The 72,089-nt window shown below is 41.6% G+C and overlaps 1 protein-coding gene and 1 pseudogene across 1 annotated transcript; both read right to left on the reverse strand.

Moving 5' to 3' along the window:
• Nucleotides 1–9,298: 9,298 nt before the first annotated feature.
• On the reverse strand, nucleotides 9,299–9,927 carry LOC123253735 (annotated as a pseudogene).
• A 29,650-nt stretch (nucleotides 9,928–39,577) lies between these two features.
• LOC123253737 (zinc finger protein 501-like) lies at nucleotides 39,578–53,656 on the reverse strand. The gene is made up of 3 exons (XM_044682882.1): nucleotides 53,624–53,656; nucleotides 53,125–53,251; nucleotides 39,578–40,905 (listed from the first exon to the last, which is right to left on the reverse strand). Exons 1-3 carry the CDS (start codon nucleotides 53,654–53,656, stop codon nucleotides 39,686–39,688), a joined length of 1,380 nt encoding a protein of 459 aa, XP_044538817.1. The 3' UTR covers nucleotides 39,578–39,685.
• Between the last annotated feature and the right edge of the window lie 18,433 nt (nucleotides 53,657–72,089).

Consider the following 72,089-nt stretch of genomic DNA (forward strand, 5'->3'; position numbering starts at 1 on the left):
ATCAGCTTCGATTCTGAAATGTCCCAGGTTATACTGCCACCTTGTGGCCAAAGCGTTAAACACGTGTTCCCAAGTCAAGGGAGGTATAGACACCCGGGAGAAGATTTTCCCAACTAAAAATTGGGAGAGCCTGACAAATGCTCGTTAAAATACAGGTATCCCTTCCACATTGCCATTCTCCCTACCATGGTTTCAATATAGCTCCCAGCAGCATCAGAAGTTAAATGGCAATTTGGGGGAGTTTTGTGGAAATCACACCAGCAGATGACACAGAAAAAGTTAAAAAACTCAGAAATGTGTAAAATGGTATTTATATTATATCACTATTATATCGTATCATATATCACATTATATTACACTACATCATATCATATTATATATCATATAGTGTATCATATATCACATCATATGTCATATTACATATCGTATCATATTGCATATCATATCACATTATATCACATCATATTATATCATATTGTATCACATCATATTATATATCATATTGTATATCATATCCTGTTGTATCATATCACATTATATCATATCATATTGTATATCATATCCTGTTGTATCATATCACATTATATCATATCATATTGTATATCATATCATGTTGTATCATATCATGTTATATCATATCATATTGTACATTATATCATGTTACATCATATATTATATCATATCATATGGTATCATATATTGCATCATATCATATGACACCATATTATTTCATATCATGTATCATATCACATTATATCATGTCATAGTGTATCATATTGTATATCATATTATATTGTATTACATCATATTATATAATTAGTATTATATAACTAGTATAAAAATAAAATAGTATAGTTTTGTACAATAGTAACCTATTTTCTCTTTTAATATCATATATATACACAGTAAACATGCCATAAAAGAAACTGAAAAAATTCCAACTTCTTCTCTGGTCTGAAGGGAGGTCTAAAACACTTTACACGGATTTTGCAGATTGTAGGGGCAGCCCACCCCTGACCCTTGCAATGTGGAAGGGATACCTGTCTATTTTAGTTCATTCTGATTGGTCCTGGGTTGCTGGGAGGAGCACTGTGTTGTATAATATAGAAGGTGGACCTTCTGGGTTCATCCCACTTATGACCTACATAACTCCAAGCTTCCTGTCCCTCCAGGCAATTCTCTTAAAACTGATCTGCATTAGAAGTTTCCCTACTGAGAATTTGCCATACTGATGAAATACTAGGAGGAGAGAGGGAGCTGGGGGGAGAGAGGGGAAGAGAGGAAAGCTGTACGCACTGAGCAGTATGGAAAGAGCCTGGAGTCTGGACTTGGGTTCAAATCTTGTGTCAACCACTTCTTAGCTCTGTGACCATGAGTATTTTCCTTTCCTTTTATGGGTCTCAGTTTCCTCATCTGTAAAATTGGAATATTGTAATAGCAAAAAACTGGAAATAATGTTGATATCCATCTATTGGAAAATGGCTAAACAAAGACGGGTCTCTGAATGGGAGGGAATCTTACTGTACAGTAAGAAAGGTTGAATCTGAGGAACACCAGAGAATCATAGAAAGACCTCTATGAACTGATTCAGAGTGAAATACATAGAACCAAAGAAGCAATGCACACAGTGACTACACCAAAGTGTAAAAAAACAACCACCGCAAAATGACTAAAAAGGAATGTTGCAAAATTTACAAAGAATAAGCATGGAACCAAAGAAGAGAAAGAAGACACCTCCCCCTACTCCTTTGCAAAGGTGAGAGGACCATGGATATGAAACATTGCACAGAGGATGTCAGAGTTTTTTAATGTATTGTCAATTTTGTGGAATTTTTTTCATTTCCTTTGAAAAAACCTTTGTTAGAGGGCAGTGATGGGCCAACTTTTGAAAGAGGGACCAAAGGAAAGGAAACGCTCCTCTGTCAGTCTGTTTCTAAGGCGACTCTTTCCAAGTTTCATTGTATTGTATCCTACTCATTGTATCCGTCAGATTAGGAAGAATGTTGAATGGTCCGATAGAACATTTCAGGGGGCCGCATCTGGCCCGAGGGCTGTAGTTTGCCCATCACTGTATAGGGGATGATTCTCTGGGAGGGCAAAGGGGGGGAGGGATAGAGAGGGAAGATTAGGTGACACACAAATAAATAATATGAGTAATACTTTTAAAAACTAGAAGAACATATTATCTCAGATTCATCATGGTGTCCAGATCACCCTGGATTCCCAATGGCTATGTCAGTGGAGCACAAGGTCTGGAAGTTTCTGGAAAGGCTGGAAAGGCTCAATTTGAATATGAACCTGGAAACAGATTGTGTCTGCTTTCTGAAGACCAACATAGCTAAGTTGAAGACTTCTCATCAAAGAAAAACACAAAATGGCCCATAGTTTTGTGTGACCTCCTCCTTATACAGTGATTATAACAGAGTTGCAAAAGGAAGAGGAGACCTGTGACCCAAGAATCACCAAGCTTTTAGATTGTGTCTATATAGCACCCAGAGGTCCCTTTGCAGGTGAGGTGCTTTGAAATCCATTTAATATTCAGATATATATGCCTATATTCAAAATCTTAGTTCATGAGCCCCCTCTGATATGGTTCCTTTTTTTAAATTTTAATTTTGAATATTTTCCCCTAGTTACATATTTCATGTTCTTTCCCTCTCCCCCCAGACCTCCCCTAAATCCCCCTTAGCCGACTCACAATTCCACTGGGTTTTACGTGTATCATTGATCAAGGCCTAATTCCATATTATTGATATTTGCACTGGGGTGATCGTTTAGAGTCTACATCCCCAATCATTTCCCATCAGCCCATGTGATCAAACAGTTGTTTTTCCTCTGTGTTTCTCCTCCCACAGTTCTTCCTCTGAATGTGGCTGGTTTTCTTTCTCATAAGACCTCAGCCTTGCTCTGGGTCATTGCATTGCTGCTAGTAGAGAAGTCCATTACATTCGATTGTACCACAGTGTATCAGTCTCTGTGTACAATGTTCTCCTGGATCTGCTCCTTTCACTCTGCATCAGTTCCTGGAGGTCTTCCAGTTCACATGGAATTCAGTACAGTTCCTTTTACTAAGCTAACCTGAAAAGGCACATTAATTCAAAGGAATAGACTTTTAATTGAACAACAATAGCAAGTTAAGTGGCCAAAAAAAATATACTTCTCTAGTTGCAGAGATACAGTCTGTGTGGCCGCATGTCATCGAAAATGGCTGACACGCGTGTCATAGGCTCGCCATCACCACCCTAGGGCCAACCACTCCACTTGATCTCTTTGTCCTACCCACTCCTGTCTCCTCCAGCTGGTTATGCCCATTGTTGGCCCTTGGCCTTCGTTTTAAAGCTCTCCCTCTCTACTGGTTCTTTCCATGGTGCCTATGAATGTGTCTATGCTTAAAAACTACACCCTGAAGCTATCGTCCTACACCTTTCCTCCCTTCCATAAGTCAAACTGCTAGAAAAAGTATTTGTACGTGTTCCCTCCACTTTCTCTTTTCTCGCTCATGATTCAGCCTCTCGCGCTCAGGCTTCTTGCGTCATCATTCAACTGAACACTGCTGATGCTTTCTGGATTGCCCGATGCAGTGACCTTTTCTAGACCTTTGCTCTGCTTAGATTTTCCACAGGGTTCGATAGAGTTGGTCAGCCTATCCTCCCCTCTCTAGGTTTTAAGGCCCCCCACCCTCTTCTTTCCCCTCCGACCTGCCACTTCTCCATCCCCTACGTGAGGTACGTCTCTATTCTATTCCACGTCTCATTCCCAAGAACGTGTGGCCCTCCAGACTCCATCTTGGGGCCTCTTCCCTTTTGACACTTCTTTCTCCTAGCAGTCTCTTCAGCTCCTACAGGCTCTACTGGGACATACGGGACGTTCAGAGAAGACTAGCACTGTGGCGAGAGGGCTCAACGAGCCCTTGTTAGGGCTGCTTTCCTCCTTTGGTGTCCACTTGCCACCTAATGCCCACCTGTGGCTCTAAGAAGCTGTAGGACGCGCATGGGCACACCTTAGTAAGCCGTCTTGGCAGGTGGGCTTTACCAGGTCCAGGGCGACCAGCAGGCCTCAAACCTGTTGATGAATTAGAGGGAATTCTGCCCCAAGCATGGAAAGACTTCTCTCCGCTGGAACGGGCAAATGAGAAGAATTTGTTCCAGTGGTCACGAAAGCGGCTAAAGCACCTGCTGTGGAGTGGGATGGAAGACATCAAGGTCATCCCCTGCGGCGTGGACCATTGTCAGTCCTCCTAACTTTTGTCTTGCCACTGCACTGGGATTGTGCTGGAAGAGAGGGTGAGGCCTACGCTTTTATTCCACGATCTCCCTTAAATCCAATCTGCGCCCTAGTCAGGACGTCACCAGAGGTGCCAACGGGGTCCTCTTTGAGGAGCAGGGACAGCAACTGCCAAAAGGCTCCAGTGTTATCTCTCCGCAGATGATTTCCAGATTTCTAGTTGGAATTGAGCACATTATTGATGGCTCACTCCCCCTCTCACCACCCCAATATCAAATCAGTTCCCCATTCTACTGAAATATCCCCAAATATCTCCCTTCTCTCCACTCACATGCTCACCGCCCTAGCTTAGTCCCCTGGACTATTTCCATAGCCTTTCCACTGGGCTCCGCATTTCAAGTTTCTCCCCTCTCCTATCTAATACATCTTCCACCCACTTGCCAAAGTGTTATTCCTAAAGCATACTTCTGGCCATGTCACTCCCTTGCTCACAAAGCTCTAGTGGCTCCCAGTTGCTTCTAGGAAAACATATACGTGTCTTTTTTTTTTTAAACCCTTAACTTCTGTGTATTGGCTCCAAGGCAGAAGAGTGGTCAGGGTGGGCGATGGGGGTCAAGGGACTCGCCCAGGGTCACCCAGCTGGGAAGTGTCTGAGGCCACATTTGAACCCAGGACCTCCCATCTCTAGGCCTGACTCTCACTCCACTGAGCTACCCAGCTGCCCCCCATATACATTTCTTGATGGAGCATTTTAATATGGCCCTAGGATCCTTTTTCAGGCTTATCGCTCCTTTTTCTCCTTCACAAAATCTAAGTCTGGCTTCTTTGCTGAGCCTCACAAAGGATATCTCCAGTCCCTTTGCATAGACTGTGCCCGATGCCCGTAATAAACTTCCTCACCACCTTCATCTTATAGAATCTCCAGTTTCGGGGGCAGCTGGGTAGCTCAGTGGATTGAGAGCCAGGCCTAGAGACGGGAGGTCCTGGGTTCAAATCCGGCCTCCGACACTTCCCAGCTGGGTGACCCTGGGCGAGTCACTTGACCCCCATTGCCCACCCTGACTACTCTTCTGCTCTAGAGCCAATACACAGTATTGACTCCAAGATGGAAGGTGAGGGTTTTAAAAAATTATTTAAAAAAAAGAATCTCCAGTTTCCTTTTGTGAAACTCAAGAGCCACCTCCTATGTGAAGCCTGTCCTGATTCCCCTAGTCCAGTGATGGGCAAAAACTATGGCCCGCGGGCCAGATGCGGCTCCCTGAAATGTTCTATCTGGCCCCACGACATTCTTCACAATGAGTAGGCTACAATACACTGAAACGTCGAAAGAGTTGCCTTAGAAATAGACTGACAGAGGAGCATTTCCTTTCCCTTGGCCCCCTCTTTCAAAGGTTGGCCCATCACTGCTCTAGTACCTTCCTCCACTCCAACATTTACCTCATATTTATTTTGCATTTACATAGATGTGTAGGATATGTCATTATTTAGTCATTTTTCAGTTGTGTCCAACTCTTCGTGACCCCATTTGAGGTTTTCTTTGTAGAGATCCTGGAACGGTCTGCTATTGCCTTCTCTAGCTCATTTGACAGATGAGGAAACTGAGGCAAACAGAGTGAAGTGACTTGCCCAGGGTCACACAGCTAGGAAGTAGAATGTGGATGGCCATGTAAAGTAGGTATGTTCATATAGGTTTTTTAAAAGTATTTACATGGTTCATTTGTGACTTGGAGAGAAATCTCTGGAATCCGCCCCCCCCCCTTTTCCAAGGGGGATTGCAATTCTCAACTTAAGAGGACCAGGAGAAAAGCCATGGCTGAAGGCTCAGCCCTTTCCTTGGCCTTTTTCTAAGTGGAAGATCAGATTAGAATGACAACTCTTTGTCCCTTCAGATACAGTGGTCTAGCATGCCAGCCTGATTCCGAAGGAAAGCCCTTCCCTGGCCACTCTTCAGAGGGAGCGCGGGCTGTGCTCATGCTAACTTGGCTCCTTCCCCTAAGATGTTGGCTGTCGGGGAAGAATGAACTCTCTCTCTTTTTCATGATTGCCCTAAATTAGGAACTCACAACGTTTACAGTGGGAGAAATTGCTTTTCCATGCAACTGGGAAACTGTTATTAAAAAGAACGAGTTGTGACTAAACCCACTGGAGACGTTCTCCAGGGGAGAATATGCGCGTGGGAGAAGCAGCTCTTCAGCTGGTAGTGAGATGAGCTCTCAGCTCGAACTAAGGGCTGACCCCAGGAGGCCTATTCTGGTTGTCTTGGGAGAGGCAAACTGGACATCAGACATGTTGAGAAGCTTCCTTCTTCTATACGGCTGGAAGCTTCTCTCTCCAGTTGGGTCTTTCCCACCAAGTCTGGAACCACCCGTTTCTTCCCCAGATTCAGGTAAGTGCTTCGCTCAGCATTCTCTCCGTTGATCTGAAATCATGTCTCTTTCCAGGACACAGATATATAAGAAGCCAACTCAGGAGAACAGATCTATTTTGCATGGTCACATATATAGACATGTATGATATCGGTTCTGGACTGGAGGGAGGTTCTAGGGCGATCAGGACAGGTCCCATGAGGAATTGACCCTTGGGTAGAGTTTTAAAGGAAACTGGTGATTCCAGGAGATAGAGGTGACAAAGAGGACATCTACGTGTTGCTTTGCCCCAGTGAAATGGAAGCTCCTCGAGGGTAGGGATTGTTTTCTTTTTGTCTTTGTAGACTTGCCACAGTAGGGTTGGAGACAGGGACCAAGCTTGGGATTTCATTGGTGCAGGGAATTCCCTCTATCACTGCAGGTCAGCAGGTCTTCAACTTCTAGTCTTCTTGGCTTGGAAGCTAGCTCTTTATAGACTATACCCATGTCAGGGGAGCTGCGGAACAGGTGCCGGGGCGGCATGGAGGAACGTGCTCTGTTCCCCCCTCTCTACAGCGCCTGAGGACATTTCTGCATGCCTCACCCCTCCATCCAGCCACCCAATGGGAGCATTTCCTCCCTCCGCTGTCTGAGGTAATGCAGGGGGCTCATAGGCAGTTTGAAGGTGCCGTTTGGGCATGTGATGTGGAAAACGTTCACCAATGCTGGACTATACCATTCTTCCTCAAGACTTTTAAATTTTTATTTTTTAGAAAAAATTTCCTTGGTTACATGAGTCGTGCTCTTGCTTTCCCCTTCACTCCCTCAAAATCCCCCCTCCCCATAGCTAACTTGAAATTCCACTGGTTTTAACATGTAGACTTTTAATAAAGGTTTGATTTATTGATCAGACAACATACACAATCCCAGACGTTTGGAGCACGTGTGGCCAGGATACTTCACACCTCTAATGCTACAGAGTCATTGATATCTTCTAGTGATGTCATCATGATGCATTCTGGTGCTCTCACTTGGGAGATGCAGCTCTACTTCTTGATGGGTTCCATTATCCCACTGGTTCCATAATATCTCTATTAGGTGTCCCTGCTGGAATGAAGCTGTGTCATTTGCTGAGCTGTTCTCTGCTACCACCTGCTGTCTACATCTGAGCTAGCCTGGTCTTGGATCTAAAATCACCTTCTAAACAAACTAAACAAACTTCAGACTTATTAATAGTATGTGGAGGCAGCTGGGTAGCTCAGTGGATGGAGAGTCAGGCCTAGAGACGGGAGGTCCTGGGTTCAAATCCGACCTCAGACACTTCCTAGCTGTGTGACCCTGGGCAAGTCACTTGACCCCCATTGCCCACCCTTACCACTCTTCTGCCTTGGAGCCAATACACAGTGTTGACTCCAAGTCGGAAGGTGAGAGTTTTTTTTTAAAATAGTATGTAATCCACTTACCTATAGGAAAAGGTTACAAAGAAACATGTGCTTCTGCCATATGGGGATGCCAGTCTTGGTCTGGTTTTGCCTGGGGAATTGACCCTGTCCAGACTACAGATTTTTTCAGAGTGGTCAGAAGAGTAGAGGGGTTGTGCGGTTTTATATCGAGGATGACAGTGGGAAGCTGAAGCCTCTTGTAGATATTTCATTTTAGGGTGAACCGTCTCCAGGGACCAAGGGACACATCAGTCATGAACAGGCCAAATAAATACAAATACGGAGATTGGGAGAATTCCTCTGCAGAGGTTGGACGGATTCATCAGTCATCCTAGCTATTTCGGCCTTTGTATCTCCCCCACTGACTCCAACTGAGCCTTCTTTGTTTGCTCACTGATTTTACATTCTCTAATAGATGCATTAATTTCTCTCCATAAGGAGGTGCGGAAGTAAGGTAGAAAAAATGTAGTACACCTTGTTAGAGGAATTATTCCCAGCATCCTCACAGAAACCCCATGATGGAGAGGCTATTTTACAGATGAAGAAATCAAGGTTCAAGAGGCTAAGTGATTTGTTCAGCAGCACACAAGTGGCAAGTCTCTGAGGCTACATTTGAATTCAGTTCTGCCTGTCTCCATGTCTAGCATCCTCTACGCTCTGCCATCCAGCTGTACTACTTTATCAAGGATGTCTTCCGTGTGTGGGTAGATGCTGCTTGAGATTTTTTGAAGATACGGGAAAGGAGGCACGTGGATGGGTAATTATTGCTATTTTGTTATATGTTTGGGCATCATAATAAGGCCAAGATTTTTTCAAAGCCGTTGCCCTCTCCCCTTTCTCAGAGCCCTCGAGAACCATCCCTGAATTCACTCACAGGTGTCACTTCTAGCATGCTTTCCTTGTCCGCGGTTTATGACCCCCTTGGAGAGTTCCTGTTCTTGATCCTCCTCCCTTTTACTTTCCCGGATCTAACTGAGTACTTGGTTGGTACTCGTTTGTTCCTTTGTTGATAGATGTTGTCAATACATATTTATTCTGTCTTTTTCCTTAGGATAAATATTGGATGGGCTCGAGCGCCAAGGGCAGACTCTGGTACAAACAAACATTGTTAGCACAGCACTTGGTCATTAGAGAGAAGGAAATCCATAGTCGACCTAAGGCATGGATCCAGTGACTATCCTGAGAGAGGGAAGAAGTCAGGAATGACCTGAATCAGGGCCCATGAGGAGAAGATGTGCCCAACTAACCCCACACATTGTGCTGTGTTGGCTCCTCCTACAAAGGCCTTCATGGTTTTCTCTTGACCTGCAGACAGCAGCTAGTCGTGTCCTCAGGCCTCCTGCAGTGGGATATGGAGCAGCTCAGCTCTGCTCGGTAGTGTTTCTTATTCCCTTTCCCACCGGGTTTGATCTTATCACTTCCAGGTTTCCAGCCAGTGGGGCACACTTTGCCATGCTTCTCTGTGGAAGGCCTGGACTAGCCCCACAGTGCTTCATCTACAGAGAGGCCCACAGCAAGGTCATTGGTAGTGATCTGCTGAAGGATTCCCTTCTCATCAGTGAAGATCCCATAATCTTGAGCGATGGCACCTTTGGGGTCAGACCCCTGTTGGGGTCTTCAGAGGTCCCAGTTCACTTGGTTTTTTGAGTGTGTTGACCCAGGCAAGGTGACAGAAGCGGAGTCCACTGAAGCACTGATCACTTGGCATTCCATCTCCCAATTCTTCAGCTTAATCACTGAATGCAACACTCTCCATGGGAGAGGGGAAAGTGAAGTCTGAGGGAGAGAAGAACGTCACGGGTTTACCTTTGAAGTGGGAAAGGCCGATGTCTTTGAACTGCTCATCTGGCATGACAGCTCCTACTTATTCTGAAATCGGGGACTGGGTAGCCAATCGTGGCATTTCCTGCTGACATGTCGACGACAACAGCCGCTCACAGGAGAAGGCCAACCAGTATTTATTAAGCACCTACTGTGCGACAATCACTTTGCTAAGCACTGAGGAATCCAAAGAAAGGCAAAATCAGTGCCAGCTATTAAGGCGTTTACAGTGGAATGGGAGAGATGCCATGCAAACAAGTATGTACAACGAAAACACATACAGTAAGAATTGGAGACAGTCTCAGAGCTAAGGCACCAGCACTGAAGGATGGAGAAGGCTTCTTGTAGAAGGTGGGACTTGAACTGGGACTTAAGGAAAGCCAGAGAAACCAGGAGACGGAGATTTCTAGATATAAGGAAAAGCCAGGAAAAATGTCTAGAGTTTCAATATGGAGCATCTTTTTTTGGTCAGGCAAAACCCACTTCTACATTGGTCATTGTTGAAAAAGCACACTCATACACAACCAGAACTCCAAAATAAAACCCTAAATACACTGATGGGAAAGACGACTCCAACAATTCTTTCTCTGGAGGTAGATAGTATTCCCCATCAGAAGTCTTTCAGCTGGGGGGGCTGGGTAGCTCAGTGGATGGAGAGCCAGGCCTAGAGACGGGAGGTTGTGGGTTCAAATCTGGCCTCAGACACTTCCCAGCTGGGTGACCCTGGACAAGTCACTTGACCCCCACTGCCTAGCCCTTACCACTCTTCTGCCTTGGAGCCAATACTCAGTATTGACTCCAAGAGGGAAGGTGAGGGTTTAAAAAAAATAAAAGAAGAAGTCTTTCAGGATTGGCCCAGATCCTTGCATTGCTGAGAGGAGCCAAGTTTTCACAGATAATTATTGTCCAATGTTGCTGGTATTGTGTATAGGGTTCTTCTGATTCTTCTTTATTTCATTCTGCATCAGTTCATGCAGATCTTTCTGACTTTTTCTGATAGCATCCTGCTTATCATTTCTTATAGCAAAATAGTGTTCCATTACTGACATGTACCACAATTAGTTCAGCCGTTCGCCAATTGATGGGCATCCCCTCACCTTTTTTTGCCACCACAAAAAGAGCAGCTAGAAATCTTTTTGTACACGTTGGTCCTTTCTCCCTTTTTATGATCTCTTTGGGTTACAGACCCAGTAGCGGTATTACCAGATCAAAGGGTATGTCCAGTTTGATAGCCCTTTAGGCAGAGTTCCAAATTGCCCAAGATGAAGCAGCTTAATTGCTACTTGACCTGACTTGACCTTCTGAGGAACAGACAGTATCAATGGATCAAAAAATATATGGAGGGGAGGGAAGGGAGAGAGGGAGATGGTTTGGATCTTCTAATTTCGGGAAATGTTATGTCGAAAATTATTATTACATTTAATCACTCATAGAACCATGGAACAAGTTGGAAAAGACCTTACAGGCCAACTGGTGCCACCCTTTCACTGAAGAATCGAGAAATGAAATGACTACATCAAATCGAGGTCCTTGGATTTTAGAAGCAGTATTTTGTTCACTGCTTTCTTTCTTTGCCAAGGAGAATGATCTTTGGCCTGGGAAAGCTAGAACCAAATGTTGAGCATGGTAGAAACCCAAGATAAGTAGAGATGGCCAGAAAGAATCTCGCTGATCTCAAGTGTCCCAAGTCATCAGACTTGTGCAAAACAAGACTGTTATGATGGATGAGCCACTGTCTATGATGTGTTAAAGGTCTCAGAGAATAGGAAATGGTGTCTTGGGACTAGAGAAGGGCAAGTTTGTCACTTGGAAAAAAAGAGATGGAGGTGAATTCTGTGAATTCTCCACCAGTGAGTGTGATCTCTCAGCCTGACAAAATTCCAAGATATATTATCAAAGGAATGGTTTGTGAGTACATGCTTAGAAAAGAAGCAGTGGTCTCTGAAATCCAATATGGCTTCATCAAGAAGAGGTTATGCCAAACTGATCTCATATCCTTTTTTGATGGAGTAAACTTGGCTACTAGGTCAGGGGAGTATATATATAGAGAGTACACAATTCCTAGATTTCAGCAAAATGTTTAAAATTTTTCATTCAATTTTCTCTTTCTCCTCCTTATCAGAATAATTTCTGCTTGGGGCAGCTGGGTAGCACAGTGGATTGAGAGCCAGGTCTAGAGACGGGAGGTCCTAGGTTCCAATCTGGCCTCAGACACTTCCCAGCTGTGTGACCCTGGGCAAGTCACTTGACCCTCATTGCCTAGCCCTTACTGCTCTTCTGCCTTGGAGCCAATACACAGTATTGACTCCAAGATGGAAGGTGAGGGTTTAAAAAAAAATAAAAAAGAATAATTTCTGCTTGAATAGTCATCATTTTTTTATTGAGAGCTTTTCATCATTCTTGGATTGGCTTCCTCAGAAAAATACAAGGTCATTGACTCTTACCACATCTCTGTCTCCATATCCCTATGTATGCCCTCTATCTATGTAGATCTATACACACAAATATATGTACTGGATCATTGGGTTCTACCATGTGTGCTCTCTTTATATAGAGATAGATATAATTATATCTCTGTACATGAGGTTTAGTCACAGAGAGAGTGCATATGATGTGGCAGGATACAATGCTGTTATTTGTTCTTCATTTTTTTAAACCCTTAACTTCTGTGTATTGGCTCCAAGGCGGAACAGTGGTAAGGGTGGGCAATGGGGGTCAAGTGACTTGCCCAGGGTCACACAGCTGGGAAGTGTCTGAGGCCGGATTTGACCCTAGGACCTCCTGTCTCTAGGCCTGACTCTCAATCCACTGAGCTACCCAGCTGCCCCTTGTTCTTCATTTTTGAAGAGGACTGATGACATCCCAGGGTGATATCTTGACTTGCTTGAATTGGATGAAAGTGAGGCAGAGTTGTATAGAGGCATCGGCCTCACTCATTCTTCCAGAGCCGTCTAAGGCCAGTGGCAAGACAAAAGTCAGGATAATCGGGGATGGCCCGGGAGGCAGTGGATGACCCTGGCATCTTTGATGTCCAATCAGGCTCTAAGAGCTCCTCAGTGCCTGCTTCAGCCATCTTCATGGCTGTTGGAACAAATTGTTCTCATCTGCCCCTTACACCAAGGAAGTCTTCACATGCTTGGGGTAGGCAACTCATTAATTAAATCCCTAACTCATTAATGGGCTTGAGGCCTGTCAGTTACCCTCAACCTGGTTTAGCCCATCTGCTGAGATGGTTTTATTGGGGTGTGGCCACTGTGCATGCTGTAGCTTCTTTTTTTTTCTTTTTTAAATTTTCTTTTTTAGATTATTTTTCTATGGTTACATGATTCATGTTCTTTCTCTCCAACACTCCCCACACCCTCTCGGTAGCCAATGAGCAATTCCACTGGGTTTTACATGTATTATTGATCAAAACCTATTTCCATATTTTTGATAATTGTACTGGGGTGGCCATTTATATTCTACATCCCAAATCATGTCCGCATCAACCCATGTGATAAAGCAGTTGTTTTTCTTCTGTGTTTCTACTCCCACAGTTCTTTCTCTGAAGGTGGATAGCGTTCTTTCTCATAAGTCCCTCAGAATTGTCCTAGATCAACGATGGGCAAACTACGGCCCACAGGCCACATGCGGCCCCCTGAAATGTTCTATCCGGCCCCATAACATTATTCCTAATCTGATGAATACAATGAGTAGGATACAATACAATGAAACTTGGAAGAGTTGCCTTAGAAACAGACTGACAGATAAGCATTTCCTTTCCTTTGGCCCCCTCTTTCAAAAGTTTGCCCATCACTGTTCTAGATCATTGCATTGCTGCTAGTAGAAAAGTCCATTACGTTCGATTTTGCCACAGTGTATCAGTCTCTGTGTATAATGTTCTCCTGGATCTGCTCCTTTCACTCTGCATCACTTCCCGGAGGTCATTCCAGTTCACATGGAATTCCTCCAGTTCATTATTCCTCATAGTACAATAGTATTCCATCACCAACAGATACCACAATTTGTTCAGCCATTCCCCAATCAAAGGGCATCCCCTTATTTTCCAATTTTTTTACCACCACAAAGAGCACAGCTATAAATATTTTTGTGCAAGTCTTTTCCCCAGTGATCTCTTTGGGGGTATAAGCCCAGCAGTGGTATGGCTGGATCAAAGGGCAGGCAATCTTTTAAAGCCCTTTAGGCATAGTTCCAAATTGCCATCTAAAATGGTTGGATCAATTCACAACTCCCCCAGCAATACATTAATGTCCCAATTTTGCCACATTCCCTCCAACATTTATTACTTTCCTTTGCTGTCATGTTAGCTAATCTGCTAGGTGTGAGGTGGTACCTCAGAGTTATTTTGATTTGCATTTCTCCAATTATAAGAGATTTAGAATACTTTTTCATGTGTTCATTGATAGTTTTGATTACTTTATCTGAAAATTGCCTATTCATGTCCCTTCCCCTTTTGTCAATTGGGGAATGGCTTGATTTTTGTACAATTGGTTTAGCTCCTTGTATATTTGAGTAATTAGACCTTTGTCAGAGTTTTTCGTTATAAAGATTTTTTCCCAATTTGTTGTTTCCCTTTTCATTTTGGTTGCACTGATTTTGTTTGTACAAAAACTTTTAAATTTAATGTAAACAAAATTATTTATTTTACATTTTGTAATTTTTTCTAATTCTTGCTTGGTTTTAAAATCTTTCCTTTCCCAAAGATCAGATAAGTATACTATTGTGTTCACTTAATTTACTTATAGTTTCCTTCTTTATATTCAAGTCATTCACCCATTCTGAATTTATCTTGGTGTAGAGTGTGAGATGTTGATCTAGATCCAATCTCTCCCATACTGTTTTCCAATTTTCCCAGCAGTTTTTGTCAAATACAGTGTTTTTGTCCCAAAAGCTGGGCTTTTTGGGTTTATCATAGATTGTCTTGCTGAGGTCATTTACCTCAAGTCTATTCCACTGATCCTCCCTTCTGGCTCTTTGCCAGTACCATATTGTTTTGATGGCCACTGCTTTATACTACAGTTTAAGACCTAGTATTGCTAGGCCACCTTCCTTCACATTTGTTTTTCATTATTTCCCTTGATATTCTTGATCTTTTGTTCTTCCAAATGATCTTTGTTATAGTTTTTTTCTAATTCAGTAAAAAAGGTTTTTGGTAGTTTGATAGGTATGGCACTAAATAAGTAAATTAATTTGGGTAGAATGGTCATTTTATTATCTTAGCCCACCCTACCCATAAGCAATTAATGTTTTTCCAATTGTTTAGACCTAGTTTTAATTGTGTGGAAAGTGTTTTATAGTTGTGTTCGTATAATTCCTGTGTTTGTCTTGGTAGATATATTCCTAAGTATTTTATATTGTCTAGGGCAGTGATGGGCAAACTTTTTAAAGAGGGGGCCAAAGGAAAGGAAATGCTCATCTATCAGTCTGTTTCTAAGGCAACTCTTTTGAAATTTCATTGTATTGTATCCTACTCATTGTATTCGTCAGATTAGGAATAATGTCACGGTGGGATAGAACATTTCAGGGGGCCTGCTTCTGGCCCATGGGTTGTAGTTTGCCCATCACTGGTCTAGGGTGATTTTAAATGGAATTTCTCTTTTTAACTCTTGCTGCTGAGATGTGTTGGAAATATATAGAAATGATGATGATTGATGTGTGTTTATTTTGTATCTTGCAACTTTGCTAAAGTTGTTGATTATTTCCACTATTTTTTTTGGTTGATTCTCTAGGATTTTTTAAGTAGACCATCATATTATCTGCAAAGAGTGATAGCTTATCTCCTCATTGCCCATTTTAATACCTTCAATTTCTTATTTTTCTCTAATTGCTACTGCTAGTGTTTCCAGTACAATGTTAAATAATAGAGGAGATAGTGGGCATCCTTGTTTCACTCCTGATCTTATTGGGAAGGCTTCTAATTTATCCCCATTGAAGATGATGCTTGTTGATGGTTTTAGATATATACTGTTTATTATTTTTAGGAAAGGTCCTTCTATTCCTGTACTTTCTAGTGTTTTCAATAGGAATGGGTGTTGTATTTTGTCAAAGGCTTTTTCAGCATCTATTGAGATAATCATGTGGTTTTTGTTGGTTTGCTTGTTGATATGGTCAATTATGTGAATGGTTTTCCTAATATTGAACCATCCTTGCATTCCTGGTATAAATCCCACCTGATCAATATGAGTAACACTGGTGATTACTTGCTGGAGTCTTTTTGCTACTATTCTATTTAAGATTTTTGCATCTATAGTTTTCTTTCTGTTTTTGATCTACCTGGCTTTGGGATCAGTACTATATTTGTGTCATAAAAGGAATTTGGTAGAACTCCTTCTTTGCATATTATGTCAAATAGTTTGTATAGTATTGGGATTAGTTGTTCTTTGAATGTTTGTTAGAATTCACTTGTGAATCCATCTGGTTCTGGGGATTTTTTCTTAGGTAGTTCTTTGATGACTTGTTCAATTTCTTTTTCTGATATGGGATTATTTAAGTATTCTGTTTCTTCTGCTGTTAATCTAGGCAATTTATATTTTTGTAAATATTCATATCACCCAGATTGCTATTTTTATTGCTATATAATTGGGCAAAATAGTTTTTAATGATTGCCTTAATTTCATCTTCATTAGAGGTGAGGTCTCCCTTTTCATCTTTGATCAGTTAATTTGGTTTTCTTCTTTCCTATTTTTTTATTAGATTGACCAGTACCTTGTCTATTTTATTTGGTTTTTTCAAAGTACCAGCTTCTAGTCTTATTTATTAATTCAATAGTTCTTTTACTTTCAATTTTATTAATTTCTCCTTTAATTTTTATGATCTCTAGTTTTCATCTAGGGTTTTTTAATTTGTTCGCTTTCTAGTTTTCTGATTTGCATGTGCAATTCATTGATCTTTGCCCTCCCTAATTTGTTAATATAGGCACTCATGGATATAAATTTCCCCCTGAGTACTGCTTTGTCTGCATCCCACAGATTTTGGTAGGATGTCTCATCATTGTCATTCTCTTCAATGAAAGTATTAATTGTTTCTATGATTTGTTCTTTAACTGATTTTGGAAAATCACATTATTTAATTTCCCATTAATTTTTGATTTGCCTCTCCATGTACCCTTACTAACTATTATTTTTATTGCATTATGATCTGAAAAGGTTACATTTATTATTTCTGCTCTTTTGCATTTGTTTGCCATGTTTATATGCCCTAGTACATGGTCTATCTTTGTGAATGTACCATGAGCTGCTGAAAAGAAAGGTGTATTCCTTTTTGTCCCTATTTTTTTTTCTCCACATATCTATTAACTCTAATTTTCTAGGATTTCATTCACCTCTCTTGCCTCTTTCTTATTTATTTTTTGGTTTGATTTATCTAGATCTGATAGAAGAAGGTTCAGGTCTCCCACTAGTATAGTTTTACTATCTATTTCCTCCTTGAGCTCTGCCAGTTTCTCCTTTAGAAATTTGGATGCTATACCATTTAGTGCATACATGTTGAGTACTGATATTTCCTCATTGCCTATACTGCCTTTTATCAGGATGTAATTACCTTCCCTATCTCTTAAGCAGAACTAATTTTACTTTGGCTTTGTCAGATATCATGAGTGCAACTCCTGCCTTCTTTTCATCAGTTGAAGCCCAATAGATTTTGCTCCAGCCTTTTACCTTTACCCTGTGTATGTCTACCTGCCTCGTGTGTTTCTTCTAGATAATATATGATAGGATTTTGGTTTCTAATCCACTCTGCTATTTGCTTCCATTTTATGGGCGATTTCATCCCATTCACATTCAGAGTTATGACTGTCATCTGTGTATTCCTCAACATTTTGATATCCTCTCCTAGTTCTGCCCTTTCTTCTTTCACTGTTTCCTTTTAAACCAGTGGTTTGCTTTTAATCAGTCCCCCCTTATCTTCATCCTTAGTTTACTTCCCTTTCCACCCCTCCCTTTTTGTTCCCTTATTATTATTTTTAGGGTCTATTAAATCCCTCCCCCTCTCTTTCCCTCCCTTTCTGAACTCCCTGCCCTCACTACCCACCCCCTTGGTTTTTCCCTTCTGACTTTCCCCATAGAGTAAGATAGAATTCGATATCTCAATGGATCTAGCTGTTCTTCCCTCTCAGAATTGATTCCACTGAGAGTAAGGTTTAAGTATTACCTATTAAAACTCTCTTCTTCTCCTTCTTATAATAGTATTCATCCCATGCACTTCTTTGTATGATATATGTTATCCTATTTTTTCTATTCCTTCAAGTTTCTCTTGGTGCCATTTTCTATCATTTTTTGCACGTCTTCTTAGACCACTTAGTACCCCAATCTCTCTCTATGAATAATTCTTCTAATTACTATAATAGTGAATGCAATTTTTGAGAGTTACACATACCATTTTTCCATATAGGAATACAAGTAATTTGATCTTATTGAAGCCCTTAAAGAAGCAAATTAATTCCTTTTTCTTTCCCTTCTCTTTCTTATTTACCTTTTCATGTTTCTCATGATTTTTGTGATTGGGTATCAAACTTTCCACTTAGTTCTGGTCTTTTCTTTATGAATACTTGGATATCTTCTATTTTGTTGATTGCCCATACTTTCCCCTGGAAGTATATAGTCTGTTTTGATGGGTAGGTGATTCTTGGTTATAGAGCCAATTCTCTTGCCTTTCTGAATATCATATTCCAAGCCTTGTGGTCTTTTAGTGTGAAGGCTGCCAGATCCTGATTGGTGCTCCTTGATATCTGAATTGTCTCTTTCTGGCTTCTTGTAAAAATTTCTCCTTAACTTGGAAGCTTTTGAATTTGGCAATTATCTTCCTGGGGGTTGTCTTTTGAGGATTTAATGTAGAGGATGATCTATGGATTCTTTCAATGTCTATTTTGCCCTCTTGATGAAGAATATCTGGGCAGTTTTCTTGGATAATTTCTTGTAGTATGATGTCAAGGCTTCTGTTGATGTCTGTGTTTTCCTGTAGACCAATGATTCTCAAATTGTCTCTTCTAGATCTATTTTCAAAGGTCATTAATTTTCTCAGTGAGATATTTCATGTTTCCTTCTATTTTGTCACTCTTTTGACTTTGCTTTATTAATCCTTACTGTGTTGCAAGATCATTGGCTTCTACTTGTGCAATTCTGGTCTCTAAAGACTGGTTTTCTGTTATAATCTTTTGATTTTTCCTTTTTGGTTTGGTCTATCCTGTTTTTCATGGTTTCCAGCTATTTAATTTTGTTCTCCAATTTGCTTATCATTTCATTTGATTTTGGGGCTTCTTTCTCCAATTGGGAGTTTCTGTCTTTTAAACTGTTAATTTCTTTTTGCGCTATTTCCCACTTTTCTTGCCAGATCTCTTCCACCTTTCTCATGATCTCAAATGCGAACTCTTCAAGAGCTTGTGACCAGTTTCCATTATTTTGGGAAGGTTTGGATGTGTTTGCTTGTTTTTCCTCCTCTGCTGTCTCCTCTGTGGTCTGGAATTTTTTTTTTCTCCTTAAAAATTATCCAGCATTAGTGCCTTTCTCTTGCTCTTTCTGGTGGTTATTTCTTGGGTGTTGCTTGCCATCACTATGCTGATTTTCCTTCCCAGCCAGAAGTCTGAAGGCGGAGTGCAGGCTCTCTGTGTATAGAGCTACAGAGCAGTTTTTGCCTGAGGCTACTTTTCGAGTAGTCTCCATAGGCTCACAGCTTCTACTGTCTGCCACCCCTCTCAGCTCTGTCTCTGCACCCAAAGTCTGCACTCTTTAACCTCCTGGGGTCTCAAGGCTAGTTGCTCTCAGGGGCAGGTCCCTGGTGCTCTTAGTCAGCTGCCAAGAACTTAGAGATTGCCCCATGCTCGCTGTAATTCTGGCACACTGGCTCTGACTCTGGTACCATAGGTGGGGTGGGAGAGGTTTGATCAGTTCGCATTTTGGTGGGAACTATTTCACCCCCTATAGTGTGGAAATGCCCAAATCCCATGTACCTTCAATGCTGTGCCCTATTGTGGAGTCCCTTTGTTCATCTGGATTTGTTTTTTTTTTGTCCTTTTGAGGTATCATGTATAGGTCATGGTAAGAAGAGTAAGTGTCCTGCTACTCCTCTACAGCCATCTTAACCAGGAAGTGATGCTGTAGCTTCTTAAGTTGGGTGACAGGTGTACACCAACGGTGATTGAGCAACCCTGAAAAGGGCTCAGCAAGCCCTCACACCAGAGGTCTTCCATGAAAACTTCATACATCCTAAGATCCAATGACCTATTATAATATGTGCATGCATGCTCACCTGTACACCACATAGACACACATGCATATACATCATTAAAATTTCTTCCAGTAGCCTTTCTCCTCCCCCTTCCAGAAAGCCATGCTATATAACAAATAGTATTTTAAGAAAAAGGAGAAAAAAATCAGCAACATTAACCAATATATTGAAAAGTCTGAAAATACATACAGTATACCTGTGGACCTCCCTTCCTTCTCTGCAAAGGAGTGCGATGGGGGTATTTCCTCTTCTCTCTTCTTTGGAGCCCTACTTGTTCTTTATAACTTTGCAATATTCATTTTTTTGGTTTTGTGATTGTTGGCCTTTCCATTGACTAGTCTTGTGCCAACTTGGATGCAGATGACTACATATGATTGTGCAAATCTTTCTATGCTTCTCTATATTCACCAGATTCATTGTTTCTTACAGAACATTAATATTCCAGTACATTCATGGACCACAGGTTAGACATTCCCAATGGATGGGCTCCTACTTTCCCCACAATTCCTTTCTATCACAAAAAATGTTGGTATATTATTAGTATCTATGGAGTCCTTCTTATCTATAGCCTTCTTGGGGTGTGGGGGGTAATATGTCCATGAGTGGAATCTCTATATTAAAAGATGACTGCTTTAATCATTTTATCTGTATCCAAATTATCCAAATTGCTTTCTAAAATGATTATATTGACTCGCAGCTCCACCAACAATGCACTCTTGTGCCTGTCTTCCTATAACCTTTCCAACATTGACTATTCGCATTTTTTATCATCTTTGCCAATTTACAAGGTATACCTCAGTTATTCTGATTTTCCCTTCTCTGATTATTAGTGGTTTGGAACATTTTTTTCATGTTAATAGCTTGCAATTCTTTTCAGAATTGTTTGTTCATATCCTTTAATTACTTATTTATTAGGGAATGGCTTTTTGTTATACTCATACATATTATTTATACATTATGTCCCCAAAATCTCATGTAGTTTTAAGCTTTTGGAAGTAAGACTTTTGGAACACTCTGTCTTAGATATGAAACTCTTATCTGAAAAAAAATTATTATAAAGAGCTTTCCCCTCAATTCCCTTCTTCTTTTAGGTGTATTAACTTTTGTGGGAAGCCAATAAGAGAATAGATAAAAATCTGAGACCCCTCTTTTGACACCTCTTATGATCCATACCTTTTCTTATTGGAAAAACATTATAGACTTATTGGAAAGCTTTGAGTCCATAACCAGACCAGAAGCTACTGAGTTAACAATTTCTCTCCTTGATAATTAAGAAGCCTGTACCCTAAAAAATATATTACTTAGATAAGGACTGGAGCCAGACAATTTAGTCCAGACTATCTGACCAGGTGCAGATCTGTAAATCAAGGCAGAATGCAATTAGTAAACATCTCCATGAAATTTATTTCTGCTCCCAGAATTAAACCCCTACTAATTGGTGGTTGGAATTTGGCTCTTGTCCTTGCACCCATATCTCTCCTTTCTAGACTTTAATGGATTGTGTATGATTTGTAACCCCTTCACAGCTGTTACTCTTTCTTTGTGTTCTTTGTTTGAAACCAGTATAAAATAAAGTCCAAATCCCATAGCGTTAGAGCAACATGGGCTAACCACTAGTCTGATTGTTCTCATTTTCTTTCTTCTGCCTTAACAATCCTAAGCCACCAACACCACTCAGGACCCCAAAACCAAATAGGGGGCTAGCTCCCTATAAACTTTGGATACAAATTTTTGAGTTTTATGTGATTGGTTGCCTATTTTACCTTTTGTAATCATCTCTATCTCTTACTTGGTTAAGAATATATTGACTAGGGGCAGCTAGGTGGCTCAGTGAATAAAGCCAAGCCCGGAGACAGGAGGTCTTGGGTTCAAATCTGGATTAAGACATTTCCAAGCTGGGTGGTGTTGGACAGGCCACTTAACTCTCATTGCCTAGCCCAGTATTAGCGAATCTTTTAGAGATCGTACGCCCAAACTATACCTTCAAGCCATCTGTGAGCCCCCCACATTACCCCAGAGTGTGAAGGTAGGAAGTACTCTCATTGGTCTACTGGACAGAGGGGTGAGGCATGCAAAAAATGTCTTCAGGCACAGTGGAGAGGGGAAACAGAGCATCCCCCTCTAGCACACTGGGGCATGAGTGCCATGTCTTTGTCAACAACGGCCTAGCCTTTACTGCTCTTCTGCCTTGGAACTGATACTTAGTATAGATTATAAGACAGAAGAATTTTTTAAAAAGAATATATCTTCTACTCAGAGCTATATGATGTTCTTTTCTAACATTTTAATGGTATGATCTTTAATATTAAACTCATGTATTTGAGACCTAGTCTAACCATTTTAAAGAACAATTTGGAACTATGCCTGCCCAATGGCTATAAAACTGTGCATACCCTTTAACCCTGCAAGACTACTAGATCTGTATCACAAAGAGATCAAAGAAAAGAGGAAAGGACCTACTTGTACAAAAATATAAGCAGAACCAGGAGAACATTGTGCATAGTAACAGCAATATTGTAATGATGATTAACTGTAAAAGACTTAGATACTCTGATCAAGATGATGACACAAGCCAATTCCAAAGATCCTTCATGAAAAATGCTCCCACTTCCATAGAAAGAACTAATGAATTCTGAGAGCAAATGGAAGCATAATTTTTTCACTTTATTTTTCTCTCCTTTGTGTGTGTGTTTTATTTTTTTATTTTTATTTATTGGGGGGGCAAGTATTTTGGAAACTTTTATTTAATTAGTTAATTTAGGATATTTTTCCATGGTTACAAGATTCATGTTCTTTCCCTCCCCCCAAACCCTCCCCACCCTCTTGGTAGCCTACACGCAATTCCACTGGGTTTTACATGTGTCTGATCAAGAACCATTTCCATATTATAGATATTTGCACTAGAGTGATTGCTTAGAGTCTACATCCCCAATCATATCCCCATCGACCCATGTGATCAAGCAATTGTTTTTCTTCTGTGTTTCTACTCCCACAGTTCTTCCTCTGGATGTGGATAGTGCTCTTTCTCTTAAGTCCCTCAGAATTGTCCTTGATTGCTGCTAGTAAAGAAGTCCATTACACTCAATTGTGCCACAGTGTATCAGTCTCTGTGTACAATGTTCTCCTGATTCTGCTCCTTTCACTCTGCATCAATTCCTGGAGGTCATTCCAGTTCACATGGAATTCCTCCAGTTCATTATTCCTCATAGCACAATAGTATTCCATCACCAATAGATAGCACAATTTGTTCATCCATTCCCCAATCAGAAGGCAACCCCTCATTTTCCAATTTTTTGCCACCACAGAGAGTGCAGCTATAAATATTTTTGTACAAGTCTTTTTCCTTATGATCTCTTTGGGATATAATGTGTGTGTTTTTGCAACATGGATAATGCAGAAATGTTTTGCTTCACATGTATAATTGATACCTTATCGCTTGCCTTCTCAATGAGTGGAGGATGAGTGAGAGGGTAGGAGTTCTGAATTCCAAAATTTGAAACTCAAAATTTTAAAGAATGGATGTTAAAAATAAAAAAATAAGTGGAAAAATATCTAGTGAAATAAATAAAAATATATTCAAAGGTAAAAAATCTTCATATATCCATTTATAAAGTATTTAATGTCTAAAGTTAATTCTTGCCAGACTGCTTTCCAATTTTTCCATCAGTTTTTATCAACTATGGAGTGCTTTCCTACATAATTTGTCTTTAAGTTTATTGAATGCTGGGTCATTATGTTCCATTGTTTTTAGTTCATCTTTGTCCAATTTGCTCCACTGGTTTACTTCTCTATTCTAAAAAAATACTAAATGATTTTGATAACCCCTGCTTTATAATAAAGTCTAAAAATGGCATTCTCCCTTTCTCCCTTCCTTTTATCATTATTTCCCACAATATTCTAGACTTTTTGTTGTTCAAAATGAATTTTGTTATTTTATTGATTTCTGTGAAGTGTCTCTTTGATATTTTGATTGGTAAAGCTTTAAAACTGCAAATTAAGTTTGGTAGGATTGTTATTTTATAATATTGGTACAACCCAGCCATGAGCACTGAATATGCTTCAGCTCTTCAGTTCTTTGTTTCTTTAAGAGTATTTTGTAATTAAATCTTTGTATGTATATTGTGTTCATCCCCAATTATTTTGTGCAATTTGTATTTTATGCATTTTTTGATTAGTATTTTCATTTCCATTATTGCCTTCTTAATTGTATTGTTATCATATAGAAATGCTGCTGGTTTTACTTTGTAGTCTGGAATTTTGCTAATGCTATCAATCATCAGGGGGCAGCTGGGTGGCTCAGTGAATTGAGAGTCAAGCCTAGAGATGGGAGGTCCTAGGTGTTCAAATCTGGCCTCAGACACTTCCCAGCTGTGTGACCCTGGTCAAGTCATTTAAACCCCATTGCCTAGCCCTTACTGCTCTTCTGTCTTGGAACTAATACACAGTATTGATTCTAAGATGGAGGGTAAGGGGTTAAAATTTTTTAAAAAAGAAAGCTATCAATCATGACAGTTTCTCTTTCCTGATTCCATCATGCTATCAGTAAATAGGGATAGTTTTATCTCATTTCCTGTCTTTATGCCTTTCTTTATAGAGAGCCAGCTCTATATTTTTGGGGGTCCTGAGTGGCGTTTAATGGTGTCAGATTGAAAAGACAGGAAACAGAAACTGAGAACAGTCAGACTAGTGGTTAGCCCATAGCTGCTCCAACTGCTGTGGAGTTTAGAGTTTATTTATATACTGGTTTCAAACAAAGAACACAGAGAAAGAATCACAGCTGTGAAGGGGTTACAAATCATACGAAACCCATTAAAGTCGAAAAGGTAGAGAGATAGGTACAGGGACAAGGGCCAAATTCCAACCACCAATTAGTAGGGGGTTAATTCTGGGAGCAGAAACATATTTCATGGAGATTTTTACTAATTGAGTCCTGTCTTCCTAATTTACAGGATTGCACCTAGTCAGATAAAGTCTTATCTGGCCTTGGCTGTGTCCGGCCTTGACTATCTAAGTAATATATTTTTTAGAGTTCAGGCTTCTTAATTATCAAAGAGAAAAATGGTTAACTCAGTAGCTGCTGGTCTGGTTAAGGACTCAAAGCTTTCCAATAAGAATAGTGGGAAAAGGTGGGGATCTGAGTCAAAAGAGGAGTCTCAGATTTTTACCTTAGATGACCCATTCGGTCTGCGACCTGACATGCAGTGCAGAAAAAAATCATACACACACAGTTTTACTTGCCAATGATTTTGTGATGGGATCCAGATAAAAATATCTATTACAGACTCTATTTCTCTAAATGACTCCCAATAGCCTCCTGGAGGGGTCAAGTTGTTTTTGGATTAACTTACCTGCTGGTACCAGAGTTTTTCAGGGCTCAGGTGACCAGGACCAAACACAAAGACTGCCTCAGCCTGGATTGGTCACGTAGGGAATCCAGATAACAGGCCCTATCTTGACCCTATTTCTCCAATTGGCTCTCTACATTTCTTCTTCTTGTTTTATTGCTATTGCTATTGCTAGCATTTTTAGAATTCTATCAAATAGTAACGGGGATAGTGGACATCTTTGCTTTTTCTTGTTGTCCAGTCATTTCAGTTGTGTTTTGTTGTTGTTTTGGGTTTTGTTGTTGTTGTTTTGGCGTGGATACTGGAGTGGTTTGCCTTTTCCTTCTCTAGCTCATTTTACAGATGAGGAAACTGAGGCCAAAAGGTTACATGATTTGCCCAGGGTCAGACAGCTAGTATCTGAGGCCAGATTTGAACCTAGGAAGATGAGTCTTTCTGACTTCAGGCCCAGCACTCTAGCCACTGAACCACCTAACTGTCCTATCTTTGCTTTACACCTATATTTATTGAGAAAGCTTCTAGTGTAATTTCATTGCATATGAGGCTAGCTTTTGGTTTTAGAGAAATACTTTTAATGATTTTTTAAAAAGGTTCCTCTAGCCCTTTATTTTACAGGGGTTTTAACATAAATAAATGTACTTTGTCAAAAGCTTTTTCTGCATCAGTTGAGATAATCATGTTGTATTACTTCCTATTTCTTTTAGTAATTCCTTTAAAATTTTTTTTCTTTATGAATTTAGATGTTAAGGCATTTGGAGCATATAAGTCTAATTTTGATATTGGTTTACAGTCTACTATTCCCTTCAGCATAATAGAGTTTCCCTGTTTATCTCTTTTTATGTTGTGGATTTTTGCTTTTACTTTCCTCATACCATGATGGTAACTTCTGCTTTTTGTACCCACCAGATGCATAGTAAATTTTTTCCATCCCTTCATCTTTATTCTATGTATGTCTTTGCATCAACATATTGTGGGATTTTGTTTTCTCTCCCAATCTGTCATTTTAAAATTTTTGTTGGATTATTTAGTCTATTTAAAGTTAATGTTTTCTTCCATTTGTATCTAATATTGTTTTTACTGAATAAGGGTTTTTTTTTTGTCTCTCTGTAAAGATGGTACTGTCCTTTTTCAGTTCTTTTGTTTAATCTACCCTAAGGCAATATTCTTCCAATAGGCTCTCTTCTTTCTCACTCTCAAACTTCCCTCCCATCCTGTTTGTCACCCTTTTGTTTAGTTTTGCTCTTTTATTTAATTTGTTAATTCATCTTTCATTCATCCAGTTATCTAATCCTTCCCCTTATTTTTCTGTTAGGCAGTCAAGGAAAATCTCTCTCCTTCCCATGCAACCCTTTGACTTTTTAGAGTTTTCATTTTTCTGTGCCTTTTTCTAAGAAAATATTTCTTTCTCTCATTCTCTTCGTTAATGTTCATTTTTGTCATTATTTTTCTTTTCTTTCTGTCAATTATATATTTATTCTTTAATTCATGGCCCATATTTACTTCTTTAGTTTGTATTTCTCATGGAATCAAAGCTTTTAAGGGACCTATTTGGGGTTCCTTCTTCTAAATTTATTGCCTTCTAGATCTTGTCTCCTGGTCTTTTTTTTTTTCCTGTTGTGCCTCTTACAAATATCAATTCCTGCAGATGATAGTTTAGAAGTACTGCCCCACAATGGGAATTTTCATGCTCCTAATTGTGCAATTCATTACTACCCTTTGTCCCCATTTAAACAGAATCTCTGCTCCGGATCCATGCCTCACACTCTTGGATGTCAGTTACCTCCAGGAGCTCTGATAGTCTTTCTTCTGAGGTGGTGGTCTCTCTAAGCATCAAATACCAGTAGATTATACCTTTTATGTTTCCCATCTCACCCATCCCCTTGCAAGCATTTCAAGGGGACCCCCTCCCACCACTGGAGGATTTTCCCCCCATATTTCAATCCTTCTCCTTTGTTACACTCATTCCACAATACACTTTTCTTCCTGAGGGACTTTTTGTTTCCCCTCTATTGTTTACCATTGATTTGATTAGGGTTCATCACTTACATCACATGCTCCCTTCTCTGTTCTTCCCCTCCTCTCCCTTTTTAAGCACCTTCCTCTTTTGAAGTTTAGCCCCATTAAAACAAACACTGATTCATCTGTAGGTAGGGTATTGTGAAGTCCAGTCCATGGTTTTCCAGACCTGTTCTGTACCATCTCTTCCACTTAAATTCTACTTTTAGCCTTGTCTCCTTGTGTACTGTAGAAAGAAATCTCCATGGACTCTTTCTTATTGTGGTTTTTAACCATGAAGGCATCTTTCTCTTTCTAGTGCCCTCTGCTTTTTTTCTGGGATAATTTATTTAATTATCTGTGTTTTCTTTAGTTGCCTTATTTGCTTACCTTTGCATTTCTGTTGTCTGGGATGTTTTTAAAGCAAAAAAAAAAATGCTCAGGTCTGGTTTTCTTTGTAGTAATGCTTCTCTTTAATTGAATGTCTGTCTATGATGATTTGGCTCAATTGTACCGGGTATGTTATCTTGGGTTGCATGCATACCCTGGGGTGCATCTTGAGGTCCTTTGCCTTTCAGAACACACTCTTCCATTCCTTTCTGTCATTTCTGGTGATTACAAAGTAGTTTTGTTGGTCAAATTTCCTTTGATTTATACTCTGTTTTTAAGGTCTTGCAGAATTTGTTGTCTGACACTGAAACTGTTCAATTTAACCTCTATGTGTCTTGGATTTTGCAGCAAAGGATTGTTTTCTGGAGACAATCTGCAAGTTCATTTGGCTGACACTTTGTTTTCTTTGTTCAGAATTTCTGGGCAGATTTCTTGTGTTGTTTTTGTTTCACTGTATTCAGATTTTTAAATGTTATGTCCTTCTGGGAGACCAATTAAATTTAAATTGTCTGTACAAGTCAGGTCTTTGAGAACAATATTTTGTTTGTATAGGGATCGTGCTTTCTTTTAAAGTTATTACTTTTTGCTTTTCTTCTTCTAGATTGCTTTTCACTTCTCTGTATTTGCATTCCCAATCAATTGTTCTCTCTTTTGTTTCTTTGGTGACATTTGCCAATGTGGATTAAATTTTTTTCTATTTTGCCAATTACTTCTGTGGTGCAAGCCATAAATTCTGCTTTTGTGATTCTTATTTTTCTCTTGAACTATTTGGGAACACCATGCTTTGGTTATACACTCTTTTGACAATCTACAGGGTCCTCTGCTTTTCAGGTATTGATTCATTTTCCTTTATCTTGCAATATTTATTTGGAGATGTTGGGATTCATTAAGATAAACTGGAGGCTGGGGGCAGCTGGGTAGCTCAGTGGATTGAGAGCCAGGCCTAGAGACGGGAGGTCCTGGGTTTAAATTTTGCCTCAGACACTTCCCAGCTGGGTGACCCTGGGCAAGTCACTTGACCCCCATTGCCTACCCTTACCACTCTTCTGCCTTGGAGCCAATACACAGTACTGACTCCAAGACGGAAGGTGAGGGTTTAAAAAAAAAAAAAGATAAACTGGAGGCCACATTTCTTCCTCCCTGTTAGTTTATCTGCGCTCAAGATTTTTAACTTTTTTTTGGTTTCCTCTGAGTTTTTTTTCATTATATTTCCCTATTGATTGCTTTCTCACTCCTTCCCCTTTGATGACTGATTCCCCCAAGGGCTAGACCTCAAAATTACCACAGCCTCCTCTCTTACTAGGTAATTCACTTTTTATTGGCCTCAATCTCTACCGCAAAGAAACAGAATTGGACTCAGTTGAATGCCAATCTCCTTTCCTTTAGGCCCAGGGGAGCTTCCCCTTCACCCTGCTCCCCAACCACATACATATTGATACCTTGCCCCAGTTCCTCCTGTTGCTTAGTTTCCTAGCTGAACACTACTGCAACACAATTGGAATAGTGCCACCCCCGGCAGAGCAAGCATTCCATTTCCAGTGTCTCTCACTGCACAGGGTGTGGGGGAGGGCTGAGTTGAGTTCTATTGCTTGTTGCCTCCGTGCCTCAGAATGGTAGGATGAGGGCGGGGCTAGAGTGAGGGGTATGGAGAGAGGGGGCAGGTGCATAAAGTTAGTTGACAGAGACTACAGCAACAAGGAAATTGCTGAGTGAATCCTAGGGGATTGGTTTGTGCCATCCTTCGAGAAGATGGGGACTGCTGGGGAAGGGGGTGCCAAATGAGCAAATTAGGGATCAAATTAGCCCTGTTTCCCTTAGTTCAGGTATTACCTCATGGCTTCTTACCTAAGACATATTGCCTGATGTCTTAGACCAGAGGCATCAAATATGAGGCCAACTGGCCTCATAAAAGTTGTGAGGATTGGAGAAAATGCCTAGGCCTCCATCTTGTTCTCTTCCATACTCTTTTCTTTCTTTTTTTTTAAACCCTCACCTTCAGTCTTAGAATCAATACTGTGTATTGACTCCAAGGTAGTGGTAAGGGTGGGCAATGGGGGTCAAGTGACTTGCTCAGGGTCACCCAGCTGGGAAGTGTCTGAGGCCGGATTTGAACCCAGGACCTCCTGTCTCTAGGCCTGGCTCTCAATCCACTGAGCTACCCAGCTGCCCCCTTCCATACACTTTTCAATAAATCAAATAGGTTAGAGCTATGTGGTTTCAGATCTGGTTGAATGACCACATCCAAAGAGTAGTCATTAATGAATATCAATTTGCAGGGAAGTCTCTATTGGAGGATTATAGTTTCTTTGACTCTGCTTATCCTGAGATTTTATCATTGATTTGGAAGAAGACATAGACAGCATGCTTATCAAATATGCAAATAGCATGGATCTTGGAGGGGGTGTAGAATGTTAGATGGCAGATCAGACCCCAAAATTATCTTGGCAGATTAGAACAATGGGCCACATTGAATAAGATGAAATTTTTAATAGGAACAGAAGAAAAGGTCTATACTTGAGCTTATTAAAAACGAAAACTTCACAAGAAAATATGGGGAAGTTATGGCCAAATAAGAATTCCACTGAATTGCTCATTGGCTATGGGAAGGGGGTGGAAGGACGGGAGGGGAGGGAAAGAACATGATTCATGTAACCATAGAAAAATATTCTAAATTAATTAATCAATTAAATGAACTTAAAAAAAAACCACACACACACAGAATTCCATCGAAAACAATCTAGGGCAGTGATGGGCCAGATGCAGCCCCCTGAAATGTTCTATGTGGCTGCGCGACATTCTTCCTAATCTGACAAACACAACGAGTAGGATACAATACAATGAAACTTGGAAAGAGTCGCCTTAGAAACAGACTGACAGAGGAGCATTTCCTTTCCTTTGGCCCCTCTTTCAAAAGTTGGCCCATCACTGCCTTAGGGGTAACAGTTTTTGGAATTTAAAGTCAACAAAAGTCAAGAGCCTGACAGGACAACCAACGGGGATGGAATGCTACCCTTCCTTAAAAAATTCTCGCTAAATATTATCATCCCTGCTAGCTACTGTTCTCACACAACTAGCTGAAAAATCTGTCTATACTTGTTGCCTCTCCTCTCACTTCTAAACCTTTGCTGTTTAGCTTCTGACCTCATCAATAACTGAAATCGCTCTCTCCAAAGTTGCCGATAATCTCTTGGCTGCCCAATCTCGTGTAGTGTCAAAGGCTTAAGAGAGATTAAGAGTGATAACTGAATTTCCCCATCTATCTCTAGCAAGGATTTCATCCCACTAGTCACATAGATCCACAGCTAAACCCCAAGGTGATCTCGTATGCAAGTTATGGGTTTTGTTCACCTTCCTGCTTGGGTTAGAATGTAAGCTCTTTGAGAGCCGGTTATTTCACTTTTCTCTTTGTGTCCCCAGCACCCAACACTGTGCCTTGGCATACAGGAGGTGTTTATTAAATAGATATACTTCCTACTTAAAGGATCATTGTAGTGCATTCCTTTTATGGATTCCTTTTTTATGAATTGAATGCAAATCACGAGCCCACTAAAAGAATCTCAACATTTTACTTGGAAGGGACCTCAATGGCCATCTGGTACAACCCAAAGGAATTGTCGGCATAGCATATGAATGGTCATCTAGACTTTGCTCGCAGACCTCTGACCAGGAGGAACGCATCATCTTTTTAGGCAGCCCGTTCCACTTTGGGACATCTCTATTCGTTAGAAAGTTTTCTTTGGATCAAGTCTAAATCTACCTGCTTGCGACGTCTCCTTGTTGCTTTTCCCTTGATTAGATTTCATTTTCTATATCATAGCCCTTCAAGTATACCATATCCCATTGCCACCCTCTCACCCTGCTCAAGCATCCCCTGCCCCAGGCTTAACATGCATGCTTCCTCCACCTGATCTTCCTGTGACATAGGACCATGAACTCAAGACTATCTGCCATCCTTGCCAATAAGCTGCAATGCCCAGAGGTGGGTAATGCTCTTCAATTAGAGTGCTCAGATGCCATCACAAGCAATATTCCAGATATCATCTGACTAGGGCAGGCAGAATGCAGAGGGATTTCTATCTCCTTATTTCTGGGATCTATGCCTCTTAATGAAGTCCAAGATCAAATTCATCTTTGTGGCAATCACATCACACTAGTAACTCGTATTGAAGTGGTGGTCCATTAAAACCCCCAGATCTTTTTCAGATAAATGTCTCTCCTGTTGTTTATTGTACCTGTGAAGGTGATTTTAGAAGTGGACTTTAAAGTGACAAAGGTGGCAACTAGCTCTTTAGAAGCCTAGGCATCCATGCTGTGAATTTTCAATTCAATGAGCATTGATTATGCACCTGCTTTCTATAAAAAGCACTGTGTCAAAAAATTGGAAAAGGAGAGAACGTCCTTCAATTGGGGAATGGCTGAACAAATTGTGGTATCTGTTGGTCATGGAATACTATTGTGCTCAAAGGAATAATGAACTGGAGGAATTCCATGTGAACTGGAACGACCTCCAGGAAGTGATGCAGAGTGAAAGGAGCAGAGCCAGGAGAACATTGTACACAGAGACTGATACACTGCGGTACAATTAAACATAACGGACTTCTATACTAGCAGCAGTGCAAGGATCCAGAGCAAGGCTGAGGGACTTATGAGAAAGAAAACCAGCCACATTCAGAGGAAGAACTGTGGGAGGAGAAACACAGAAGCAAAACAACTGTTTGATCGCATGGGCTGATGGGGATATGATTGGGGATGGAGACACTAAACGATAACTCTAGTCCAACTATTAATAATATGGAATTAGGTCCTGATACATGTAAAACCCAGCGGAATTGTGCATAGGCTAAGAGGGGTTAGTGGGGTTTGGGGGAGGGGGAAAGAACATGAAACATGTAACTAGGGGAAAATATTTAAAATTAAAATAAAAAAAAAAACAAAGCACTGTGCCAGCTGCTGAGGAAACAACAAAAACCTTTCAAAAAGCGTACATTCTCCTGAGGGAGTGAGGAGGAGAGTGGTATGTGTGTACATAGAAGAGGGAATCAGCAACTCTTGACATTCAGTCAGGCTTCACATGTCAAGTGGCACCGGGACTAAATCTTGGAGGATGTGAGGAATTCTAAGAGGTGAGGAGGGAGTACATTCCAGGCATGGGGGATAATGGGAGGAAAGGCACAGAGTAGAAGATGGCATATGAGTCATTCGGTTTGACTTGAACAGAATGTGTGAAGGGAAAAGATGTGAAAGGAAACCAGGGCCAGACTGGCAAGGACTTTAAATGCCAAGCTGAGAACTCTTTTTGGAGTGGCAAAGAATTTGAAACAGGGAGGTTGCTCATCTATTAGGGAATGGCTGAACGATTTATGGTATATGAATTTGATGGAAGGTTTTTGTGCACTGTGTGAAGTCAAGATGAGGACAGTTTAGGAGAACACAGGAAGACTTGCATGAACTGATGCAGAGGGAAGTGAGCATAACCTGGAGAACAATTTCTACAGTAGTGAAGACAAAGCAACACGGAAAGACTTGGGAACTGATCAATGCAACAACTAAGGACTGATATCAGAGGCCTAAGGATAGAACGAGTTACTCAGCTCCTGATAGAGAAGTAATGAAAAGAGAAAGCAGTAAAGCTTTCTTTCTTTTTAAAAAAATGTGGACATGACCGATGCAGGAATGTTTTGCTTGGCTATACATTTGCAACAAGGGTTTTCTTTTTTTATTGGTGATGGGGGAGGGGGAATGCCTATTTGAAAATAAGGTTTCTTTTTTTAAAAAGCCCCCCCAAAATGCCAAGCTGAGGAGTTTGTACTTTATTCTAGAGGCCACTGAAAATTCTTGGAAGACTGCTTTGTGGACAGATGGGAGAAAGGAGAGACCATAGACAAGAGGATCAATTAGGAAACTGCCACAACAATCAAGTGAGAGATAAAGGAGGGCATAGATTACCACAGTGTTGTGTGTGGGCACACGGGTGGCTCAGTGAATAGTGCCAGGCTAGAGATGGGAGGTCCTGGGTTCCAATCTAGCCTCAGACACTTCCCAGCTGGGTGACCCTGGGCAAGTCACTTCACTCCCATTGCCCAGCCCTCACCACTCTTCTGCCTAGCAGCTGATATTTAGTATCTTCGCCAGCATCTCTTCCTTGTGTATGTTTCTTCAGGACCCTTGGATTTATGGTCCTTAAATCTGTATCCCCGAGACTAATTACCTAGTAGCTGGGACCGAACTCTTTTCCTATTGACCACTTTGGCCCCTGAACTTCTGCTGCTATCTGTACTTGCATACACACTAGATTTGGAACTCCTGGGGCCTTTGGTTTATATCCTTCCCTGGAGATCACTATCTGTCTTTTATCTACCCTGGGAGCAATATTTCTGGGTGCTCCCCCCTAGAATAACTAGTTCCCACCACCCTGTAAACCTAGTTAGATTTCAGATGGCACTCCGGCTGTCCAGTTACAGCATAACTCTATTAAGATAGCTAAACATAATCATTAAGCAAACACCATCTGAAAAGAGATGGAGACAAAGAACAGGAAATGGGTGGCCCATCGTGGATGTGGGAGACCTTTGCATGAGGGTGAGACCCAAGGGGCACACACCAAACATGGCCCCGGCTTAAAAAAATAATCTTACCCTCTGCTGCCATGGAAAAATTCCACTGTGGGAAACTTGATGCCACTAGTTTTTTGCATGGGAAACGGCAATCTCCTGGCAACAGTTGGACATCGATACGGTTCTGCTGCCGAGGGGTCCCAACTGACGGTTCAACATAAAACAGGAACAGACGGGCAACACTTGACTGCTGACCATAACGAAAATGAAATGCCTCGAATACCACACCATCTTCTGACCACTGGGGAGTTTGTGGTTGCTTCAATAGCCAGAGTCCTCACCTACGGCCCCAAAACCAGAGTTCGACTCTCATGCAACAAGTCTAGTATCTGCCAAGAACACTACCTGCTGTGTGCTCTGTAGCACATTTTGGGCCAAGGCCCCTCTCCGGCTGTTGGCAGCTTTGTCTTTTCTCATGATCCTCAATACCTTTGGGTAATCAAAGGGAAGCCGTTATTTTCTTTTTGTTTTCTTGTACTCATTCCCCACGAGGTCTGAGACAAGGGAAAAAACTGTGTTACGCAAACAGCAGCACTCATGGTCTCCACTTTCTCATGCCCTTCATTTCTCAATTCTTTGCAATCTGGTTTCTTATGTCACCTCTTAAGTGAATCTTCCAAGACACACATACTCTCTCTCTTTAAACCCTTACCTGCTTCCTTAGAATTAATACTGTGTATGGGTTCCAAGGTAGAAGAGCAATAAGGATTACACAATGAGGGTCAAGTGATTTGCCCAGGGTCACACAGCTAGGAAGTGTCTGAGGCCAGATTTGAACCCAGGACCACCCAGCTGCCCCCTAGAATGGCAAGGGCTAAGAAATGGGGATTAAGTGACCTGCTTGGGGTCACACAGCTAGGAAGTGCCCGAGACAGATCTGAATCCAGGATCTCTATTCCGAACTCTCAATTAGCTAACCCTCAGTGAACAAATCTTTACACTACCTCCTCCTACTGCTTCTCCCTCATTCACACAGGTTCTGCCCTAGTTTACGTCTTTATTATATGCTTCTCCACTAGACCACTGAAATAGTCCACCACAGGCCCGACCACACCATGGGACCTGATCGAGAAAATTCATCAGCTCTTTATTGCCTTTGGGGCAAAGAATCAAGTTCTTTGCTTGGAACTTAAATCTCTTCAAAATCTAGCTACAATCCATCTTTCCAGACTAATTTCCCATGACTTCCCTTTGTGAACTCTAATAGTCTGGACAAACTGGACTACTTTATACCTTTTCCATCTTCTGCCTCTTGCCCCTTGTGTCTTTGCATTCTTGTCTAAGTCAGTCAACAAGCATTTGATAAGAGTGTTATCAAGTGCTGGAAATCCAAAGAATTGGGAGCCCCATGCTAGTCCCTGCTTGTAGAGAGCTCAAAGTCTAATGAGGAGAACACCAAAATAACTCTGGACAATCAAGATATGTTGGAGATAATCAACAAAAGAAAGGCACTAGCATTAAGGGGAATTAGGAAAGACCTTTTAGGTGAAATTTTAGGTGGGACTTCAAGGGGCAGTTAGGTGGCTCAGTGAATTGAGAGCCAGGTCTAGAGAAAAGAGGTCCTGGGTTCAAATCTGACCTCAGACACTTCCTAACTGGGTGATCCTGGGCAAGTCACTTAACCCCCATTGCACAGTATTGATTCTAAGATGGAAAGGATGGGTTGAAACAAAATACTCAGGAGACAGAAATGGGGGAGAGAATTCCAGGCAAGAGACAGCCAGTGAAAAGTTCAGTTGGGACTCAGTGTCCTGTTTGAGAAACAAAGAGGGTGGTATAAATGGATTGCAGATTGGGTGAGAGAGGCAAGAAGTGTAAGGCTGGAAAGGTAGGAGGCCCTGGGACTTAAGTTCCCATCGATCTGAATTTGTCACTTAAGATCTCTTCCCCAAAAAGTGACCAGTGTACTTCAGTGGAAGCTCGATGGAGGTGGAATGGGTGAGCCAATCCCTTCACAAACCACATTTGTGCCATTTCCCCAACTTATTGTACCTTTGTCAATTAGATGTAGCCTCCTAGGTTCAAGTTCCTTCCCCCCCTCCCCGCCCTTGCCCATAGAACTCAATAGCAGCTTACAATCTATCGCACACAAAAGTACAGTGGGAATGCCCTCTAGGTAATGGTGGCTTATGTGTCTCAGCCTAGATAAACAGGGTTCACCATCACCCCCTTGGAAGAGGACACCTTGATGAGATCATCTAATGACAAAACATCTGGCCATCAGCATTGGCTCTAAACATTTATTGTGCGTCTGTGTTGGGTGCACAGTGCAAGACCCTGGGGATAGAGAGGGATCAGATCAGGTAGCTTGCCTTTGGTGGGGGTATAGTCAAGCTGGAAAAAATACATTTGGGTATTTCACTTCACAGTTCACAAGATGTTTTCACAGACCATATAGAATCTCGTTTGATCCTCACAACAACCCAATGATAGTCAGGGTGGGTAGCATCATCTCCATTTTACAGACAAGTAAATTGAAGATCAGAGGACATTTACCCAAGGTTACATGGCTAGAAAGTAACAGGGCTCGGGCACACACATGAAAAAATCCAAAATACAAGGCAGCATATGTTAGGGGCCAAATAAGCAATACAAACAATAGTAGAAACACAGACTTTCGGGACTTTGTAAGAGCCACCATGTCTAAGCCATGTGAGGGGGAACTGTCTCTATAATTTCCCCCAATGAGGAGTCCCCCCAAGCCTCTGCCTGAAGACTACGAGTGATGGGTGACTTAATACTCGCCTGCACTAAGAGGATACTAAATGTGGGAGTGTTGGGTAAGATTAATAGAGGAGCCCTTGAATGGTAGAATCTAAATAAGCTGAATAAAAAGGAAAAGGCATTTGGGTAGGAGAAATGGTATGTATGGGCAAAGGCACAGAGACGGGAATTCAAATAATTTCCGGTTGTATCATGCTTTCAAGTTTACAAAACATTTTCACAGGCTCCAAAATATCACTGATTAAGACAGGCTAGGTTCTTCTAATCCCTATTTTACAGATGAGAAGACTGAGGCTGAGAGGTGAAGTAAATTATCTAATGTTACAAAGCTGCTAGGTGGATGGGATTTGAAAACAGGCCTTCTGCCTCCAAGGCCAGTGCCCTTTTCACACCATACTCCGAGAATGGTTAAGTTCTGCTTAGGGAATCTAGTATAGGCCAACTCAGGTCAGAGGGTTCACAAAGAGGAATATCCCAGAAATAGGGAACTCAGAAGCCACTAGTCCAAAATGTGAATCAATTAAGAATCCTCTCTGTGACACTGCCAACAAGCAATTCCCTAAGCTTTGGGAGAAGCACTCCAATAAAGAGAATCCGTCACCCAGACAATGCCCTTCCGCTGTGGGGTAGCTTTTCCTTACATTAAGGCTAAATCTGCCCATCCGTTCCCCCTAGTTCTGTTCCTTAAGGCAAGGCAAAACAAGTGAAATCCTCTTTCACATGATAACCCTTTGAATATGTGACAAGTTTTCCATGCTCCCCGCCCCCAATTCTTTTTCTCAGGCTAAAAATCCACACTAAGTGCATTCCCTAGTCCTCTTGTCATCCTGGTCGCGCTCTCAGCTAGACATAGTCCTCTATGTAGTAACAAGTGGTAGTTTCAGAGGTAGACAGGGGCCAGATTATCGATGGCATTTTATGACAGGCCATGAGGTCTGGATTTATTCAGTGTGGAACTGAGCAGAACCACATCAGTTTGGAAGTATGGAGACACAGAGTTGGATTGGATAAAGGAGGAAATTAGGAGTACAAATTGTATCACAAAGATAGTCAGCAACTACTACAGCTCATATTACTCTAGTAAACCAGACAGGTTCCAATCCCAGGGTTCAGTGAGAGCTCAATGGCAAGAATGTGAAAAGGAGATGGGGATGTGATCTGGGTTTTGATGTCAAAAGATCGCTCTACTGCAAACATGAGTAACATGGAAATGGGTTTTGAACGATATATGGATAACCCAGTGGAACTGCTTGTCAGCTTTGGGAGGGGAGAAGGGGGGGCAGGAAAAATCATGAATCATGTAACCATGGAAAAATATTCTTAAAAAAAAAAATCAAAACGTGAAAAGAGCTCTAGTATTACAGACTCATAGATTTAAAAGGGGAAGAGGCCTCAGAAGCCATCTAGGCCAAGTAAGGCTCCAGAGCTACAGGAATTTACTCAAGGTCACACAAGTTGCCAGGATTTGAACTCATATTCTTCTGAATCTAAATTCTGCTAATCTCATTGCATGATAGAAGGTTCTTGGAGGGTACACTCAAGTTAAATACCCCCTTAGTCTGCAGGCATCATCCCCAAACCTTGGCTCCTGATTCTCCTTGCTCCTACACCTTTCATCCTCGGATTCCTCCAGAAAATGAAAGGGGAGGTCTAGTCAAGCCTTCTTTCCTCTCAAGCCAAGTCTAGTAGAAAGCACGAAGAGATGTAGGCTTGACTCCTGATTGATACTAGCTATGTAACGGTAGACAAATCATGTCCTCTCTGGGTCTTTTTGCAAAATTGAGTGTTAACAACTCTCAGACCTACCACACAGGGCTGTTGGGAAATTCAAGAGATAATGTATGTCAAAGTGCTCAAAGTATTACAGAACTGGTGGCTTTTTACTAGAGAAAAGTAAATTGCTACTTTTCCTGTCCTTGGACTAAAGCAAACTCAACATCATCTTCTTTTCCGGTCCCCATCCACTTTGAAGCTCTAGCTCAATCTCAACTTTCTCCTGATAGTTTGTCTGTCTCCAAAATAACCTTGGACATCACCAGCTCAGTAGATCTAGTGTGGGCTTCTCTAGACAGCCTGAATGAAGCATTTGTGTTTGGGAGTAACCAGAAATAAAGTTGGGTGGGTAGGGTGGGATTGGCTAGGTGGTGGCCCAGGGGGATCCAGTGCCACATGTGAGTTCTAGAAGACATGATCAAAGCGATGACTTGGCAAAATTAATCCAAAAGCCTTAGGCGGGAGGTTTTTAAAAAGAACAAAATAAAAAGAAAAGCCTGGAGGCAGAATGAGTTAATAGGTAACTGCATTAAATCCAGGCTTGTGATAGCTTCCAATGGCCTCAACTATAGTATGGCAGTAGCAAGGGCTGAATCTGAACTGCCATCATCAAAGGCCAATCAGCAACGTTAACACTGGTTTTGGTGTAAAACAAAGTAAATCATTGCTACACAAGCTCACCTTCAATATTTTTATAATACTATGTGGAGTCTAGCCAGTGTGAATTTTCTGGGGCTTGAAAAGCTGCAAGAGTGATTGAAGCTTTCCTAATATTGATTAGGCCCACACTATTACTCTTTAGTGTGAATTTTCTCATGTGAAATAAGCTCAGAGCTCTGTTTGAAGGCTTTCTCATGTTCATCATACTTATAAGGTTTCTCTCCAAAATGAATTCTTTTATGTAAAATGAGCTCTGAGCTCCATCTGAAGGCTTTTCCGCATTCATTACATTTACAGGGCTTCTCTCCCCTATGAATTCTCTGATGTACAATAAGGTTGGAGGTCTGGCTGAAGGCTTTCCCACATTCATTGCATTCATAGGGCTTTTCTCCAGTATGAACTCTCTGATGGGTAATAAAATGTGAGCGCAGTCTGAACGCTTTCCCACATTCATTACATTTATATGGTTTCTCTCCACTGTGAATTCCCTGATGTATAATAAGGTTTGAGATCTGAGTAAAAGCTTTCCCACATTCATTACATTCATAGGGCTTCTCTCCACTATGAATTCTCTGATGTTGAATAAGCTGTGTGGTGCCCTTGAAGATTTTGCCACATTCATTACACTTATAGGGTTTCTCCCCACTATGAATTCTCTGATGAAGAATAAAGGTTGAAATCTTGTTGAAGGCTTTTCCACAATCACTACACTTATAAGGTTCCTCTCCGCTATGAATTCTCTGATGTCGAATAAGGTGTGAAGCACACCTAAAGTTCTTTTCACATTCATTGCATTTATAAGGTTTCTCTCCAGTATGAATTCTCTGATGGCCGATGAGGGATGAGATCTGACTGAAGGCTTTCCCACAGTCATTGCACTTATAGGGTTTCTCTCCGCTATGGATCCTCTGGTGCTGAATGAGGTGTGCGGTCTCTTTGAAGGCTTTCCCACATTCATTACATTTGTAGGGTTTCTCTCCACTATGGATTCTCTGATGCTGCTTCAGGCCTGACCTTGCTGTGAAGGCCCTGCCACATTCATTACATTCATAAGGTTTCTCTCCACTATGGATCCTCTGGTGTACAATAAGGTTGGAGGTCTGACTGAAGGCTTTCCCACATTCGTTACATTTATAGGGTTTCTCTCCACTATGAAATCTTTGATGGACAATAAGATAGGAGGTCTTACTAAAAGCGTTCCCACATTCATTACATTCATAACGCTTTACCCTGCTATGGATTCTCTGTCTTACAGACTCAGGATTCAGGCTAAAGTTGTGATTATATTCATCATGTCTCTGAGCTCTTCCTCCTGGAGAAGCTCCTTCATATGGAACAGGGAAATCCTGCACTGTGAGTCCCACATGTAAAGGGAAGCTCAGACCACAATTTCTCCTGTAATTACTATAGTCATGGCCTCTCTGCTCTATAGAGACTTGGTTGGGGTTTATACCCATAAGGCTGAAATCTCTCTCCTGGGATAGGGAACAACTCCCTGGCTCACTGGGCTGCCTTTCTAGCCTGTTTGCACATGCAGAAACATCTCCAAAGTCAAACCCCTGAGGAATGGCCCATGGGAATCCTGCCAATAAAGTCCATTGTGATGCAACTTCTTCAGACATTTCTGGCTTTGGGATTGGCTCCTCCTCATTCTCCATCTTAATGCCATCACCTGCAATGACCAATGAAAAAAAGATCAACACAAAACAAATGCCACCTGTTCCCTATGCAGAAACAAAATACTCTAATCTCAAACCAAGGGAGAATATAGGAACCAGAGGCAAGAAGTGAAGGGAAGAAGACTGATGAATACAAGGGAGAAGGGGCCATAGGATGGAAGTAGATAGGTGGGCAGACTTAGAACAAGAAAGGCTTTAGTTTAAGACCTGCCTCACATGTGTATTAGCATGCTCAAAAGTCATTTAACTTCTTTTTTTAATTTAAAAAAAAATTTTTTTTATTTTAAACCCTTAACTTCTGTGCATTGACTCATAGGTGGAAGAGTGGTAAGGGTAGGCAATGGGGGTCAAGCGACTTGCCCAGGGTCACACAGCTGGGAAGTGTCTAAGGCAGGATTTGAACCTAGGACCTCCCGTCTCTAGGCCTGGCTCTCAATCCACTGAGCTACCCAGCTGCCCCCTATTTAACTGCTTTTTAAAAATTATTTTGTTTCCATGTTATTCATTTTTGTAAGTGAATAATCTTATAAAACCAAAACCCCAAATCATATACCCAAATAAACAAGTGATAAATCATGTTTTTATCTGAAGTCATTTAATTTCTTAATGCCCCACACAACTCTCAGAAATGATAAAATACAAATGAGATCTACACTGGAGGAAAGAGTTGCTATATTGAGAGTTCCACGAATCAGTGAAATCAATGGCCCAAATCAAAACAAAACCAAAAAGGAGCAAGAAACAGTGAGTACAAAGCTTGTATAGAATGAGGAGTGGTTCCAACTGACAGAGGAGGGGAAGTTAAACAAAAAATAGCCAAGGTATAGGGACCTTTCAAATCACTGCTGCTGCTGCTGCTGCCTCATCTCCCCTTATTGTCTCCCCACCCCACAGGACCTATTTCCTTTGCCCAAGCTCACAAATCTTCCCCTCCAATGAACCTGCAAAACAGGGATTTTACATTTATATTGGCTACTTCACAGGGCTATTGTAAGGAAAGCATTTTGTAAATTCTAAATTGTGATGTAAATATTATCCACAAAAATTCTATGTAGATGCCAGTGATAGGCTATGCCCACCTTCTGAGAACTAATGCAGCTGAGTGTGGAGAAGCTCATTACCAGTGAGGTTAGCTGCCAGATGAACTTCTGGAAACATCATCTTGACAAAGGAAAGCCAAACTGGCCACCATAATTATGAGGCACCGAGATGGTAGAAGAGTGGAAGAAAAGGGGGAAGAAGGTGCTAAGAACCATATTTCAGAGCCCACTTATAGACATTTAATTTAGCAAGTGGTACACTAAAGAGAAAGATATTGATTCTAATGATGAAAATTTCCCAAAGAAATTTAAATTATGTAAATAAGCTGTCATCAAAAGGCAAAAACAGCTTAGAAATAGCAGTTTCCAGCTAATTATCTCCTTCAGCCAAAGCCACCACTAGTTTAGAATTGAAAAACAAAAAAAATCCACAAAAACATTGCAAAGAATAAGGAAGATTAAGAGCAATATATCTTTACAAAACCAAAAAAAAGCAGTAGCTAGGAAAATACAGCTGCAAGCAGAGTTTGACGTGACACTCAAGCCAGAGCCTTAGTTTCCTTACCTATAAAATAGCAGGGAGAAAGAGTTGGGCTTGGCATCTGAGGTCTCTTTTAGCTTTAAGTCTATGGGCCTATGAGATGTGGCCATAGCTACAGAGGACATCCGGCCTGGAGACCAATAAAAGAATGACTCTCTTTTTGTGTGGCAAAGTCCCCCAGAAGCTCCTGTTCATGGAAGACACTGTGCTAACTCATTGACCTCTGGAACATTTCAGCATCTCCTGAGCTTGTCATCACTGCTCAAAATGGGGGTGTGGCCTTGACTATGAACAAAGGAAAACCCAAATGGATGGAGAATGCCTACTTTTTTACTATGATATGCAGTATAATAGAGAGCCCAAAAAGCTGATCCCAGAATTGAATAATGAGGAAGAAAGCAAGCTGTACTGCCTTGGAGAAACAGCAACATTTTAAGGAAACCCAGTTTCTCCATAAGACAAAGATCCATCTTTTTGCTGCATGGCTAAAGCATAGAATACAGTTGAGATCACCCATAGGGCAGTAGAGAGACACTGGATGGGAATTAGCTGACAATAATACACTACCAACCAAGAATTATAATAGAAACAGTATAAAGCAGGGGTCGGCAACCTTTTTGGCCGTGAGAGCCATAAACGCCACATTTTTTAAAATGTCATTTCGCGAGAGCCGTGCAGTGCTCACAGTGCCGCTCCTGTAACAGCGCCTAAAAAAAAATGGACTTTATGGCTCCTGCAGAAAGAGCGATATCTGGCCTTCAAAAGAGCCAGATATGGCTCAAGAGCCATACGTTGCCGACCCCTGGTATAAAGGATGCCATCAGAGAAGTATATGATCAGAAAAGGTGGCAAGAGCAAGGCATAATCAATATATACTTGGCTTGTTCCATTGGCTTCCATAAAATGTCAAGAGAACCATAAAGAAGGCCTTACTTAGCATGTTGCATGAAACCTAGGTGGAGTATTTACAAGAGGATATGAAGGGGGGCAGCTGGGTAGCTCAGTGGATCGATTCAGGCCTAGAGACGGGAGGACCTAGATTCAAAGCCGGCCTCAGACACTTCCCAGCTGTGTGACCCTGGGCAAGTCACTTGACCCCCATGGCCTTACCACTCTTCCACCAAGGAGCCAATACACAGAAGTTAAGGGTTTTAAAAAAAAAAAGAGGATATGAAGAAGTCACACAGGATGGGGTACAATCTGCTTCCATGGAGGAATACCTACATTTGATCAGAAATCAGATATTTCTGGCCAGTGGATAAGAGAGGTGTGTGTGTGTGTGTGTGTGTGTGTGTGTGTGTGTGTGTGTATTTTTAAACCCTTGTCTTCCATCTTAGAATCATTGCTGTGTACTGATTCCAAGACAGAAGAGCAGTATGAACTAGGCATTGGGGGTGTTAAGTGACTTGCCCAGGGTCACACAGGGTCACACCAATACACCTTACTGTGTATTGGTTCCAAATCAGAAGAGTGGCAAAGGATAGGCAATGGAGGTTCAGTGACTTGCCCAGGGTCACACAGCTAGGAAGTATCTCTGGCCAGATTTGAACCTAGTACCTCCTGTCTCTAGGCCTGGCTCTTGATCCACTGAACTACCCAGCTGCCCCCTTTTACCAGGTTTTAAATCAATATCATATTTGTCTCCCCAAGAGTAATGAGGTAGCATCCCATCTTTCTCTACATTTATGAATAATCTGAAATGAGAATTATTTGATCTTGGAACATTCAGGAATGATTGAATCCGGACCAGGTAATTTTCTGTGAACAATGCTTTGGTGACTCTTCTATTTTTCCTTGGAGATTAATAACTGGAATGCGTAATTTCCTCTTGTAACATCAATTAACCTTATATTTCTGTAGATAGTCATCTATTTCCTTTGAATTCTCTCAGGTCAGAACATAACTCCATGGAGTATTCTCTAATAACATCCTTAATTTCTTTTGTGTCCTTGCAACATCTTATCTCTTTTGCTTTTTATTTTGGCTAATCTGGATTTTTTCTCACCTTTTAAAAACTTAATTTGCAGGGGGCAGCTGGGTAGCTCAGGGGATTGAGAGCCAGGCCTAGAGGCAGGAGGTCCCAGGTTCAAATCTGGCCTCAGACACTTCCTGGCTGTGTGACCCTTGGCAAGTCGCTTGACTCCCATTGCCCACCCTTACCACTCTTCTGCCTTGGAGCCAATACACAGTACTGACTCCAAGACGGAAGGTGAGGTCTTAAAAATAAAAAAAAAAATTAAAAAATAAAAACTTAATTTGCAAACAGATGTCAATTTATTGTTCTTTAAAAAAATACTCAAGTTTAACAATTGATTCAATTGTTCTCCTCTCTTAATTTCCCTTCTTAACTTCATAATCATTTTCTTCTTTTAGAAAAGATCAAAAGTGCTTTGCAAGTACAAGTTTAATTCATCTATTTTCTTCTTTTTTCTTATTAAGGTTGCATCCAGTGATATGCATTGCATTGGCTTCTACCAGAGACTAGGTCCATGCCATAGATTTCAATGTTTTATTTCTGTTGTCATTTGTCTTTTAAACATACTGATAACATTCTTCTTTTTTTTTTTTTTTTTTTTTTTTTTTATATATTTTAAACCCTTAACTTCTGTGTATTGACTTATAGGTGGAAGATTGGTAAGGGTAGGCAATGGGGGTCAAGGTCAAGTGACTTGCCCAGGGTCACACAGCTGGGAAGTGTCTGAGGCTGGATTTGAACCTAGGACCTCCTGTCTCTAGGCTTGGCTCTCAATCCACTGAGCTACCCAGCTGCCCCCTGATAACATTCTTCTAGTTTCTTCTTTAATCCAATCATTGCTGAATAGGTTTCCCTCCCTTTCCATGTAGTTTTTAGAACTATTTCTCATGTTATTGCTACTTAATTCTAATTTTATTGAATTATGAGATGAAGTTCATACTTGTTTATACCATATCTGAAATAAAGTGGAAATCATTTCTGCCTTTGTCCATCTCTGCAGGCTTCTTTGGGCCATGGTGGATTGTGGGGTATTTGAAAAGAATGGAAAGCTAGTGGTGTAAATGGAAATTACTAGTTTCTACAGAATCTTTTTTTTTTTTTTTTAAATCTGGCCTCACACTTCCTAACTGTGTGATGGTGGGTAAGTCACTTAATCCCCACTGCCTAGCTCTTACTGCTCTTCTGCCTTAGAACCAATATTGGTTCTAAGGCAGAAGGTAAGGGTTTAAAAAAAAAATTGGGGGGGTGGGTAGGTGTTGAGCTGTGTGTAATAGAAATGGTTGTCTTTGTTTTGGTGTTTTAAGTTCAGATTTTTTAAAAATAAAAAGCAAACCAAAAAAAAAAAAAAAAGGAAAGAAGAATGTGTATTCCTACTGTTCCTCCCACTTAGTTCTCTCCATTCCAATTTATTGAATCAGCAGTTATAAAGCTGTTAATTTTTTATTATTCAGTTTCATTTGATTCTATAACGTGTTTTTTAAATTCTGAAAGTCCTCTACTATTGTTCATTCTTTCCAATTAGTCTTCATGAATTTTTACCATTGAATTGCATATAAATTGACATGTTCTGATTATATTATTCCTTTTTCCTTACCCTATTATATAATGTCCTTAATTTGCTTTCCTAATTGAAATTTCCCAGTAGAGAAAACTTTAAAGCACTAAATATTATTTTTGTTGTTGTTGTTCTTATTTGAGCTAGGGTTCCCTCTTACTTGGCCTCAGGCTCCATATTTCCAGCTGTCCACGGGACATTTCCACTTTTTGTCATCTCATCAAATTTCCTAAAAAGGACTGAAGTCATCAGAGGACTTTCAAGATTGTTTAGTCCAATTCTTATATTTCCAGATGAAGGAACTTGAAGCACAGGAAGCTTAAAGGACTAATCCAGTCAATAAGAGAAGCTACAGCCCAAATGGAGGTCTCTGGCCTTCACACTGTAAATATACCAGGCTGCCAATACTTCAAACTTCCCCTGAAAAACAGGTGTCTTTTTCCAATAATGTCCGCTCCTCTGCCACAGGCCCTCTTTAGAACTAAAGGAACTCATTCTTCTAGGCAGAAAGTGGAACCATTTCTGTCCTTTCCCTTCCCTGCCATTCTCCCCCCAACCCCACCCCTCTCTATCTCTCCCTCCCACTTTCTCCCCTCCCCCCCAAATTCCACCTCCTTCTAATTGTCAAGCCTATTCTTCTCACCTTGTTCCACAGGGCCCTTATCTCTGGTCAGGTCCTATTTATGCTCACTCAGATGACTACAGTCTCCTTTTCTCCTGGCCTCCAGGCTTTCCCTGCATCAAAGTACTCTGCATACTATGGGGCAGGCCAAGTCAATTCATCTTCCTTACTCAATATACTCCAGTGGGTCCCTTCTGCCTCTGGGAGCAAAGACATGCTGCTTGTCATTCCGAGCCCTTCATAACCCAGCCTCCTCCTACCTTTCCAGTCTCCTTACACCAGTGATGGACAACCTTTTGAGCTTGATGAGTCAAAATTTGCCAAAACCCCCCCAAAAAACGAGCCTAACTCAGGAGGTGCGCCACTTCGAGAAAAAAACAAACCATAATGTTGCGATATTTATAGTTTAAATAACAAAAATGTATAACTGTAACATATGACTGTATTTAATAAACCAAAATAAGTAAATGAATATAGGTAGGATTGTCACCTATAGTGCACAGAGTGTCTATACTACACTACAGCAAATGCTTCATCCTCAGCATGTGGCTGCGTGTCATCAAAAATGGCTACACGTGTCAGTGCTGGCACGCGTGTCATAGGTTTGCCATCATCACCTTACACCTTACTCCTAGCCATGCACCTCTCATTCCAGCGACCGTGACCTCCTGGCTGTTTTACAAACAAGACCCTCCATCTCTCAGCTCCAGGTATTCTTTTTGACTGACCTCCATAACTAGAATGCTCTCCCTCCTCCACTGACTACTGACATCCCTGGCTTCCTTTAAGTCTCACTTCTACAGGAAGCTTTTCTCAAACTCTCTTAATTCTAGTGCCTTCCCTCTGTTCATTATCTTCTGTTTAGCCTATATATAGCTTATTCTATATATCTGTTCATGTGCTATGTTCCCCATTAGACTGTAAACTCCTTGAGAGGCTACCAAACATACAACAGGTCTATACTAGCTAAGATACTAGAACCAAACGTGACTAATCAGTTTGATTAATAAGACTAATAGAGCCTACAAAATTGGACCTTGATGTACCCTCATTTGCCACTAATCTCGCAACCAAACTTATTTGTCCAATCAGGCTGGTCTCACAACTGTCACCCCAACAAGCTATGCTCATCCTTACCTCTTCCTCTATTTGTCTTCCTAGACATTCCCACCTCCCCTGTCTTTTGCTGGTGAAGTTGAGTTTTTTTGTGCCTGAGTAGAAGCCCTTTTGTTTATCCCTACTCAATTTCATCTTAGTAAATTTAGCCCAGTTCTGTGACCCTCCTCATATTGTGTCATCTTCAGACTTGATGAGTATGCCTTTTATTGCCTTTATCCTAATCACTGATTAAAACATTCAACACAAATCCCTGGGGCACTGTGAAAAAGACCTCCTGCCCCACTGACAACCATCCTTCTGAATGCATCTCACTGAATGACCATCTGGTTCACGCTTACTCCCTCCTCTCCAACCCTATTTCTACCCACTTGAAAATGCCCCATTTCCTCTATAAAGTCTTCTCTAAGACGATCCCTAACTCAGAAGTACATATCCAGTGCACTCTCAGATCTGACTATGATGGAACTCTACTGAAAAACTCATCAGTGGATTTACTAAGGTTCATATTCATAATTCTTGGCCTTAAAGTCCCTCTACAATTTAGCACCAAACTCTTCCCTACTATGACAGTCCCCCATACAGGTCTCATATACAGGTTTGGAAGCTCCTTCTTCCTACGTCTCTACTTGCTCATCTTCCCATAGATCTATCCTCAAATGCCAAAAACCAGCAAGAATTGAGAATAGTCATGGTGTGTATGGATGACTAAGATGAGCACCCAAACAAGTTGGAATAAGCAGTCCAAGGGAAGAGCAGCAGATAATGGTGGAAGAGTAATGGCGAGCCATTACCATTCAGGTCCTGAAAGTACTCCAACAGTACCCCCCAAAGTGCTCCACACAGAACAAAAGTCAATACTAGTGATACCAGTGGTGAGATTAGGTACCATCTGCATAGCATCTGATGGCTTATATCAAGTTTTTAAGGTTATTCCATTTGCTTCACTCTGTAGTCTTATGGGATAAGCACTACCAAGGAGAATTATACCCATTCTATAGTTAAGGAAATTGAGGCCTGGAGAGGCCAGCTGACTTAAATTCACCCAACTAAGATGTGGCAGTGCAGAGATTTCGATGCCAAATGTGCTGATGCCATAATCGTTCCGCTACCTCCCAGTTGCCTCACTAAAGGGTGTTTAATAAATGCCTGCTGGAACTGGGAGAACATTGTACACAATAACAGCAATATTGGACAATGATTACCTGTGAAAACTTAGCTATTTTCAGCAATGCAATGATCTGGGACAATTCTGATATAGACTTATGACAGGGAAGGCTATCTACCTCCAGAGAAAGAACTGTTGGAGTCGTCTTTTACATCAGTGTATTTACGTTTTTATTATGTATGAGTTTGTTCTTACAACAATGACCAATGTGGAAGTGTGTTTTACATGACAGTAAAAATAAAATTTTTTAAAATGCCTGCTGAACTTGCTTAACACAGAGACTGGCATACAGTAAGTGCTAGAGAAATGTTAGCTGCGATTGTTATTATGCTTGGCAAATATCTAGCAAGAGAAGTAATGCTTCCAAAGAGTCACCTGACTTCATCAAGAATAGGTCATGTCAGACTAACCCTATTTCCTTTTTTGCCAGGATTATTAAATTAGTAGATGAAGGGAATGATGTGGATACAATTTACCTAGATTTGAGCACCACTGGAGAAGGCAGAGAAGAGTGAACCAGATGGTCATTCAGTGAGATGCATTCAGAAGGATGGTTGTCAGTGGGGCAGGAGGTCTTTTTCACAGTGCCCCAGGGATTTGTGTTGAATGTTTTAATCAGTGATTAGGATAAAGGCAATAAAAGGCATACTCATCAAGTCTGAAGATGACACAATATGAGGAGGGTCACAGAACTGGGCTAAATTTACTAAGATGAAATTGAGAAGGGATAAACATAAGGTCTTCTACTCAGGTACAAAAAAACTCAACTTCACCAGCAAAAGACAGGGGAGATGTAATTAGGCAGAAGTTTGTCCTTGACTCAAAACCACCTTGAAGTTTCAATGGACTGCAAGCTGAATGTGTCAAGATGTGACAGTCACAAAAGCTAATGCAGCCTGGTGCTGCCTGCAGAGGCCCAGAGGTTCTAGAATCAGGCAGATGATGGTCCCACTACTATACCCTCATATAGAGTACTGAGATCAGTTGTGGGCACCAGGCTGAAGAAGGCTGAAGACTGTTCAAAAGGGAGAACCTGCTGGTGAAAGGCCTTGAGAACACAGGCTTGAGTGTTTGTCCAGTTGATATCACACGTCAAAACAAAACATATCAATAAAAACTTAAAAAAAAAAATCTGATCCAAAATTTCCAAAACCACTTAACTGGGCCTGCCTGAAGTACCCCATGGTAAGGTAGATCATAAACTTTCGAGGAGTAAGAGAAGGATGCTTGATAGTTTGGGAGGGGAGGGCTAGCAATCAGGGATGGGGAAAAAGTCTAAGGCTCTAACACCCAGATGCTGAGCAAGACCAAAGTTCCTTCTAGACAGTTCCCATTCACCTGGCATTGCTCCCCGACTCACCTGCCCAAGTTGCCTGGTCCTCTCCAGGTTCTACACCTTGAAGAGCTGTGATCCATGGCATTTGCCCTTGTTCCAGCTTGGAAATGACATCAGGCTTGGAAATGGGAACCCCTGCTCCGAAGGAAAGGAAGACAGACATGACGATTTGGGCTTAGGACACCGAACTCTCCCTTCTCTCCAAGCATGAGTCCACAGTGAGTAGGGAGTAAAAAGGAAAAACCCACTGATGTTCCAATGAGGAAGGGTTGGAGAACCATCCAAAAGGCACCTGAGTGTGACATGCAAATGGTAAAACTGAGAGGGGGTCAGTACTGGATCTAGAGGTTGGGCTGGGCACAGAACACTTTGATGCATCTGCCTCTGATCTTCTCTGAGAAAGTAAACGGGCCAGGGATCAGCATAAGGGTACTGGGAATAGGAAAAATTGTCTGGAAGGAAACTGGGAGGCTGGGGACAGTCATCAGGGTTAGCTGCCAACTTCAGCCCCTACAAAGACCAAACCCATCATCTGGTAGCAGGACCCACAGGGTTGGGAACCTACAAATTTTGGGCTCCACTGAGGTTAGCCTGATGGCTTTTCAGAGTCAAAAGTGATCGAAGGGAGAAAAGACCATGTGGCACATCCTCTTGGTCTTAAAAGGTAAGCATGGAAACACATCATTTCTGGGACTCTTAGACTTTATCTATCGGGACACTCCTTCCGCCAACACAGACTACCCCTTCCACACTTTTGGGCTTCTAGAACTGCTAGGGACAAAATAGATTAATCATAGAGCAATTGATTTCCTCCCAATTTAGCTAGGCTGGCCTCTGGAGGCCAGATAGGTTCTGCCCCTGAGCCTCTACTCAAAGCCTTTCCAGAGAAGTAGGAACTTCTTGAGTTTATTCTCCAGTGGCTAAGCCTTCCTTAGAGAACCTTGGTCACTTCCATGCCACAAGGCAGCACTGGAATAGGGTTTTAATGGAGGTTGAAGACCAATATAATATTGAAAATGACAAAGGGTACAGAGTTAATATAGAAGATTTCATTTTTAGCTAAAACCACAAACTTCCACTAAAAAGTTTAGAGGTGGGGCAGCAAGGTGGCTCAGTGGATAGAAAGCCATGCCTGGAGATGGGAGGTCCTGGGTTCAAATGCAGCCTCAGACACTTCCTAGCTGTGTGGCCCTGGGCAAGTCACTTAATCCCAAAGCGGTTAGCCCTTACTGCTCTTCTGCCTCAGAAAAAATACTTAGTATCTAGGGAATTACTAATAAGAAAAAATGTTTTTCATATTATCAATTTTATTTTGCATATTGTATTTTATGAGTTATTTTGTGGTTACTGTGTTAGAAAAGCGCATTGTATACAAATCAATGCCTTGTTATAAAGAATTTGTACAGAAAAAAAAATACTTAGTATCAATTCTAAGACAAAAGGTAAGAGTTAAAAAAAAAAAGTTTAAAGGAGACATGGTAGATAGAGAGCTGGACTTAAGAGTGAGGAAGATGAATTTGAACTGATATATAAGTGACCCTGGGCAAGTCGCTTAACCTGCAAAAATGGAGATGATAATAGCACCTACCACAGAGGGCTATTGTGTGAGGACCAAAGGAGATAATATGTAAAATGCACTGTGGACTTAAAAGAGTTATTAATATGGTCACTGTTTTCTTTCTTTTCATTTCAGATGTACTAATTTTTGTTGTAGGGGGGAAATAATTAATTTTATATAATCGAATGCATCTGATTTTGTCTCCTGAAAATTTGATTTATCAAACTGCTAAAACTTTTCCTCTCCAGAACCAGGAAATAACATTTTTTTAAAGACTATAAATGACTTTGAAAAAATATTTTGATCACGGATCCATTTGGAACTGATGAGCATATGGCATGAGAAGTCTGTCTAAGGCCACATGTTGCTGTTCTGCTTTTGTTTTCTGGAGCTTTCAGCTTCTTCCCTAATGTTTTGTAATCTAGGATTTGTCAAACAGGAGTCAATTATAGACTTTTCCTTCTGATTTTGGATGATTCATTCTGTTTAATTGATCTTTTGAAAAACCCCAAGAGCAGACAACTTGCTTTACAGTATAAACTGAGGTAACTGATGCTTTTTTTGCCAAGGGCTTTATATCTATTAATAATCATTTGAGACTCAGACCCACCCAGGGAAGGAGATTCTACATGGATTATCTCCATTTTATAGATGAGGGGACTGAGGCTCCACCACATTAAGTGATTTGTCCGTTTGGGCTACATGTGTGAGGAGTGTCAGAGAGAAGGCTGGGAGCCAAGTCTACCCAACTCCAAGCCCAACACCCTATCCATTGCTCTGCTGCCTCTCTCAGGGCCTGCAGAATTCCGTGTGCTCTTTCTGGTAGTTGCTCTTCTTTCAAACGCAAACAATATTGGTCTTGGCAGCACTGTGTAACAAGTCAGTGGTATGGAAATGTCAACTGCCTTCTTGTCTTCACTGCTATTAACCAATCTGGAAGCCCAGAATAGCTTCTGAGTCAGGAAAGAGGCAGCCCTTACCGAGAGAGGTGACATTCACGTAATTCTCCAGCATCACGTCCCGGTAGAGGGTCCTCTGGGCAGGGTGTAATCGATCCCATTCCTCCTCAGTGAAATACACTGCCACATCCTCAAATGTCACCAACTCCTAAAACAGCAAAGACAACCCCCACCATGACCCCACCGAAAGGGCAAAGGCAGGGCATTAGAGACCAGAGGGGGATATGCAGCTGAGTGGATGGGTGGCAGCACTGAGTCGTGTCGGGAAAGGCAACAGAGGCAGAAGAGGCCCGAGCCTTCTAGTCTGTCTCTGCCGTGCTTCTGCTCTGAGGATCTCAGACAGGTCATTCATGAGTCTGGACTTCAGATGCAAAATGGAGATAAACCATGGGGGGAAAAACCCATTCCCCAAACAATGGTTACAAGGGTGCTGCCTAGAGAGAGAGAGAGGAACGGAAAGGACACAAGAGGCTGAGGCAAACTAGAAATGTGAGCAAGGGCAGAGGAAGCCACAATTCACCTGAGACCTGAAGGTCAGGAATGGAGCTGCCATGGCTTTTCCTCTTCAGCCCTCTTGGGCAGGGTGGGAAAGAAAACTGCAACTGTGGGAAGACAAGAGTCAAGTTAGATCAGCCCAGCTCTATGGTTCTCCCAGGGAGCTCTGGATTCTCTATCTACCACCAAAAGATTCTGGGAAGCCAAAGAAGAACCCCTTCCAGCACTCCTTACCTACTCTGACTTAACTATCCATGGAGAGTTACTACTGAATGCCTAGTGTACCCATGACATTCTTCTAGTGGGAAACAAGAAAGCAGAAAACCACTCGGAGCCACTGGAGAGGGTATCATCAAGTACTCCTTTCCCAGGGAGTCAGGGATTGATTTATTCAGTGACTAAAGGCTGGTGAAGGTTCCCTTTCTAAAATCTTTGCTCCCCATCCAGACCTGCCCTTTGAGCTTTGTAAAAGGGAGCCAGCCTCCAACAGCCCAGCACACACTTGTTTGCAGCATGTAGTCAAAGGTAACCCAGTGAATCCCATGGAACCTCCCTCAGACTTTTCCATGGGTGATGGATGGAGAAAGGAATAGTGCTGTCAGCAGCAGGCCAGAGGAGGAAGGGAAAAAGACATACTCTGCAGGGCCCGAAGCTGGATCCTCACCAAACAGCAGGCAACCAGATGTTAGGGAGAGAAAAACTCCACTGCCCCCATTCCAGGAGAGGACAACAGAATGGGCAGCGTCACAAGACTCTGTCCTTTCCAAGCCCCCATTCTCTGAAGGGGGGTTAGGGGGTAAGAGAGGGGTTGGCTAGGTGGCTCAGGGGGAAGAAAAAGAGAGAGAGAGACAGACAGACAGACAAGACAGATAGAATCTGATAATAGCTAAAAATTGGTCTTTTCTATCCTCCTATATGTATCATATGCCCTGACCTGTTATGGTCTCTCAGGATCCTGGGTCTAGAGCTGGAAGGGAGGAAACTGAAGCCCAGGGAAGTAAGATGACTTGCCTAGTACCCCATCAGAGGTGGGACTTGAACCTAGGTGCTTTGACTCTGGAGCCAATGTTCTCTCCACCAGAGGTCAAACTATTTTATCTTGTCCAGATCACCATCATCATTATTATCCATAGTAATAATGATTGTTGTTGTTGAGTCATGTCTGACTCCCCACGACCCCATCCAGGGTTTTCTTGGCAAAGATGCTGAGGTGGTCTGCCATTCCTTTTCCAGCTCATTTAACAGATTGGGACACTAAGGCAAACAGGGTGAAATGACTTCCTCAGAGTCACACAGCTACTAATTGTCTGAGGCCCAATTTGAACTCAGGAAGATGAGCCTTCCTTCAGGTCGAATACTCTATCCCCTGTAGTACTACTAGCTGCCCAGTAACAAATGTAGCAGCTAGCACTTATATGGCATTTAAGGCCTACAAAGCACCTTATGAATATAATCTCATTTGATCCTCACAACAACCTTGGGAGGCAGGTGCTATTATTACCCTTATTTTACAGATAAGAAAAGTGAGGCAGACAGAGATGAAGTAACCTTCCCAAAATCATTCACACAGCTAGGAATAAATATCTGAGGCCAAATTTGAACTCAGGGCTTCCTCTTTCCATGGTATTTCAATGTTCCTGAAATAATATAAGCTCCTTGAAAGCAAACTATTGCATTTCTCTCTTTCAATCCTCAGTGCCCACCACATAGTAGGCCCTTAATGCTTAGTAGCTCCCCTTAAGGCACTGTGACCCAATCTGCCACTCATTAAAGGGAGAGGAGACAATTTTCACTTTAAAGGTGAAATAATCTCAGGGTTGCACGAGACCAGTTCGAGGCCCTCAGTTTCTGTTCTGTGCTAGATCCTAACATCTAGGAATATGGTACACTTGTCAGCTTCCACAGGTTACTGGCCAGAACCAGGCCTTCTGGGTACCACCGAAGGTGGGGGCCTGAGGGCTTCAGTGGAAATCAGTTTATAATGACCTGGTTCAGTGGCTTGGACTTGAGTTCTCAGGTTGTTTTGTCAAAATCTAAACTTTTAATTGTTCCCTCAATATGCCAAGGTGGACAGTCCCGGCCTTTCAAGCTCAATACCATAAGGGAAATCCAGATCAACTTGGGCATTTTTCTCATTTGGAGGTCATCTGAGACAATGCTCTGAATGGGCTCCCCCTCCCCACCTCCTAAATGTCCAATTTACTTAAAACTGAAAAGTCTTGGCAAAATCAAGTGCCCCTTCTTTATGAAAAGAAAATGGAAGATGTATATATATAATACTTTTCCTACTGCAGATGAAGTAAAGTTACTCTGATGATTTACAAACAACGACTTGATTATTTAAGATTACATTTGGCAGGGGCAGCTAGGTAGTACAGGGGGATAGAGGCAGAAATACCTGGGTTCATATCTGGCCTCTAGCCACTTCCTAGATGGGTGACCCTGGGCAAGTCACTTAACCCCAAAACTGCTTAGCCCTTATTCTTCTGTCTTGGAATCGATTCCAAGACAGAAGATAAGGGTTTAAAAAAAAGATCATGTTTGGTGTTTTAAAAGATTTTATTATTTATTACATCTACTATATCCTAATTACATTATTATCTACTTAATTACTATTTAAATATTTTAAGGCGATTTTAAATGTCTTAATTATACTTTAAGGTAAATAAGGTCGGCCAGGAAGCTGTCCATTGGTTTATTATCTCTTAGTTTTCAGCAGATCATGAGAACCAGGAGCAAACTTTAGAGAATGCTATGGAGATGGTAGCCAACTGTGAAGTGCTTCCACCATCATTACTCTCCAGCAATGGTTCTCTGAGTGAGGGAGGAAAATAATGGGAAATAAAAAGGATGTTTATTTTTAAAAATCAATTAAAATATTTTTTGAAGGAAAGTCTAGAATAAAACACTTTTCTGGACGGAATCAAGATGGGAGAGAAAATGGTCATTTTCAGAACAAAAAAAAAAAGAGAGAGAGAGAGAGAGAAGACTTCTGAAAAAAATGGGCCTGGAATTAAGGGTGTAGCAAGGGGGGCTGAAAGTGCTCTGGTGCAACCTGAAAAGTGTGTGGCACTTGATCCCTGGGGTGTGTGGATGCAGGCTCCTATAGTGGAAGATAATGTAGATGGTTTTGAAATAAAAATGTTTTTAAAACCCCAAATACAACATCCGGTTTTTAAAAAAATCAGGAATAGTCTCCTTTCTTCGCTCCCCTCTTCCCTACTTGTCCCTGAATTGCCAGTGCTCCCTCAGTTTCCAGCCTTCCCATCTGAAGAGCTCTTTTACCAAACACTCTTTTACCTCATAACTGGAAGGGCCCTTGGAGGCTACCTAGTCTAGCCCTGTCATTTTACAGAGGAGGACACGGAGGCCTGGGGAGAGAAAGTACTTGATCCAAGGCCACCTACAGGGATCCTAGATAGAAAGAGACCTCAGAGGGTACTAGTCCCACCAACTCTATTTTGCGTAGGGGAAAACTGAGGCTTAGGGAAGTAAAAGGATTCGCGCAAAGAAGCATGTCTAAAGGTGAAAGGGAGGTCCTCAGAGACCAACTAGTTTAATGCCCTCATTTGGAAGAGGGAGACACTGAGGCCTAAGGGGATAAGTGACTTGTCCAAGGTCACACATAGCATCTCAGCTCTAGAGCTGGAAAAGACCTCAGAGGAAAGTGGATCCAAGCCCTGGGGGGGGGGGGGGGGGGGAACATGGCACAAGGTTGCTCAAGTTCCCAAATGGGATTACAGATCTAGAGCTAAAAGAGGTAAGCTCAGAGGTCCTCTAATTCATTTTACAGGAGGGGGAACTGAGGTCCGGGAAGGGACTGACCCAAGGTCATACATAGGATCCTGGATCTAAAGCTGAAAAGGCCGTTGAGTTTAACCCCTTCCTTTCACAAAAGGGGAAACTGAAGCCCAGTGGGGGGGGGGTGATTAGCTCAAGGTCACCCAGGGCATGGGTGGCAGTTAAGACTCGCACCCACGCCTCGTACCGGCTGAGCCCAGTGCCAGCACACAGTAGGAGCCTGCTGACCGCCCGGCTGCCAGGGTGGGGCCACTACCAGGCAAAGTACGGGACAAAAGGAGAGAGGGGGCCGCCGTTGGCGGATTACCTGGCCCCCGGCACGAGGAAGGAGACAGGCGGAGAGAGAGGAGGAAGGCAGGAGGAAGGAAGGAAGGGGCGGGCGAGAAAGAAGGGAAGAGGGAGGGAGGGAAGGAAGGAAGGAGGAAAAGAAGGAAGGAAGGAAGGAAGGAAGGAAGGAAGGAAGGAAAGAAAGAAAGAAAGGAAGGAAGGAAGGAAGGCAGCGGCAGCGAGTCCGCCCAGCCGCACTCACCTGCGAGCGGCCAGAGCGGACGGACGATGGCGGGGCCGGAAGTGCGGCCCCACCCCCGAGCGCCCGCCCCCATGGGCTGCAAGGGGGGAGGGAGGGAGGCCGGCCCGCCACTTCCGCTGCCTCTCTAGGATGCCGGGAGGTCTCCAAGTCTCGGTGGTCGTTACCCTCACACACCTGGCCAGCTGTAGTGAGGCTCCTTTGGCTGGCCGCGGGGCCCGAGGGGCGCAGGATGCCGCAAACGCTGACAAGCGAGGGGGACTTACCGGGCTTTTTGCAGCAGTACGGAGCCCTGGATTTGTGTCGGGACACCGGTTTGCCTCCTTCCTATCTGAGCGCTCCGTGGCCAGACTCTCCTCCAGACCACACCGTGCCACTGGCCTGAGCCCTCCTCTCCGCTCCCTCCCTCCATGTGGAAGATCCTCAAATCTCCCTGTCCTGCCTCCACCTCTCCTACGGCTTTCCGACGTCTCCGTCTGGATGTCCACAACGATTCATTGCCTTTCCCTGTAAATCCGACCTCCGGGGAAGGCACCACCCCTTCACAGCCCTCCAGGCTGCCAAGCTCGGGGTCATCCTGGGGCCGTCCCTCATCTCTGGAACCCAGCGCCCATGGGGGCCCAGCTGCACACCACCTCACAGCTGGCCTGTGGTCCTATGGGCTTGGCCCAAGTCCTTTCAGCCACCAAAGTGATTTTCCCAAAGCGCGCGGGCGCGGGCGCGCGCACACACACGCACACGCACACGCTCGCTCTATAAACTCCAGTGACTCCCTATTGCTTTTAGGAACAAATAGAAAATATCCCGTTTGGCATTCAAAGCTTTTTCTTCGTCAGCCCGCCCTCTCCTACCTCCGCAGACCCCTTACACCTTGCTCCCCCTCCACACTCCAACTCTCGTCTCTGGGCATTTTCTCTGGCTGCCCCCCATGCCTGGGACACTCTTCCTCCTCTGGTCTGACTAATGAGCTCCTGAGCTTCCTCTCGGTCTTAACTAAAATGCCACCTTCCCTGGGAAGCCTTCTCCAATCCCTCATCATCCCTCTGTTAATTCTTGCCTAGTTCTCTGTTTATAGCAACTCGGCCTCCCTACCCCAGTGTTAGAATGCTGGACTTGGCATCAGGGAGTCCAGCGCACAAGTCACATTTACTAGCTGGGCAAACCCTGGGCAAGCCACTTTATTTTCTTGGGCCTCAGTTTCCTCGTCTGTAAAAGGAGGAGGTTGGACTGTCACTTAACACAGTGCCTGGCACATAGTGGGCACTTGATAAGTCCTAGTTTATGCCTCCAACTTCCTATTGTGTGACCTTAGGTAAGTAATTTCACTTCCCTGGGCTTTGGTCTCCTCCTTTTTCTTCTTCTCATCTCTCCTTACTTCTTGCCTCCAAAAATGCAAGGATTGAACTAGATGGCCTCTAAGGGCCCTTTTGGCACTAAATCATTAGCCCCAAGTAGTAAGTTCAGCAAGACCAGTTGACACATTCCCAGCATTCCCCTCACTGGCCACCTAGCCTCTGGCCCTTAGAATCAGGGGTTATGCATTCAAGGAGAGGCCATGGCAGGAGAGGTGCCAAAGGAAGGAGCAGGTGCCTCGAGGAAAAATCAACTTGCACTTCATTTGAAGAGGTGGAAGGTGTGGACCAAAGCACTTTTGTGGGTGAAGGAGAATTTTTGCCAAATGCCAAGCACACACTTGAGGGCTGAGGGAGGATCTGGGCTGGGGAGGGATCAGAGGAAAAAAGGTTCTCTTCCAGGGCAGCCATTTTGGATGGCAGTGATTAGGGGAGAGATTAGGAAGTAAGGCAAGGGGATGGGTCAGCCATGGATAAGGAGAAAGCACAGAGTTAATGAAGTGTGTAAAATTAGTCTGAAGGGTTAGTGTTAGTGAACATTAAGTTTTGCAGGGATGTTCTGGAACCAGCTACAAATCAGAGCTTAACTTCTTGTCTTGTTAACTATCTAGATTTCAGAAAGTGATAGAGAAAAGTGTGTTGGGGGTACATTTTGGTGTGGTGGAGGGCTGGTTGTTAAATGCTTACCAGCGAGCGTGTCATTGAATTGATGCCATCTTACAGGGACTTGACCTCAGTTAAGTGTCACAGGCTGGAGTAACAAGGTTTCCATTGAGGAAAGGCCCATCAGATAGCGAGCCACATCTCTTTGGATGTGGAGAGAATGTGCCAATCAGGAGACTCTGAGTTCAAGATTTTTGTTGTACTTGCTCACTACTCTGTAACCCTGTCGCATAGCTTCTCTCAAATTGACTTCCTTTATCTGTAAAATGGGGTGATGAGACTCAGTGCCTTCTAGCTTTCGGGTGGTGGGCCTGGCATCTGAGTTAAGAAGACATTCAAACAAAGGGCTATAAGAAATGTGGGAAGGAATTAGGGGAAGAAATTACTCTGGGGCAGGATGCTGTCAACGGAGAGGCAAGCTTCACTGAAGTCAGGGCCCCGTGGCTTGCTTATCTTAAATGAAAGGAAGGACTTCAGCAAATGAGATGCAGTAGTGGGAAATGGCCAATCACTCCAGTATCTTTGCCAAGAAAATGCCAAATGGAGTCACCAAGGGTTGGACACGACTGAAAAACAACTGAACAAAAGTGGGTTGACTAGAGGCATGGGATATTATATTCAAAACAAAACAAAAAAGAGGCGAGGAAGGGAATCACAAACAAAATACAGAGAAGTGCAAAGGGGGGAAAAATCAAGTCTAGGTGATGTCCAGGTGTTTTAAGGATTTTATTTTTGAAGGAAAAGAAAGTTGGTGACTGGAAACTGGTCCACAACTTCATAAAGAAACTGGCACTGATTTTGTAGACAAATGACCAAGAAAATGGGATTGGGATGCAGAAGCTAGGGAATAAAGGGCATTTTAGGAGGATAGACATTGAAGGACAATGTTAAGATCAGAGGAACCAATATTTTGCTATTATTTTGCTTAGAAAATCTCTTCAGATTTAGATATCATTTGAATTCACCATAGTCTTTGCAACTGTTTTTCGCACTGTGAAAAAGATCCTGCTGTCTGAAAACCATCAGAAAACTCTTTTTCTTTAAACCCTTACCTTCCAACTTAGACTCAATCCGTGTGTTGGTTTAAAGGCAAAAGGGTCTAGGCCAGGGGTCAGCGACTATGGCTCTCAAGCCATATCTGGCTCTTTTGAGGGCCAGATATGGCTCTTTCTGCAGGAGCCATAAAGTCCATTTTTTTTCAGGCGCTGTTACAGGAGCGGCACTGTGAGCACTGCATGGCTCTCACGAAATGACATTTTAAAAAAGGTGGTGTTTATGGCTCTCACGGCCAAAAAGGTTGCCAACCCCTGGTCTAGGCAATGGGGGTAAGTGACAGCTAGGAAATGCCTGAGGGCAGATCTGAACTCAGGACCTCCCATCTCTAGGCCTGACTCTCAATCCACTGAGCCACCTAGTTGCCCCAAAAACTTATAGCCTAAATAATTTCTTCTAAAAATTTTCAGAGAAAAGATTTGTTTTAAAGCAGATTAATATTACAGAAAGTAGGAATGATGTTAAGTAGTGTTGATTTTAAGCCACTCTTATTGTAAAGCTCTTCTACCAATCTGGAAATCTGAGTCAGATTTCAAAATCCCCCAAAATGAACTGGTTCCTTTAAAGGTAAATCCTTTATAGAACTCTTCCTTCCATCCCCACAAAAAAAAAAGAAGGAAGGAAGGGAGAGTGGGAGGGAAGAAGAGAGGTCAAGAGGAAAAAAGAGATAAAAGGAGGGAGAGAGGGAAGGAGAAAAAGAAAGAAGTAGAGAAAGAAAGAAAGAAAGAAAGAAAGAAAGAAAGAAAGAAAGAAAGAAAGAAAGAAAGAAAGAAAGAAAGAAAGAAAGAAAAAGAGAAAGAAAGAAAAAGAGAAAGGAAAGGAAAGGAAAGGAAAGTAAGAAAGAAAAAGAGAAAGTTGACAGCTCAAATCACTTTCCTTTCTGGGCACGTTTTCCCACATGTACTACATTTTGTACCAGAAAGCCAACCAAAATTAATCAGTTAGTATCTGATGAAAGCATTAAGCTTTACTTAAATAAGGTAACAATCAGCTTTGAAAACAAGTTCAGGCACCTATCAGAATGGCTCATATGACAGAAAAGGAAAATGACAAATGCTGGAGGGCGTGTTGAAAAATAGGTACACTAATGAACTATTGGTGGAGTTACAAACTGGCCCAACCATTCTGGAGAAGGATTTGGAACTATGCCCATAGAGCTATAAGACTGTGTATGCCCTTTGGCCCAGTAAAACACTACTAAGTCTATACCCCAAAGAGAGCAAAGAAAAGGAAAAAGGAACTTCTATGTACAAAAACATTTCTAGCAGCTATTTTTGTGGTGGCAAAGAATTGGAAATTGAGATGCCCATCAGTTGAGAATGGCTGAACAAGCTGTGATATATGATTGTGATAGAATGTTTATGTTAAAAGAACTGATGAGGAGGAATGTTTAAGAAAAATATGGGAAGACATATCAGCAAGTTTTTGAGTTTGAGTGCCCAGAGGGCAAATTCAAGCTGTCTGTGAGGGTGCCCCCCCCCCTTTACTAGTGTGATAATTAGATTAAGTCTACATTGCCCATCTTTAGATTTAATCACCAAAGGTGAGAGCACCTCTAATTCTGGGAGGTCCATAATCCATGTGTGCTAGAGTGGGTGATGAATCAGAATCAACTGACTGCCCCCTAGGTGGTCCTATGAGAAGTGTCTATTGTGACTGGACATGCAAATTAGGAGGGAGGCACAGGAAGTGATGCATAAGTGACCCCTTTAAAAGGAGAAGGTCCTCAGTCAGCTGGGGCTTCTGGTGAAGAGGGCGGCTGGTCAAGGAGGTCTTCTAGCTCTTCTAGTCTGTGGAGGTGGTGAGTTTAAAGACTGACTGAATCTTCCTGAACTTCTCTTAAGGAATTTCCTTAATAGACTCTGTGAATTTTTGTGAAGCTTTGCTTCATTCACTGCTGGGCCTCTGGGCCTTCTGACTCTCAGCTGAGGGTTAATTAGATCTACTTGGATTAATTAGAGGATCGTAGTAAATTACCTACTAGGTTAGATTCTTATTTCCTCGCTCTCTTATTAATTGTAAATAAACTTCCATAGAAGTCAATTTTGACTTGAGATTATTCTTAATTGAGGATTGATAATAGTTCAATCCTCTGGCGACCACCTTCTAATATATTGAACCCAAAAAAAACCCCTTTCCCCCGTACACTAGAGAGAGCTGAGGGAGGAAGTGCTTGCATTAGGCAGCTGGACAGAGGGGCAGGGCATGCAAAAAAATGTCCTTGGGAGCTGGGAAGAGGGGGAACAGAGCAGCTCCCCATGCCAGGGGTGGCACATGTGCCAATACTTCACCAATGCTGATTTATATGAACTGATGCAAAGTGAAGTGAGCAGAACCAGGAGAATACTATGTAGTAACAGATATTGTAAGGATACTCAACTATGAAAAATTTAACTACCCTGATCAATATAATGATCTGAGACAATTCTGAAGGACCCATGATGAAAAATGCTTCCCAATTCCAGAGACAGAACTGATGAACTGAATGCAGACTGAAGTATAATTTTTTCAATTTATTTTTATTGCTTTTGGGGGGTGGAATGACTAATATGGAAATGTTTTGCATGATTTCACATGTATAATTCATATTTATTGCTTGCCTTCTCAATGGATGGGGCAGAGGCTTATGGAAGAGAGAATTGAGAACACAGAACATTTTTTAAGAAGTAAATGTAAAAATAAATATATGTATTTTTTAAAGTGTAGGGAAAAATTTTCAAACCATGTTTCATAGTGGAGGTTGCTGGCTCTTGAATTGGAAGACGTAGATGAAGATTTCAGGTCAGTTCTACCTTTGTGACCTTGGACAAGTCCCTTTCCCTCCCTGGGCTTCAGTTTTCTCCTCTGTAAAATGAAGTGGGGGTGGGGAACAGATTGTCTCTCAGTTCCCTTCTAGTTCTAAATCTAGGAGATGATATAGCTTCTTGGCAGAAACCTGACATAGAAACAACAATAATTGTTCCAAGAAGGATTAATCTAATAGTGTAGTTAGTTCAAGATACTTAATGTGAACCAATGACTTTTAGATATTGTGCATTTTTATAGGGACAGTGAGGGAACACAGAAGAAAAGAGATGATTTCCAACCTTTCTCCTATTCAATTTCATATATAAAAATTAGAAAAACTGATTATATTGGGCTAGGCAGTTGGGGTTAAGTGCCTTGCCCAGGGTCAGATATCTAGGAAGTATCTGATGCAAAACTGATTATATTCTGAAAACTTTTTATTGAGATTTTTATTAGGAGAAATTGCTAAACCAGTTATGATGCATGAATATAAATTCTACTGCACCATAAGAAATGATGAGATGCACATTTTCAGAAGATGCTGGGAAGACTTTTGGAAAGGGAAGTGAGCAGAACTAGGAGAATAATTCATCAAACGAATTATAAGGAAAAACAATTTTGCAAGACTTCCAAACTCTCAACAATGTAGCAATGAATCAGGATTCTGGAGGTCTGAGGATGAAACGATCCTGCTAGTGGGTAAAACTTAAAATGTAGAATAATGTAGAATATAGTTTTGGACATGGCCAAATGAGAATTTCATTTGCAAGACTGAGATTATTGTAATGGTTTCCTTTTTTAAAAAAAAATCATTAATGGGGAACTGGAGAGAGAAATAGGAGAGGGGGAAAATAAAATGCTTGTTTAAAATAAAATAAATGGACTAAAACTCCTACATGATACATATTGCTGTTCAGTTGTATCTGACTCTTTGTGGCCCCATTTGGAGTTTTCTTGGTAGAGATGCTGGAGTGGTTTGCCATTTCCTTCTGCAGCTCAATTGACAGATGAGGAAACGGAGGCAAACAAGGTGAAGTGACTTATCCAGGTCACTCGGCTAGTTAGTGTCTGAGGCCAGATTTGAATTCAGGAACATGAGTCTTCCTGACTTCAGGTCTAGTACTCTATCCAATGTAGTTCCACATAGCTTCCCTTATCCTCAGTTTACTCATCTATAAAATAAGGGAAAGGTACTTTTTACCTCACAGTTATTATAAAGAAAGCAATTTGGGACTAAATGTCAGAAATTAGTGTGTTACATGTTGTCTTCTTAATAATGCGAAACAAACACAGGAATTATATGAACACAACCATGAAACCCTTTCCACACAATTAAAACTAGATCTAAACAGTTGGAAAAACATTGAGTGCTCATGGGTAGGATAAGCTAACATAATACAAATGACCATTCTACCCAAATCAATCTACTTATTTAGCACTATACTTACCAAACTACCAAAAAACTTTTTTACTGAATTAGAAAAAACTATAACAAAGTTCATTTGGAAGAACAAAAGATCAAGAATATCAAGGGAAATAATGAAAAAAAAATGTGAAGGAAGGGAGCCTAGCAGTACCAGATATTAAACTATACTATAACACAGCGGTCACCAAAACAATATGGTACTGGCTAAGAGACAGAAGGGAGGATCAGTGGAATAGATTTAGGGTAAATGACCTTAGCAAGACAGTGTATGATAAACCCAAAGAGCCCAGCTTTTGGGACAAAATCCACTATTTGACAAAAACTGCTGGGAAAATTGGAAAACAATATGGGAGAGATTGGGTCTAGATCAGGGGTCGGCAACGTATGGCTCTTTCTATAGGAGCCATAAAGTCAATTTTTTTTTCAGGTGCTGTTACAGGAGCGTGTGCCGTGAGCACTGTACGGCTCTCACGAAATTACATTTTAAAAAATGTGGCTTTTATGGCTCTCACGGCCAAAAAGGTTGCCGACCCCTGGTCTAGATCAACATCTGACACCCTATACCAAGATAAATTCAGAATGGGCAAATGACTTGAATATAAAGAAGGAAACTATAGGTAAATTAGGTGAGCACAGAATAGTATACTTGTCAGATGTCTGGGAAAGGAAAGATTTTAAAACCAAGAAAGAGTTAGAAAAAAAATTACAAAATGTAAAATAAATAATTTTGACTACATTAAACTAAAAAGTTTTTGTATGGACAAAACCATTGCTACCAAGATTAGAAGGGAAGCAACAAATTGGGAAAAAAATCTTTATAACAAAAAACTCAGACAAAAGTCTAATTACTCAAATATACAAAGAGATAAATCAATTGTACAAAAAATCAAGCCATTCCCCAGTTGATAAATGGGCAAGGGACATGAATAGGCAATTTTCAGATAAAGAAATCAAAACTATCAATAAGCACATGGGAAAGTATTCTAAATCTCTAATAATTAGAGAAATGCAAATCAGAACAACTTTAAGGAATCACCTCACACCTAGCAGATTGGCTAAAATGACAGCAAGGGAGAATAATGAATGTTGGAGGGGATGTGGCCAAATTGGGACATTAATGCATTGCTGGGGGAGTTGTGAATTGATCCAACCATTCTGGATGGCAATTTGGAACTATGCTCAAAGGGCTTTAAAAGACTGCCTGCCCTTGGGTTTGTACCCCAAAGAGATAAGGAAAAAGACTTGTACAAAAATATTTATAGCCATGCTCTTTGTGGTGGCAAAAAATTGGAAAATGAGAGGATGTCCTTCGATTGGGGAATGGCTGAACAAATTGTGGTATCTGTTGGTGATGGAATACTATTGTGCTCAAAGAAATAAAGAACTGGAGGAATTCCATGTGAACTGGAATGACCTCCAGGATTTGATGCAGAGTGAAAGGAGCAGAACTAGGAGAACATTGTACACAGAGACTGATACACTGTGGTACAATAGAACATAATGGACTTCTCTACTAGCAGCAATGCAAGGATCCAGAGCAAGGCTGAAGGATTTATGAGAAAGAAAACTAGCCACATTCAGAGGAAGAACTGTAGGAGGAGAAACACAGAAGAAAAACAACTGCTTGAACACATGGGCTGATGGAGATATTATTGGGGATGTAGACGCTAAACGATAATTCTAGTCCAACTACCAATAATATGGAATTAGGTCTTAATCAATGATACATGTAAAACCCAGTGGAATTTTGCGTCAGTTAAGGGGGGAGGTTAGGAGGGTTGGGGGTGAGGGAAAGAACATGAAACATGTAACTATGGGAAAATATTCCAAATAAAAATTAATAAATAAAAATAATAATGCATATATATTTAATTAGCTTTAGAATATATCACATATGGAGGCACAAAAATACATTAAAGAAAATAACTTCCTAAGGCAAAGGATGGACCAAATGGAAATGGAGGGGGGGAAAAGCATTGAAGAAAATAATTCTTTAGAGTAGGATTGGCCAAATGGAAAAGAAAACACAAAAACTCAAGAAATAACTCCCTGAAAATTGGAGTTGGGCAAATAAAAGCTAACGAATTCATATGACATCAGGAAACAATAAGACAAAGTCAAAAGGATAAAAAATGGAAGAAAATCTAAAATACCTCAGTGGAAAAGCAACTGACCTGGAAAATTGATCCAGAAGAGATAATCTAAGAAAATACCTGAAGAGATGATCAAAAAAAAAAAAAAAAAAAAAAAAAGAATCTGGACACCATATTGCAAGAAATCATCAGGGAAATCCTGATATCCTTGAACAAGAGGGAAAAATAGAAACTGAGAGAATGGAATGTGTTGCATGGCTTTATGTTTTACAATAGATGTAGGTTTCTATTTGTTTTGCTTAAGCACATTATTCTTTCTCAAATCTTCTCATACCTGTTTCAATGACAACCTATCCTGTCAAAGCAACAAATAAGGCCCAAATTACCGAAAAGCTATTCTAGTTCTTATTCCTAGATTAAATGGATTTCCTATTTTAGTATATGGAGGGAAAATATTTCACCATATCCTTCTGTGGATGTTACTTCCTGGCATGAAGCCTATGGGTTCTGTATGTAACACTTTGTATAACATGCATGGTGAATCCATCCGATCCATGAAGTGGTTTGGGGATTCTTTCCATCTTTTTTTTTTTTTTAATTCTCTCTGAGACAGTATCCCAAAGGGATTGGGAAATGTACCAAGTTTTCCAACTAGGAAGGATGAAAAGTCCCCCTGGATCCAATTCCCAACCTCTCATATGCTATTTCTTCATTGCTGTCCCTGGCAGAACTGAGACAGGCCCAGCTGCAAAGGGCATATAGCAACAGAGGGGACATTGTTCCACTTAGCCTTCTAATGGCAAATAAATTCTAAGTTAGCTTGTTCCATTCTCATTTCTGCCTTTCCTAGGGTTTCCAAAAATGTGGATAACTTGGAGGGTGGTAGAAGTAGGATTAATTAATTAGTATTAACATTTACTAAGTGCTAGGGACTTTCTAGTTGGGGCCCTCTGTTAGTGTCAGGCCCGGCTGGAAACAAGAACCTGTGGACCTCCAGAACTGTTGGTTAGAACTTGTGTTGCTTACAAACTGGGAAAAAATCTTGATAACAAAATTCTCTGACAAAGGTTTAATTTCCCAAATATGTAAGGAACTAAGTAAAATTTACAAAAAAAAAATCAAGCCATTCCCCAGTTGACAAATGGTCAAGGGATATGAATAGGCAGTTCTCAGATGAAGAAATCAAAGCTATCAGTAATCACAAGAAAAAGTGTTCTAAATCCCTCCTGATTAGAGAAATGCAAATAAAAACAACTCTGAGGTATCACACCTCACACCTAGCAGATTGGCCAATATGACGGTAAAGGAAAATAATGAATGTTGGAGGGGATGTGACAAAATTGGGACACTAATGCATTGCTGGTGGAATTGTGAATTGGTCCAACCATTCTGGAGGGCAATTTGGAATTATTCCCAATGGGCTTTTAAAAATTGCCTGCTCTTTGATCCAGCCATACCACTGCTGGGTTTATACCCCAAAGAGATAATAAGGAAAAATAGCCGTACAAAAATATTTATAGCTGCACTCTTTGTGATGGCAAAAATTTGGAAAGTGAAGGGATGCCCTTCGAATGGGGAATGGCTGAACAAATTGTGATATGATGGTGATGGAATACTACTGTGCTCAAAGGAAGGAATTCCATGTGAACTGGAATGACCTCCAGGAACTGATGCAGAGTGAAAAGGAGCAGAATCAGGAGAACATTGTACACAGAGACCAATACATTGGGGCATAATTGGATGTAATACTTTTCTACTAGTAACAATGTAAATGATCCAGGACAATCTGGAGGAACTTATAAGAAAGAATGCTATTCACACCCAGACAAAGAACTGTGGGAGTAGAAACACAGAAGGGAAATATGATTGATCACGTGGTTCAATGGGGATATGATTGGGGTATTGGTGTTAAAAGATCACTCTATTGCAAATGTGAATAATGTGGAAATAGGTTTTGAACTGTGATACATGTATAACCCAGTGGAATTGCTTGTCAGCTCCTGGAGGGGGGAGAGGGAGGGAAGAGGAGGGAGAAAAAAATTAGAAAATACTCTAAATAAAAAAAATGTGTTGCTTGAGATATCCTTAGGCTTTGATAGTCTTTCTCCCTGTCTGGCACTACCCCTAGACAAAATGTAGTTAGCCTTTTATATAGACCTCATTTAATCTTCAGAATTGCACAGGAAGGTTGGTACTAAGAAAGTACTACCCCTATTTAAGAAAAAACTGAAGCCCAGACATTTATTTTGCCTATGGCCATACAGCTGGTATCAGCCATGGGATATGAACTCAAGTCTTCCTAATTCTTTCCACTCCAACTAATTCTCAGACTACTATCTAGAGAAGGTGGCCATTTTTGGTAAATGAAACCAACTCTTTCTTGTAATAAGAGATGTTTTCTAGTGTTCTATACGCCAGAGGTATCAAACTCAACTATGCTGCCTGAAACAGACTCAAATATAATTGAAAATGTTTAAATACAAAAACAATACAACATAGATAATATTAATCTGTGGTTTTCTAGGTCGGAGATTACCAACTGCTCTACAACACCAAAGGGAATCCATGGTGGTGATGACTGCACTGATGCATCCTTGCTGCAAGGGCCATGCCAACAAAGCCTAGTTCCAAGACAGAAAGTAGAATGAAGATCAAAGACTGTGGAAGAAAAGTTACTACATAGGAAGAGATGATGGAGGGCACTTGGGTATTTAACAGAGAAAGAAACATAAATAATACTGTCATATTAATACACTATAGAATACTTGGACAGAAAGAGGAGATAGAAGAATTTGGGAAATAGATCACGAACCTAGCACAAGGTGGTGGTGGTGTTTAGTTGTTTTTTTTTTTCAGATACGACTAATTCTTCATGGTCCCATTTGGGGTTTTCTTGGCAAAGATAGTGGAGTGGTTTGCCATTCCCTTCTCCAGTTCATTTGATGAGGATGAGGAAACAGAGGAAAATAGGGTGAAGTTACTTGCCCAGGGTCACACAGCTAGCAAGTGTCTGAAGGCAGATTTGAATTCAAGAACATGAGTTTCACTGATTCCAGGCCCAGCACTCTAGCCATAATCCAGCTTCCCCAGCTACAAGAAGTAACAAAAAGCAGAGTAGATGATTTCTTGACTTACCTTAATGATAGCTTCATACTACACAGAAGAATCAATAAGGGGAACTTCTTTTTTTGGACACAGTTCTCACCAAAAAGTGTCTGGTTGCTAGCATGGAAATGAGAACTTTGCAGGAAGGGAAGATGGAATGACCATTCTATCCCAGAATTTGTGTTAGGGAGGAAAGTCAGGCATGGATAAGGACATAGAGAAAGCTTAGATAAGATCCCATGGCCTAAGATTCTATAGAGCATGTCAGCACAGTAAGGGGGTGTGCATAGAGAAGCGGATAGTACTCAAAAATTAAATTTCAAAGACTGATAAGCATAGGGAACTGATCAATCAGAAGATGTCATGGCCTGTAGAGTTGTCAGGGATGTATAGCTCCATACGAGTTGAAGGTAGTCATTCTAAAGTCATGGAGTTATGCAGGTTTGGGTTTTTTAAAAACTGTATTCGGTGGGGCAGCTAAGTGGACAGAGCCCCAGGTCTGGAGACAGGAGACCCTGGGTTCAAACTTGACCTCAGACCTAGCCGTGTCATCCTGGACAAGTCACTTAACCCCCATTGCCTAACTCTTACTGCTCTTCTGCCTTGGAACCAATTAGCACTGATTTTCAGTCAGAAGGTAAGGGTTAAAAAAAATTTCAAGCATTTATTAAGCACCTAGTGAATGTCAAGCACTGTGATAAGCATTGGGGATACAAAGCCAGGCAAGACAACAGAAGAGGAGCTTCTGTGAGTTCTGAGACTATGGTGGTCCTACTACTCAGATTACATCTGGAGTATTGGGGTTAGTTCTGGGCACCACATTTTAGAAGAACATTGTGAAGATAGGATTAACTCTCCCCTTGTCTATTTTTAGTTAATCAAATCAAGAACTCAAAGCACCCCCTACTTACCATTAAGTATGAGAATTTACAAGTCACTTAAGAGTAATCTCACACCTCCAAAGGCCACTGCCTCCCCCACCCACCTTGGGCAGTGCTAGGCAAATTGAAAGGCTTTTGGTTTCTGTGGAGAGACAGGAAGTGACTTGGAAAAAGGGGTATAAAAAGGGACCAACATGGTCTGAGATTCCATTCCTTTCCTGGTGTTTGGAGAGACTGGCTGAGGATTCCTTTCCTGGCATTTGGAGGAGACTTTTCCCCTGGATCCTGTGTTGGCTTGTTGGCTTGTTGGGTGCGTGGCTGAGATTCCTGCCTTGGCTTTGGAGGAGGCTGCATTGGTGGAACTCTGGCTGAAGATAGCACCAGGTCTTCTGGCTGATGGCACCATGTGGAGATCAGACTTGGGGAAGCCCCTGTGGGGGGCTGAGCTGGACTTCACCAGAGAAGGGCTGGTAGGCTTGTTTTTTCTACATTTCCTCTTTCACTCTTTCTACCTCTTTGTAAATAAAAGCTGCTAAAGGTCATTTTGACTTAAGCTATTTTAAAATCAGCGACCACAATATTACTTTAGAACTCTATTTAGTATAAAACCTAAATTTAAACCTTACAACATAGATGGGACTGGCTAGAGGAGAGCAACCAAGAGGAAGAGAATGGAGTTCATGCCATCTTATTGGCTAAAACAATACTGCCTGCCATGGCCTCCCCCTTAGGTGGAATGTCAGAAGAGCTAAAGTACAGAATGGAAATAATTATCTTGAGGAGACTTAGTTGGCACACAGATCC

Source organism: Gracilinanus agilis, chromosome X (genome assembly GCF_016433145.1).
Source record: "Gracilinanus agilis isolate LMUSP501 chromosome X, AgileGrace, whole genome shotgun sequence".
In the NCBI taxonomy this organism is placed as follows: domain Eukaryota; kingdom Metazoa; phylum Chordata; class Mammalia; order Didelphimorphia; family Didelphidae; genus Gracilinanus; species Gracilinanus agilis.

Coding starts and splice junctions, on each gene's coding strand:
- LOC123253737 (XM_044682882.1), bottom strand. CDS start 53,656: ATGGCAGCTCCATTCCTGACCTTCAGGTCTCAG. Junction 53,252..53,623: donor TCCTGACCTTCAGGTCTCAG/GTGAATTGTGGC, acceptor TTGCTGTTTTAG/GAGTTGGTGACATTTGAGGA. Junction 40,906..53,124: donor CGTGAATGTCACCTCTCTCG/GTAAGGGCTGCC, acceptor TGGGACTCACAG/TGCAGGATTTCCCTGTTCCA.